Source organism: Myotis yumanensis, unplaced genomic scaffold (genome assembly GCF_028538775.1).
Source record: "Myotis yumanensis isolate MYYU_CA2020_CCGP unplaced genomic scaffold, mMyoYum1.0.hap1 SCAF_3, whole genome shotgun sequence".
Classification (NCBI taxonomy): Eukaryota; Metazoa; Chordata; class Mammalia; order Chiroptera; family Vespertilionidae; genus Myotis; species Myotis yumanensis.
In genome coordinates, this window is record NW_027223754.1 from 134,442,473 (window position 1) to 134,514,561 (window position 72,089).

Below are 72,089 nucleotides of genomic sequence, written 5' to 3' on the forward strand. Positions count from 1 at the left end.
ACAGATCTACTTAATACACAGAAACAATACACAGGTTGCCAAAATGGGGAGACAAAAGAAACATACCCCAAATAAAAGAACAGGAATAATCACTGGAAAAAAACAAACAAAAACTTAAATGAAATAGCAATCTACCAGCCATACAGAGTTCAAAACAATAGTTATGAGGATGCTCAAAGAACTGAGAAGAACGGATGATCTCAGTAAGAACCTCAACAACAACAACAAAATAGTAAGCGTAAAAAAGGACATATAAAACATTTTAAAAAGTCAGAAAGATAAACACAATATCTGAAATGAATACACTAGAAAAAATAAACTATAGATTAGATCAGACACATGATTGAATTAGTGATTTGGAAAACAATGTAACAAAAAACACCCAATCAGAACAAGAAAAAGACAAAATAATTTTTTTAAATGAGGATATTTTAAGGAACCTCTGGGACAACATCAAAAATGACAACATCCATATCATAGGGGTACCAGAAAGAGAAGGAAGAGAGCAAGATATTGAAAACCTGGTTAAAGAAATAATTAAAAACTTCCCTAGGCAGGTAAAGAATAGAGATACACATATCCAGGAAGCACAGAGAGTACAAAACAAGATGAACCCAAAGAGGCCCACACCAAGACACATCATAATTAAAGTGGCAAAGTTTAAAGACAAAATATTTCATGAAAATAAATTGTTAAATTTTTTTGTAGCAAAGGTTATACCAGGCAAAAGTGGCTTTAAAAAGAATACTACAACAGAGAAAATAAAGGATGCAGCAATTCTACATCTGGGTATTTATTTGGAGAACCCCAAAACCCAAAATGAAAAGAAATGTGGTACATATATACAACGTAATACTACTCAGCCATAAGAAAAGATGAAATACTTCCATTTGTGGCAACATGAATAGATCTTAAAAATATCTTGCTAAATGAAATAAGTTAGACAGAAAAAGTTAAGAACCATATGATTTCACTTATATGTGGGATAGAAAACTATAAGCAACAAATGAACAAACAAGAAAACAAACAAACAAACAAACAAAAAATTTTAGAGACAATAGTATGGTGGTTACCAGAGGGAAAGGGGAGTGGGCAGTTCTGAAGGGAAAAGGGAATCAAATGTAAGGTATCTGAAGAAAATTTTAATTTTGGTGACCAGCACAAAAGACAATATCATAGACATGTGCACTTAAAACATAAATAATCTTATTAACCAATGCCATATAATTTCACTGATATGGAATCTTAATAACAAAGTAAATAAACAGTCCAGAAACAGACTCACAGATACAGAGAACATTTTGACAGTTTTCAGATGGGAGGGGGATTGGGATTATCAGTGAAAAAATTGAAAGGATTAAGACTTCTTGGTAATTACATAACAGTTATGATGATATGAAGTATAGGATAGGAAATTTAGTCGTTAATATTGTAATAACTATGCATGGTGCTAAATGGATTCTGGATTTATTAGGGTTCTCACTTTGTAAGTTATATAATGGTCTAATCACTGGATTGTACACCAAAAGCTAATACAATGTTGTATGTCTATATCAATTGTAATTAATAAAAATATTTAAATGAAGACAAAAACATCTTAAAACCATCAAGATAAAGATAGTTACCAACCTACAAAGGAGCTCCCATAACACTGTCAGGCTTAGAACTTTGGAGAACAGGTAGTATTGTAGCCCCAAAAAGGGATTTTTAGTATGTAATGGCAAATATTTATTTAAATTATTGTTGTTTTTTAACCAGGAAGGCAGACCACATGCACACCAAGTCTATAGCAATAGGGAAAATGGATGAAAATCTAATAACTTGAGCTTCTCATAGATTTAAAAAGTTATTGAAATGTAATTAGCAGAGATATTATTCTTGTTCAAACATTTTCTCTGAGGCCTATCATTAACAATTTTAGCTAGATATTGCAATAAACCTGTTGTAAAGATTAGTTTAAGGGAGGTGTTTCAGATGGCTTATTGTTTCACAATAAAAATGGGGAGACAGATCATCCAAGCACAGAATTCAGTAAACAAAAGAATAGAATTAGTAGGGTTAAAAATGATGTCAAAATATATCTTTAGGTTTGGTTACTCAGCAGTGAAATTTCCTAGAAATGAATAGATTAGAAATCTACTACATAATTTTATTGCCAGATAAATAAGTCTGAAATACAAAATTATGTGATTACATCATTTCTATAAAAACCCTCAGACTCTAAAGCCTACCCTAGCAAGAAGTAAATTCCAAAGCTCATTATCCCTTAGAGAAGGCACATATTCCAGTGCTCATTTAAATGTGACCATGCAGAAAAATTGATGCATTAGTCAGTGTAGGCTGAATTTTGCTACCAGCTCAAAATCTCTATAAAGTAAAATAAAATAAAAATGTTTTATACTTGGATCTACAAAATTTGATGTGAAATTAGACACCTCTCCAGAGAAGATGGCCCCATGTGAACATGTTTTTATATGATCATAATGATATTTCCATATATTTCACTGGCCAAAGAATGTCATGTGACCATAAGTAACTTCAAGAGGACACGGAGGAACAATTTTTCCTCTACCTAACTATAAGTAGAGGGTAGCCCATTATTACTGAATATTAATAGTATCTACCCTAAATCAATAAGAAAATATCTCTCCAAGAGCAAAACCAAGAGCCATATAGAGAACAAGGCACAATAGAGTTACTTCCAGAGAGGAGAACCAGATGCAGACTAAATGGGCTCAAAGAACTTACCCTATTAAAAGAATAGGATTCTCCCTGATTCCCACCTAACAGAAATTGATAATTCAGTGTATTTCCTTTTCTCCTTTTCCAAATGGAAGTTGTTATTGTATTTAACAAGGTTCAATGTCTTCATTGTATATCCAATGTGAGAAGATAAATAGCATTTTTAAAAATTTATAAATCATTTTCAGAGTCATATACAGGCAGGATAAGAGAGACATCACATTATTTAGAGATCCTGCATTTTGAATTGGATGAAGTGCATGGGGTTTTGAATTGTCTTCATTGGAAAGAGTGTGCATGTGTTTGATGTTTGGGAAATTATATGAATAGATATTTGGTGAAACAGAATTGAAAATGTTTTCAGAGTGTCTTAGATCTATTCTATTCTTCCTCTTGTTTGATTGAAACCTTCAGCACACCACCATCTATGTCATTCTGGGTTCTCTGAGCAGCATATGACAAGGCAGAATTAGATGTGAAGAAGATTTAAACTCCAGGTTGGGAAAGTGTTAAGAACTGGCAAGGAGCACCTTTCCATATGACCTAGTGGGGCATCTGCAAAAGGAAGAATGGGAGGTAGATGATTGGGTAATAAGAGTCTGAGAGTTAAGTGTGGCTTTGAGGATGTATATTCCAAACCAAGAAGAACCCAGGTGCTTGCTTATCTGTTAGAGGAGCTCCAAGTTTCGCAGAAATGGTCTAGTTCTAGTATCTCAACAAGCTCAATCATTGGCTTGGTGCAGGCTCAGTAGGGTGTGACCTTGGGTAACTGCTACAGTGACTCCAACAGTGCAGAAACTGGTTGCTGTCAGTCTATTGCATTCCTCATGGCACCTTCTCTTACAGGGAGATCAGAGTTACCTATTTCCATTATCGACACGTTACTCAACTAGAAACTACTTTTATCATTCTCTCCTCACTCTAGGTGTGGTCATAAAATTTATTTTTATCAAGGGAATAAAAGCAGAAGTAAAGAAGCAATTTTTGCAACTTAAGTATAGTATCTTAAAAAGCAACTGCTGGCTTTCCATTTTCTTTTTCTCTCATTACAAAGGTTAAAATATGTATGGCATTGTGTGAAATAAGCTAAGTACCTAAGTGATGATAAATAAAGATGTTATAAGGAAGTTTAGTCTCTTTATCACCTTCAGGTGGGCTATTTTCCATGCTAGTTTAGTGGCCCATTTATAAATCTCTAGAAGTGATTGGAGAGATAACTAAGCTTTTATCTTGTTTGGTGCAGAGGTTTTATAGTCCCTTTGTAGAAGCAATGAAATATACCCAACGCAAACAGGTATTACCCTAATGCCTAACACAAATATCACCCCAGTATAAAACAGAGGTAATTGAGATTTAAAATCTTATTTCTCAAGTTTCCATTGCTAGTCATCAAAAGAACAAGTGCTCAAATTCAAATTGTGGACAAGGCCTAACCTGAATTATGATCAGTGATTGAAAATACTTCCTAGATTCAGACAACTGGAGTTTAAATTTTGGCTCTGCTATTTACTAGCTGTGTGATCTTAGAAAATTCATTTAATCTCTCTAAATTTCAACTTCATCTCTCTGCTTTGATGTGATCATTATAATTGCACATAGCTCATAAGATATGAAGATTAAATAAAAAAGTAAAGAGCATACTATTTCCAATAAATATAAAATTTAAATATTATTCATAATTATTCAGTGCTATTAGTATTCTCTTTCCATACCCTTTCCATTACTCTCTTGTTCCCTAACTCTTCTAACCCTGCAATTATCTGTGCCCCATTTTGTAGATTCACAAATACAGTGGCCAATATTATTTATTAACTCTACTATAATTCCAAAACACAGAACAGATTATTTGATTACTTATTATTATTTACACTTAGTATAAATTATAAGAATGTATTTCAATAGCTTAAAATTCATATGTGAAAGAAATGTTGAAGTATAGATAGATGTCAAAGAGTTTAAAGTGTTCAAGCAACAATTAAAAATATGAGTAATAATGAACTACCTATCAATAACTCCACAAATTTGTTTAAAAAATATGACCAGTGACTCAGGCAAGCATTCAAGAAGCATAAATGATTTAAATGCTATTTGTCAGTGTAGGAAATATATTGTCCATGAGGGAAAAAATATGGTATAACGTTAGAAAAAGTAAGGGTTATTTGTTTAAGTGAATGATTGTTCAAACATATTTTTAGGACTATAAAACTGGATGATGAGAGTACTGATACAGGGAAGGGAGAAGGAAACATATATTTTATAGCAATGAGTTTTGGGGGGAACATCTTTAAAATCCTGGGATTTTACTAGGGACATTGGGCTGAGAGTGCATTTGGATCTGAAGAATAGGACTGGCATTGACTGGAGGCATTTTCATTTAGAGGCAGCATGCTCAGGCACAAATGTGCACACACCATCTGTGAGTAAATATGCAATACATACCAGAAATGAGAGGTTAACTAGACTCTCTTGATCGACATCACGTTCCTCTAAATTGCTGTTCTAGATGTTTGTTTTTCCCATCTGCACATTTAAGCTCATTATGTTCTTTTCTGTTTTCTTGTTTATCTTTTCCTAAAGATAAACTTTAAGATCTAAACCAGTTCTGGTTTGGACAGAATGAAGCTTTCATTATAAAAAAAAATGTTTACTATTTTCCTGTTAGTTATAGGAAGTGTTATAAAGTAGACCAAATTGACACAACATCTTTGTCTCTTTCTGGTAAAAGCAAAAATATTACTCTCACATATAAGCTAATCCCACCATCTTTACTCCATGTTCTATTGCCTCCTCCCTATGAATTTTACTAAGTCTTGTCATCATTATTTAACCATGCACTAAGTTTTAAAAACAAAATAAATCAAATCTCCCTTAATGTGTGTGCCTTTTGGATATGATTGTCTGATTCACACCCAGGAGACCAATTATCTCTGTTATACTCAATAGCTATTATTTTCAACTTTCATTTTTTCTAAATTATTTAATTTTTTTAAAAATTTTCAACTGAGGATATTTTTTCCATTGATTTTTAGAGAGAGTGGAAGGGAGGGAGAGAGAGAGAAAGAGAGAGAGAGGGAGGGAGGGAGGGAGAGAGAGAGAGAGAGAGAGAGAGAGGAGAGAATGGCAAGAGAGATAGAAAGAGACACATCAATGTGATAGATACACATAGATTGGTTGCCTTCCCCACTATACCCCAACCTGGGGCCAAATTCAAACCTGCAACCCAGGTATGTGACCTTGACCAGGAATTGAACCTGTGACCCTTTGGTGTGAAGGCCGACACTCAACACTGATTACACTGGCCAAAGCTCAACCTTTCTTTTATTTACTGAACAAACTTTTATGACATGGCATCTATGCTCAGGTTTTTACTGAATCAAATCTGGTTAAAGTACTGACTGATCACATTGTAGAAAAATTTACTTTCGGTTGATATTATTCTTGGATTCTCTTTGATTTGACACTGTTAACCACATTTCGACTTCACATGGGAGGCTGCACCCAGAAGGGCATCCTGAAGTTCTACACCGGCCGCTCAGTGCCAGGGTGGTGGGGGAGAGGGACGTGCAGGAGCACGGTTGCCCTGTCTTTATAATTTTCTTGCTTTTACTCGCTAAACCCAGCATCTTTCGATTACAAACACTCACTGAGGCTGCGATTCAGGGGAAGGTGCTTTTGTGGAAGCTGAGGAACAAAATAGGGAGATGATCAGGAAGCCAGCTCTGGGGCAGTCTGTCCCTCCAGCCCTGAACAGACATTTTTCTCCTGAAGACCAGGCCCCTCCTAGCAGTGCAGCCACACCCAGCCTTGAGATTCAAAATACCACCAGGGAGCCCTCCAGGACTGGGTTGAGGGGCCATTTAGTCCCGGAAACTAATACCGAAACACCACCACCTGGAGGCCATGTCAGAAATAGATGCTTGTGTAAGTACAACTGAAAGCAGGTAGAAAAACAAAGTGGGAATATTGGTCCTGCCTGGCTGAAACCAAGGCTGTGGCATCTGACACGGAGGAGTGATGGATCACTGGGAGCTTCAACACTGTGCTATTGAGCAGGAAGCTGAGATGTGACAAACAGAACAGTGGAGAGGGGTCTTAGACCAACCTCCATGGGACATTAAATACTCAGCTGAAGTGAACAAACTTCACGTTTTTCTTTTTTTTTTTAATATTTTACTTAAAAGACTAATTTTTTTCTTTTCTCTATTTTATTTTTTATTACTTTTATTTATTATTATCATTTTTAACCTTTCTTTCTTTTTTATTAGATTAGTGTTCTACATGCTACTTTTATTTTTTATCATTATTTTACTCTATCTCATTTTTTCCTTTATGCCAACCCTTTCTTCCTCTCTTCTTTTTTCATCCTGTTTCTCTTCTCCTGTTCCTGTTTTAGATTTTCTCTCTCCTTTCTTTTTATTCCTTGTTAAAAATTGATCTTTATCTGCTCTATTGATGCATTACTAGTATAGTAGTCTTGTTGGCTTACTCATATATCTAATTTCCTCTCCTCTGTTCCAAGTCCATGCACCCTTCTCTTTTCTCTTTCTTTGCTAGCCAAATTTTTTTCTTGTTGTTCATTTGATTGCTTGTTAGTTTTTTTACTTTAAGCTTTTTTTCCCCCTTCTTGCTTTTTCTCTTTTTCTACTAATAACTTAATTAGTTTTACTCAACAAACTCAAGCCTATCTGCTCCTACTCTATTCACCTTTCCCAAAAACAGATTAATATATAGATAGATAGATTAAAGAAAGAAGAAACTTTAAAAAATTTTATATATAATTTTTCACATATATTTTAATATATATTTAATTATTATTATTTTAAATTATTATTTTAAATTATTTTTATTATTTTTTATTGAATACTAGTAGCCTGGTGCATGAAATCTGTGCACATTAAAAGGGAATTAATTGCCCTAACTGGTTTGGCTCAGTGGATAGAGCATCGGCCTGCTGACTCAAGGGTCCCAGGTTCAATTCCGGTCAAGGGCATTTACCTTGGTTGCGGGCACATCCCCAGTGGGGAGTGTGCAGGAGGCAGCTGATAAATGTTTCTCTCTCATCGATGTTTCTAACTCTCTATCCCTCTCCCTTCTTCTCTGTAAAAAATCAATAAAATATATTTTTTTTAAAAAGGGAATTAATTAGCAGAGATATTTTAATATTGCTATTTGCCCTTTCTCTATAATAGAAGTGTGAGAGATGAAAGGAAAGAAGTAAAATGTATATAAAAATTACATATAAATTTATTAATAAATAAACAGTAACAAAAGGATGTAACAACAACAGAGGCATGATACAAAAACGACAAAAACATGATATGAAAACAACAAAAAAATGATATGAAAACAACAGTGATGCAAACAATGACTGATAAAGTGATTAAACTTATTCTAATATCTCCCAGTACACCACATTAAGAGTGAAAACACTTTCAGAGTGCTCGACTAATTTCCCTTGTGATGAAGTACTTAGAACTTTAACTGTAACATCACATGCTCTTCAAACTCGAGAGAAAGCAACATATAAATGACCATGTGCAAAAATGGGTTCAGGCAGGAATATGCCAACTTTGTCTAGAGTTTGTCCTTGTGATTTATCAATAGTCATCACAAATGTTGGCATCATGGGAAACTGTCATCAAATCAATTTAAATGGGAGGCCAGTGTCAGATGGGGACAAACTAATTCTTGGAATCAGAACAGCCTCTTCTTCTGCAGATCCTGTTAATACTTCAGCTTTGATAATGTTATGTCGTAATCTTTTGATGATAAATCTGGTACCATTACAAAGACCCCATTTACTATTGAGATTTCTCAATAGCATGATGATTGCACACACTTTCAATTTTAATTTATGACACGGCATTCCAGAAGGAGTAATACTATTAAGAAATTCAATGGGAAAATTTTCCTTTTCAGCATCATTTGTGGAATCAATGGAATCATCACTCACATATATGTGAAAATCTCCATTGAGTATATCCAAATTTTCTTCATTTAATTTTTGAACATGCTCATTTTTTGGACAAAGAAATGCACGTTTAGATATATTTTTAATATTATTTATAGCAGTGGTTCTCAACCTTGGCTGCACATTAGAATCAACTGGGAATCTTTTTAAAATCCTGATTCCTGGGCCTCATCCTCCGGAAATTGTTTCTTTGTTATGGGGTGGGGCCACAACATTAGTAAGAAAGAAACAGAAATAAAACTTTATTGTGGGGAGCCACTACAGTGTTTTGGATAGGTTCAGGCCTTGGACTGATGAGAGGGCACAGTCCTCTCATTGCCACGTGCAAGTCCCAGCTTGGAGGGCAATACAGTCATTGTAAGGGACTTTAATACCCCACTGACACCACTGGATAAATCCACTAAACAAAAAAATCAGCAAAGAATCATCAATCTTAAATGACTCACTAAATCAGATGGATTTAATTAATTTCTTTGGAACATTTCACCCCAAAGCTATAGAATACACATTCTTGTCAAGTGTACATGGGACATTTTCAAAGATAGACCACATATTGGGACACAGGCAAAGTTTCTTCAAATTAAGAAGATAGAAATCATATCAAGTATCTTCTCAGACCACAATGGCATAAAATTAAATATCAACTATAATAAAAACAATGAAAAAAATCAAATGGGTTGCCAAAGAGATCAAAGAAGAAATAAAAAGCATCCTGGCAACAAATGACAATGAAAATACAACAATCCAAAATCTACAGGACACAGTGAAAGCAGTCTTGAAAGGGAAGTTTGTAGCTCTACAGGCCTACCTCAAGAATCAAGAAAAAAATGCTAATAAATTATCTAACCCTAGAACTCAAAGAATGAGAAAGAGAGCAACAAAAAAGCAGAGGAAGCAGAAGGAAGGAAATAAGATCAGAGTGAAAATAAATGACATAGAGACCAAACAAACAATACAAAAGATCAATGAAACCAAGAGCTGGTTCTTTGAAAGGATAAACAAGATTGATGAACCTCTAGCCAGGCTCACCAAGAAGCAAAGAGAGAGGACCCAAATAAACAAATTCAGAAATGAAAGAGGTGAAGTAAAAACTGACCCCACAGAAATACAAAGGATTATGGAAAAATAATATGAACAACGCTATTCCAACAAACTAGATAACCTAGAACAAAATAGACATATTCTTAGAAAAATACAAGCTTCCAAAACTCAATCAGGAAGAATAAAAAAACCTGAATAGGCTGATAACTACTGAACAAATTGAAGCAGTGATCAAAAACCTTCCAGCAAACAAAAGCCCTGGTCTGGATGGCTTTACAGGGGAGTTCTACCAAGCATCCAAAGAAGAGCTAAAACCTATCCTCCTCAGACTATTTCAAAAAATTCAAGAGGAAGGAACACTTCCAAGCTCTTTCTATGAAGCCAGCATTACTGTAATTCCAAAACCAGATAAAGATACCACAAAGAAAGAGAACTACAGTCCAATATCCTTGATAAACATAGATGCTAAAATCCTCAACAAATTTCCAGCAAATTGGATACAGCATTACATTAGAAAGATCATACACCATGACCAACTTGGATTTATTCCGGGAATGCAAGGATGGTACAATATTCACAAATCAATAAATATGATACATCACATAAACAAATTGAGAGACAAAAATCACATCATCATATCAATCCATGCAGAAAAAGCATTTGACAAATTCCAACACCCTTTCTTGATAAAAACTCTCAACAAAGTGGGAATAGAGGGGTCATACCTCAATATATTAAAAGCCTTATATGACAAACCTACACCCAACATCATACTCAATGAGCAAAAACTAAATTCATTTCCCATAAGAATAGGAACAAGACAAGAATGCTCACTTCCACCACTCTTGTTCAACGTAGAACTGGAAGTGCTTGCTATAGCAATGAGACAAAAAGAAGAAATAAAAGGCATTCAAACTGGAAAAGAAGAAGTAAAACTGTCATTATTCGCAGATGACAAGATGCTGTACATGGAAACCCCAAAGACTCCATCAAAGAACTACTAGACTTAATAAATGAATTCAGCAATGTAGCAGGATACAAAATTAACACCCAGAAATCTATGGCTTTTTTATACACCAATTATAAACTAACAGAAATAGAAACTAAAAAAGCAATCTCGTTTACCATTGCACCAAAAAAAATTAAGAAACCTAGGATAAACTTAACTAAGGAAGTAAAACACCTGTACTCGTAAAACTACAGGATTGATGTTGATTCTACCAATCCAAGAACTTACCTTGTTCATGGACTGGTAGAATCAACATCATTAAAATGTCCATACTACCCAAAGCAACTTATACATTCAATGCAATCACCATTAAAATACCAATGGCATATTTCACAGACCTAGAACAAACTCTCCAAAAATTCATCTGGAATGAAAATAGACCCTGAATAGCCACAGCAATCTTGAGAAAGAACAAAATTAGAGAGATCACAATACCAGATATCAAGCTATATTATAAAACCATGGTTCTCAGAACTGCCTGGTACTGGCACCAGAACAGGCATATAGTCCAATAGAACAGAACAGAGAACACAGAAATAGATCCAAGCCATTATGCCCAATTAATATTTACAAAGGCAGCAAGAGCAAACAATGGAGTCAATAAATGGTGCTGGGAAATTTGGTCAGATACATACAAAAAAAAATGAAACTAGATAACCAACTTACACCATACACAAAAACAAACTCAAACTGATTAAAGAACTTAAATGTAAGACTGGAAACCATAAAAATCTTAGGATAATACATAGGCAGCAAAATATCAGACATATATCATCACAATATCTTTACTGATACAGCTCCTAGAGCAATGGAAAGTAAGGAGAAAATAAGCAAATGGGACTACTTCAAAATAAAAGGCTTCTGCACAGCAAAATAAATCTGAGAGATGCAAATCAAAACAATAATGAGGTACCATCTCACACCTGTCAGAATAGCTATCATCAAGAAATCAACAAAGGATAAGTGCTGGCAAGGATGTGGAGAAAAAGGAACACTTGTGCACTGCTGGTGGGAATGCAGACTGGTGCAGCCACTGTGGAATACAGTATGGAGTTTCCTCAAAAAGTTAAAAATGGAACTCGATTTGACCCAGTGATACCACTTCTAAGAATATATCCCAAGAAACCAGAAACACCAATCAGAAAGAATATATGCACCCCTATGTTCATAGCAGCACAATTTACAATAACTAAGATTTGGAAACAGCCTAAATACCCATCAGCAAATAGGTAGATTAAAAAACTGTGTTCCATCTGCATAATAGAATACTACACTGCCATAAAAAATAAGTAATTTTTTACCATTTGTTACAGCATGGATGGAAATGGAGAGCATTATGCTAAGCAAAATAAGCCCAGAAATCTATGGCTTTTTTACACACCAATTATAAACTAACAGAAATAGAAACTAAAAAAGCAATCTCGTTTACCATTGCACCAAAAAAATTAAGAAACCTAGGATAAACTTAACTAAGGAAGTAAAACACCTGTACTCGTAAAACTACAGGATTGATGTTGATTCTACCAATCCAAGAACTTACCTTGTTCATGGACTGGTAGAATCAGTCAGAGAAAGATAAATATCACATGATCTCACTCATACGTGGAATATAATTATCAACATAAACTGATGCAAAAAAAAATAGATCCAGAGACAGATAGCACGAAACAGACCATCCAATCTCAGAGAGAAGACAGGGGAGGGGAGTATGTGATAGATCAACCAAAGGACTTGTATGCATGCATATTAGCATAATGAATGGACACAGACATTGGGGCGGTGGGGGCTTGCCCTGGAGGGGTGGAGTGGCCGAGGAGGGGGAGGCAATCGGGAAGGAAGAGACATGTAACACTTTAAACAATACAAAAATATTTTAAGATTTCTCTATTTTGGTAAATATAAATCAAGTGCATCCACTTTGCCTGCTGTTTGCCATTATATTGCATGAATATTTCATAGTTTATTTATAATTTCCAATGTTGAAATCTATTCCATTTGTTTTATTTTCTATCACAAATAATGTTAAAATTATTTACATTGTACTTTTCTCATTTCATATGTACAGGAACATTTCTCTAGGATATATTGGTGGGAAAAAAAGCATGTTATAAACACAGGAAAGGCCCCATAAGACTGTCAGCTTACTTCTCAACAGAAAGTTTCCAGGCCATTAGAGATTGGCACAAAATATTCAAAGTGATTAAAAAGCAAATTCCTGCAATCAAGATTACTCTTCCAAGCAAGGGTATCATTTAGAATCAAAAGAAAGATAAAACATTTCCTCAACAAAAAAAAAAAAAAAAAGAAAAGGAGTTCACTACCACCAAACCAGTCTCACAAAAGCTATTAATAAGACTTCTTTAAGAAAAGATAAAAAATATGAATAAGAGAATATAGGTAAAGAAGACATTTTTATTGACAGTGACAAACAGTAAAATCAGTGGTTGAGCCAATAATAAAGCTAGTACAAAGGTTAAAAGTCAAAAGTAGAAAGATTATGTGTAATTACAGAAATAAATTAAAGGACAGATACAAAGGTAGGCAAAAGTAGGTTTATAGTTGCATCGTAACATTCTTTTGAGTTAATAAAACTATTGTAATAATCATAATCTGCATGTCTTTTTCCATAGGAACTACTGTGAGCCTACTTGTGCTTACCCCTGTACAAACACAAACACATAAAAGAGGCAAAATATAATTACAAAAACATAAATGTGGAGGGGGTGAGTAGAAACTTTTGTGTTTTTAGAATGTGTTCAAACTTAGGTGACATCAACTTAAAATAGACTGCTATAAACATAAACTGGTTTATGGGAAGCACATGGTAACTCCCTCAAGATGCATACAAAAAATAAGAGAGAGGAATCCAAACATAACACTATAGAAAGACAACGTAGAAGTAAAAAGAAGAACTGAATAAGAAAGAAACAGGAAAGAACTACAAAACATAAGAAAACAATTATTACATATCTGCCAACAATTATGTTAAATGTAAATGGATTAAATGCTTCAAACAAAAGAAATAGGGAGGCTGAATAGATTTTTAAAAGTCCCATACCTATGCTTCCTGAATGAGACCCATTTGAGAGGAAAAAAACAAACAAACAACAAAAAACAAACACAGGCAAACTCAAAGTTAAGTGCTGGAAAAAATTTTTTCCTGCAAATGGAAGTAGAAAGAAAGAAGAGCTGGGTAGCAGTACAGACAAAGTAAACTAAAATAAGGACTATGACAGCAGAAAAGGAGGGGGATTTCACAACGTTAAAGACATCAATCCAATAACAGGACATAGCTCCCATAAACATCTCCACAATCAAAGTAGGAGCACCTAAATATATGAAGCAAATATTGACTAACATAAAGGGAGAGATCAACAGGAATACATCCATTGTAGGGACTTTAACACCCCATTGACATCACTGGGGAGCTAACCCAGAGAGAAAAATCAACAAAGAATCAGTGGCCTTAAATGACACATAAATCAGAAGGACTTAATATTCATAGGACATTGCATCTAAAAGTAGCAGAATATATATTTTTCTCAGGTATTCCAGAAACATTTTCAGGGATAGTTCACATGTTAGGACACAAAAAAGTCTCAATAAACGATATCCAATATCATGTTCCATGACAATGCTAACAAACTAAAAATCAATTATAGGAAGACAATTTATATCATAAGAAGCCTGAAACACCAATCAGTAAGAATATATGCACCTCTATGTTCATAATAGCATTATTTACAATATCTAAATCTGGAAACAGCCCAAGTGCCCATCAGTAAATGAATGGATAAAAATCTATGGTACATTTATCTCTTACCCTTTGCGATAGCATGGAGGATCCTGGAGAGTATTACGCCAAGTCAAATAAGTCAGTCAGAGAAAGACAAATATCACATGATCTCACTTATATGTGGAATCTAATGAACAAAATAAACCGACAACATGTCTCATAGTTCTAGAGACATGGAAGCATGCAACAGACTGAGGATCCTAAGAGGAAATAGGGGAAGAGGAAGGAAGAGTTCAACCGAAGGACTATGTGCATACAGGAATAACCCATGGACACAGACAATAGTGAGGTGAAGGCCTGGGGAGGGGAGGGAAGTTCAGAGGAGGGATAAATAGGGGAAAAAAGGGGACATCTGTAATATTTTCAACAATAAAGATAAATTTAAAAAAACATAAACATGTAAAGGACAAATAACATATTACAAATAACAAACATGTTAATAACAAGATAAATAAAGAAATCAAGCGATACCTCAAGAGAAATGAAAATGAAAATCCAAATCGATGGGACACAGTCAATGCAGTTTTATGAGAAAAAGTTAGCAATACAGGCCTATATTAGGAAGCCAAATAAGTATCATATAAATAATCTAAACGCAACACCAAAAATAACTAGAAAAAGAAGAAATGAAGCCCCAAATGAGTAGAAGGAAGGACATAATAAAGATCATAGCAATAATAAATGAAATACAGTATACAAAACAATACAGAAGATGCATAAAACTAGGAGCTGGTTCCTTGAAAAGGTAAACAAAATGACTAAATCTTTAGCCACACTCATCAATAGAAAAAGAAAAAGTGCCCAAATAAATAAAATCAGAAATGAAAACAGAGAAATGATAACCAACCCCATGGAAATGCAAAGAATTATAAGGGAATATGATGAACAATTAATAACAAATTGGACAACATGGAAGAAATGGATAAATTCCTAGAAACATAAAATCTTTAAAGGCTAATTTAGGAAGAAACAGAAAATCTGAACAGACAAATAGCTACTAACAAATGAAATCATTAATCAATGAATTTCTAACAAACAAAAGCCCTGGCTTCACAAGTGAATTTTACCAATCATTCAAAGAATTCATACCTAACCTCATCAAACTATTGCAAATATTGAAAAAGAGGGAAGGCTTCCAACTCATTTTACAATGCCAGAATTACCCTGATACCAAAGCCAGACAAAGATACTACACAAAAAGAAAACAATAGGCCAATATCCCTAATAAACATAGAGGCAAAAATACGAATATATTAGCAACCCAATTCAGCAATACATTAAAAGGATTATACACTATGCACTATGATCAAGTGGCATTTGTCCCTGAGACACAAGGCTGGTTCAATATCTGCAAATTAATTGATGCGGTACACCACATCAACAAAATAAAATTATATGGTCATATCAATAGATGCAGAAAAGCCATTTGACAAAACTCAGCACATATTGGTGACAAAAACTCTCAGCCATGTAGGAATAGAGGAAACATCTATATTAATAAAAGGATAATATGCTAATTAGACCAGGTTGACCAGACATCTTCCGGTTGTCCAGTCCTCCTTCTGGACAAAGCCACGGTGGCGGGGGCTAAGGCAGAGGAGGTTAGGGGTGATTAGGCTGGCAGGGGAGAAGTAAGGGGCAATCAGGCTGGCAGGGGAGGACAGTTAGGGGTGATCAGGCAGGCAGGCAGAGGGGGTTAGGAGTGATCATGTCAGCAGGCAGAGGGGTTGGGACGATCAATCAGGCAGGCAGAGTGGTTAGGGGCAATCAGGCAGGCAGGCAGGTGAGCGGTTAGGAGCCAGTGGTCCTGGATTGCGAGAGAGATTTCTGACAGTTGGACATCCCCCAAGGGGTCCCAGATTGGAGAGGGTGCAGGACGGGCTGAGGGATGCCCCCCGGTGCATGAATTTCATGCACTGAGCCTCTAGTATATATATATGCCTAAGTGACCAAACAACCAAATGACCGAACTACTGGTCGACTGGTGGCTATGACACACACTGACCACCGAGGGGCAGACACTCAATGCAGAAGCTGCACCCTGGTGGTCCATGTGTTCCCACAGCCAACCTCCCATGGCTGGCCAACCTCCTGTGGCCAGCCGCTTCTCCCCCCCATCAGCCTTGATTGGGTGGGTGGCTGGCTGGCTAACCTCTCATGGTCCCTCCTCCCAGCCAGCCAGCCCCCCAGATTGGCTCTGATGGGGGAGGCAGCCAACTTCCCATGGTCCCTTCCCCCATCTGGCTGCCCGCCCCCCCCCCCCCCCAATCAGCCCCGATCGCCAGCCAGGCAAAGGGACTCCACCCATGCACCAATTTGTGCCCCGGGCCTCTAGTAACATAATAAAGACTATAAATGGCAAACACACAGTTAACATCATATTCAACAATGAAAAGCTGGAAGTTTTTCCTTAAAAACAAAAACAATAGCCCTGGACAGTATGACTCAGTTGATTGAGCACTGTCCCATGCACCCAAAAGATCACTGGTTTGATTCCCAGTTAGAACATATGCCTGGGTTGGGAGCTTTATTCCCAGTAAGGGGCACACAGGAAGCAGCCAATGGATGTTTCTCTCTCACATGGATGCTTTTCTCTTTCCCTCTGTTTCCTCTTTCTCTAAAATTAATAAAACATAATTTTAAAAAGCACACACAGAAATAATGCATGAAGCTGTCAACCCTTACCACTTCTATTTAAAGTATTGGAAGTTTTACCACACCAATAGGGAAATAAAATGATATAAATCATATCCAAATTTGAAAGGAAGAAGTAGAACTGTCATTTTTGTAGATATCATGATACTATATATAGAGAACTCCAAAGAATCTATCAAAACTTATTAGAACTAATAAATGAATTCAGTAAAGTAGTGGGATACAAACTAAATATACAGAAATTGATTGAACTTTTAAGTACCAATAACAAGCTATCAGAAAGACAAATTAAGAAACAATCCCATTTAAAACTGCATCAATCAATCAATCAATCAATAAATAAAGTACCTAGGAGTAAATATACCCAAGGAGGTAAAATACCTATACTCAGAAAACTCTAAGACATTGAAGAAAGAAACTGAAGAAGATACAAATAAATGAGAGCATATAGTGTACTCATGGCTAGAAATAATTAACATCAATACAATGTCCATACTACCAAAAACAGTCTACAGATTCAATGCAATCTATATAAAAATACCAATGCCATTTTTCACAGAACTAGAACAAATAACACTACAATTTGTGTGGAACCACAAAAGTCACTGGAGAGCCAAAGCAATCAATAAAGAAGACTAAAATTGGAGATATCACATTATTTGATAGTAATCTATACCACAAGTATATGGTAATTAAATAGCCTGGTACTTGCATAAAAACAAACATATAGATCAATAGAACATAATAGACAACCAAGAAATAAGCCCATGTTCATATGGTAATTTAGTCAAAGACAAAGGATGTGAGAATATACAATGGAGTAAGACTTTCTCTTTAATAATGGTGTTGAGAAAACTGAATAAAGACATGAAGATGAATGGAATTGGATTACTTTATTATATCATATACAAGAGTAAACTCAAAATGGATCAAACACTAAAAGTAAGACCTGAAATCATCAAAGCCCTTGAATAAAATATAGCTATGAAAATCTTTCAAATTGGTCCTTCTAATATCATTTTAGGGTATGTCTCTTCATGAAAGGGAAACAAAAAAAAGTAAACAAGCGGGACAATATCAAACTAAATAATTTTTGCACACTGAAGGAAACCATCAACAAAATGAAAAGAAAACTGACTGATTGGAAGAAGGTATTTGCCAATGATACAGCAATAAGAGGTTCACATGCAAGATATATAAGAAACTCATACAACTTAACACACACACAACCCCCCCGCCCAAAATGGGCTCATGACCTAAGTAGACATTTTAGAAAGAGTATATATAGATGGCTAACAGAATATGAAAAGATGCTCAACATAACTAATCAGGTAAATGCAAACAATGAAATATCACCTCAAACTTGTCAGGCTGGCTATCACCATTAAAATAATAAGTAACGAGCTCCGACTGGTTTGGCTCAGTGGATAGAACATCAGCCTGGGGACTGAAAGGTCCCAGGTTCAATTCCAGTCAAGGGCATGTACCTTGGTAGTGGGCACATCCCCAGTAAGAGGTGTGTAGGAGGCAGCTGATCGATGTTTCTCTCTCATCGATGTTTCTAACTCTTTATCCCTCCCCCTTCCTCTCTGTAAAAAATCAATAAAATATATTTAAAAAAATAAAAAAGACAACCCTTCTTTAAAAAAAAAAACAAAAAACAATAAGAAATGAGTGGTGGCCAGGATGTGGATAAAAGGGAAGCCTCATGCACTGTTGGTAGAATTGTAAATTTATGCAGTCATTATGAAAAACAGTATAGAATTTCCTCATAAAATTAAAAATATAACTACCATGTGACCCAACAATTCTACTTCTTGGTATTTATCTGAAGAAATCTAAAACACCAGTTCAAAAAGAAATATACACCCCTATGTTTATTGCAGCATTATTTACAATAGCCAAGATATGGTTCATATATATCTTTGATATTTAGGATATTTCAAAACACCTTTTAAAAACATGGTATACTTAAAGCTTTATGCATTTGTATATTGTTTTCAATAAAATTAATTAAGCATAATTATAAAAAAGCATAGGTGATATGAATTTAAAAAAAATTTTGATGTTACATATTAAACAAAATATGAGCATATAGAATGAAAATATGAGTTAGGATTCCTTAAATAATCTTTTGAGTACTTTCAAAATTATCAGAAAGATGACCTTAATATTTTTTATCATTTAATTTTACACGAAAGCCTTTTTATTTGCTAAAAAGACATATTACTGGTGTTGCTTGTTTCAGATTTTATGAATTTAATTTTAGTTATGATAGGTAAGTTATGGAAATTCCAGTCCTATGAAAATTGGAATGAAAGGAGGGAAAACAATCAGGAAAAAATAATATTACAAAGGCAGAGTGAGAGGAACTTTCATAATTTTAGTAAGCAAGTAAAAATACTTGTGAAATAAATGAATGATGAAGAAACTACAAAAAATTAAAGGTTAAACAGAACAGGCATGATTTCTTTAGGTTAATTTTCCCTGATGTAAAGGATGATAAACCAAAGAAATCTGGGGACTTTGGAGAACTCAAGCCTCCATAATAAAGAGAGTGAATGTGTTCTGCATTAACCAGATTATTTACTACCATCCGTTTTTATTGACTTTTATCCCATTGGACTGTAAGGTTTGTGAGGGTAAAGAATGGAAACAAGAGTTTCCTATGTTAACTAACAAATGTAATAGTGGGTCTAGAGACTTTTGTCACTACTCAGGAAGGTAGAAATAAGGCACTCTTTTTTTCCTAGCCAGGAAGAATGCATAGTGACCTTCCGGATTTTTATATTCCTGGGATGTCCTGTGGAGTTTGTCTCCTTGAATCTACCATGTGCAATATTTGAATTATCTACTAAAATTTCTGGCTTATCTTTACTGAATGAGTTATAGTCCACAACAGTGAGATTACATTGAATTTTACTTATTTAGAAGGATCACACTTTAAGAGAGGCATATGCAAACTGAATGTATATATACTGTGTGTGTATATATATTTGTTGTTGTTGTTGTTGTTAAATGCTGAGTTTGCTAGCCTAAAGTTGAAATGACCCAAGATGGCAAGCAGTAGAAAATGGTTGCTTTCAAATATTTAGAAAGTAGACTAATAAGAGTGGGATCAGATACAATGGTCCCCACAGATATGATTAGATCTAAACTAAAGGGCTAATGATTTCCCTCAAAGACAAGGAGGTACTTTCCAATTGCCTGCCCCAGAAAGTAATAAATTTTTGTCTTTGATGGTCTCAAAGCATAGCCTGACAAAATGGGCATTTGCAGAGGAATTAACATTAGAAGTTAAAATTTTTACAATCTCAACTAACCCTGCCTGATATACTAAATCTTATATTGTGGTTAGTCTCTGGAAATTAGGTCCAGACGTTAAAAAAGAAAGTAATATTCTTTTAAAATGTTCTGCTCATTCATTGCTGTCAAATTAGAAATAAGCTTGTTTCTTACTTTGTATTACTTGTAAATAAAATTTCTTGAGGTTAAAGTTACTAATCTTTTCAGCATTGCTATAAACCTGTCATCTCGGAAGAGTTCTTTCATTTTGGCAGAATTTGTAATTCATCTACTACATTGAAAAATGAATTCTCTATCACATTGTGAAATCTGTAGTTTAACAATTCATCAAATGTGAGCCAGCCAATGGATCTTTTGAACCTTCACTTTTGCCTTGACTTAAATGCTTTTTTGGCCTTTGTTCTGTATCATAAAAAAGATCTTCACATGTGGAAGAAATCATCAGAAACTTAAACAGGATTTTATTTTAGACATATAAACTTGAACAAATTCTTGACAATGACAAGTCTATCAAAGGAGTATGGCATCCATCTGGGCAGGTTTCCTAGGGAGCCCCCATCAGACAAGTCAATGGACGCCAGTATAAGATAGCAGTAACTGGCCAGTCACTTTCTATAGTGCAGTCAGCCAAAGATCCATATGTTGCCACTGCTCTTGCTACTCTTGCTAAAAATAAAATAAAATAAAATAAAATAAAATAAAATAAAATAAAATAAAATAAAATAAAATAAAATAAAATAAAAAATGTGTGTGTCAACCAAATAACCAGGACCTGCAGCTGGTACTAATCCCTAAACTGCCACTGTACTTATCATTTTACTAGAGGCCCAATGCACAAAGATTTGTGCAAGAATGGGCCTTCCTTCCCCTGGCTGCTGGCACCGCCTTCTATCCGGCCCAGAGCCACCTTTCTGCCTTCCCACGCTGGCCAGAGGCCTGGAGCAGCTGGGGCTGTGTAGAACACCTGCATCCCGCCCCACCCCCTGCCGCTCAGTGCCTGCCTATGCAAATTAACCCACCATCTTTGTTTGGTTAATTTGCATACTCACTCCTGATTGGCTGGTGGGTGTCACAAAGGTACAGTCAATTTGCATCTTTCTTTTTAATTAGTGTAGATTTCTAAGGAAAAAAAAACTAGAATAAAAAAGTCCACAGATTATATGTCATGTGGAAAACATTGGGAATTCAAAAGTACATTAACCTAGCAATTACATTTCTTAGCTTAAAACAATACACTGAGCTAGTGTTCAGCATATTTGACTAGTATGCATAATACTCTTTTATTGTTGTGAAAGTGGTATTTTTTCTCATGTGTCCTTCAGAGCATTAGCCAACCTAAATTTATATTTAATGATATACAAAGACATGCCTAATACATCCGGTCACATCAAAACAATAAATCCTCTTGCTGTACATGATGTTCACACACACAAAGTTCAATCTTCATCAGTAACATTAAAGAAAGTGATTTATTATAAGAGTTTGTTAAAAAGTGTTCTATGTACTCTAAGCTGCTTAAAAAAGTCTGGTGATAATCTTTCAAATGATTAATATTAAACATACATTAAATTTTGCCTGGAGATCTACTCCAGAATTAATTTGATAAACCCTATGCAAGAAGATAAGATATAAACTACTTTTAGTGTATGGTTTAATATGGATGGTTAATTTTTCCTCTTATTGGGGAAATTGGTTGCAAGTTAAGTGAATTTTCAAATTTTGTGTAAATGTGTATTTTCATACATATACAATGTAATCCTGCCATTTTTACATTACATAAATGAATTTCATTTTAATCTTCCTTGAAATAGATGGTTTTGTCACTATAGTTATTCTTCAATAATTTGAATCTTATTGAATTATATATATATATTTCAATAGTTTTATAAATATATAAAAATTATTAGCTGTATTATGCCTCACAGAAAATTGTTAAAATGCCTGATACTATTTTTCTTTCTATCTTAAGTTATTTTAGAACTACACTCTACACATTATTAGCATTCACATAAATATCTATTATGCAGGGGGAAAAAGAGTGCCATACTTATTTTTTCTTCTTGAAAAGCTAACATTTAACTTTATAAAATAAAATTTTATTTAAATTTATTTACTTAAATAATTTTACTTATTAAATACATTATTTGTATTTTTAATTTTTTTAATTCCAAAGAGAAACTCTCTGTTCATTACTTGATGACTTTTAACAAATAGACAACCAGTTTTTTCTCTACAAAAATAGGTATATTTGGGAATAACACAAAAATTGCAATTCTGGACATGGGGTCCAATGGCAAACCATAAGCAAATCCAGAGAAACAAGGAAGAGGAATGCTCTTTTGTGGACGTGGGAGGGGCTGTTGCAAATAAAGAGTCTATTGTAAAAAACTGAAAGGTCAGAGTATAGGGACTTTTTATTGGCTGATATATGGATATTTCCCATTAGCTGTGCTGTTACTGAGCAAAGAGGAATCCTTTCTTCTCTTGTTGAGGTAGTAATGCAGTGCAATGAAGATATATCTCTTCATGCTGGGGACAGTGTTATATGTTGAGTGACATGCATGACAGTTCTGTCTTCTAGCTTTCTGACTCCATTTTAAATAAGATTTATGTTTATTAATTTTCACACCCAAATAGTATTAATTTCTTCAATATTAAAGTCTAAAACCCTTTGAGGAATATACTCAATATGTAAAAGGCCTAAAGGTCTATTTTGTATTACCAGTCCAATCTCTGTGTACTCTTTCCATTTTAATTCAATCTCTACCCTGCATTTCCTAAGAGTGTGTCCCAGGTTAAGTATATTTAGGTTTTAAAAATCAAATATAACTGCTAATAAATTAATGCATTTTTATGAAATTTTTAAGGGGAGAAGATATAACATGCAGTTTTTCTTAAGTTTATTTGAGCATAGACACCTTTCATCTCTGAACATATCTCAGGAACAAGAATTTTAGGAACACATTCTGCAAAATGCCTCAATGGCATTTATGGCTTTTTTAAAAAACAGGTTCTGTCATGCCTTTATATGTGTTACATGGATAACAGTTTATGCATTTCTCCTACTTGTAAAACTTAGTGTATTTTCAAGGCTGGATTTCATTGTTACTTCTTTTTTAAATATCCCCCTGACTTCCACAGACTATGCTAATTCATTACTCTCACTCCATGTTATATAGACCTTGTGTTTTTCTCTATTTTAGTCATTCATATCACATCGCCATTGTTATATTTCATCAAATCTAAGGCATATTTGTGTATCATGTACAACATGTTTATCCTCTAATAAACAAAAACTCACCACTGATATAATTAGTATACAGGTTTTAAGTAACACACACAAAAAAACAAAACAATCTATCTATATATATAAAAGCCTAAGCAACTGAACGACCAGTCGGCTGGTCGCTATGGTGTGCACTGACCAGCAGAGGGCAGACGCTCAATGCAGGGATTCTGAAATCCACCCCTGAATTCACATTATAAGGTTAGTAGATTTAGCCTTAATTTGTTTTTGCTTCCTTTTTTCCCCTTTACTGTCTATAATTTTTATTAATAATTAATAAATAAATAATACTACAAAAATAAATTGTTTTATGTACTCACAACCTTAAACCTACTTTTGTCAACCCCTACTTAGAATTATCTTATAGTAATTAAAAGAACTATTTTCATTTCAAGTAATGAGATATTTAATACTTAACAATTTTGCAAACTCTTTTTTCATTTGTACTAAGCACTAAAATTATTTAATTTAATTGTGTAATTTTTTATATTGGCTGTATGATAGAGTAATATATATTGCATAAATTTTTCTGAAGAGTTTTTGGAAGTAGCCTCAATTACATTGTATTTACAGTCTCTCTCTATAAATAATAATAATAATTATTATTATTATTATTACATAGATATAACTACTAAGACTTAATAATGTCATCATAATTTCTGTCATTCTTAGAAGCTAAATCTTAGAAGAAATTGAATCAAATGTTTTAACATGAAGTTGTCACATCCTGTAACTATATCCCTATGTGCTATAGGTACCATAAAATAATTTAATTTAAATATTTGATTAAAATATTTGTATTATATGAAAATATCATGATGTTAAAAGAAAATATGAATCTTGATTATATTCTGGTTTTCTATTATTACATATTTTAAGTATGACAAAAACCTAAAGGTAAAGTCCTTATATTTGTTTAATCACACAAATTATTTTTGATGGAATTGAGCTGTTTTAATGAACAAATCCAAAGCTACCATTTGAAGGCATTGTCATTTAGAGATTGGTTTATTTATTGCCCATTTCAGTCTCTTTACAATTAATTTTTTGAGCTAAAAAGCTAAAAAACAGCCCTAGTTGGTTTTGCTCAGTGGTTAGAGTGTCAGCCCATGGCCTGAATGGCCCTGGGTTTGATTCCGATCAAGGGCACATACCTGAGTTGCAGGCTTAATCTCCAGCCCTGGTGAGAGCCTGAGTGGGCGGCAACTAGTGGATGTGTCTCTCTTAGATCTATGTTTCTCTCTCTGTTTCTTCCCCTCCCACTCAATCTAAAGATCAATGGAAAAAATATTCTTGGGTGAGGATTAACAACACCACCAAAAAAAGTAAAGGTAAAAAAACACAAAAAACACAAAAACAACAACAACAAAAATAAAACACACAACAAACTACCAAAACAAACAAGCACCCAAATAAAAACTCAGCAAGATAAACATATACAAAAATGAAAATTTACACATTTCCAACTCCTTTGCAGCTTGGCTGTTTCTAAGTGATTTACATTCTACAAACTGATACATATCTGTGATTTTAATTCAGAAATGAATTAAATGGGGGAGACAAGCATGGTGCAGAGCATCCATTTATTGATATAAATTATAGTAAGCTTCCTTAGGTGGCAGCTTACTGATGCCTCAGTGACAGTTTGGTCAATCATGGCAGTAAAAACATAACCCTGGAGGACTGGGAATTGTTGCAGAAACTTGGCCTAGAATCTTCTACCTGATGTCTCCAATTGATCTGTAAGCTACCTATGACCTGGTTACAGTCATTCCTATAAGACAAGAGCATTTTCTCTTGTCTCTATATGTAACCACTTACAAATATATATATATATTTCTTTTTTTAAATTTTTAAATATTTATTGTTGAAAGTATTACATATGTCCCCGTTTTTCCTCCACTTACCCCTTCTCAACCAATGTACAAAATAGACCCAGAGACAAAGAAGCATGGAAGAGACTGTCAAATCTCAAAGGGAAAGTAGGGATGGTTTGGTGGGTGGGAGAAGATCAATCAATGAACTTGTATGCATATATGCATAACACAGACATGGACACAGACAATAGGGTGGTGAAATCCTGGGGTGAGGATTGAAGGGCAAGTCAGGGCTAGAAGGGGTCAATGGGTGAAAAAAGGAGACATATGTAATACTTTCAACAATCAAGATTTTTAAAAAAGAAATAACCAAAATATGTTATCAATACATGCAGAAAAAGCACTTGTCAAAATTTATCAGCAATTTAATTTAAATTAAATAAACTCTCTGAAAACATGAAGGGAAATGCTTCCATTTTTAAAAGACATATACACAATAGTCTCCTCTTATCCACCATTTTGCTTTCTGATGTTTCAGTTACATGTGGTCAACCAAGAATTAAATATATTAAATGGAAAATTCCAGTTATAAACAATTAATGTCTTACATTGTACACCATTCTGAGTAGCATAATAAAATCTTACACCATCCTGCTCTGTTCTGACCTAGACATGAATCACCCATTTTTCCATATTGTATACTCTACCCACTCATTAGTTACTTATAGCCTTTTTGGTTATCATATTGTGGAATTACAGGGCTTCTGGTCAAGTAACCCTGATTTTACTTAATAATGGCACACAAGTACAAGAGTAATATACTGGCAATTTTGATATGATAAAGAGAACCCATGAAGACTTCCCTTTAAATAAAAAGGTGAGTACAGTACAATAAGATATTTTGAGAGAGACTACATTTAATAATTATTGTTAATCTTTTACTGTGTCTAATTTATAATTTAAACTTCATCATAGGTATGTATATATAGGGTTTGGTACTATCTAGCCATCCACTGGGGGTCTTGGAATGCATCCCCTGATAATTGGATGGGGGAGGGGTGGCTACTGTAAAACAGGTTCATCTTCAATGTCCGCCATTTGAAAGCAAAACAATAGAGTGGGTTACCCAAAGAAACTACACCAAATTAGAAGAGAAGATGTAGGGACAAATCTTCTGTTCTAAATTTAAAATCACCCCAAATGAAATAAACTAAAAAGAAAGTGTATAAAGGCCAAGTTCATTTGAAGAGAACCAGGTCAATATTATTATAATTTTTTTATGATGAGAGGTTGATCTAATTTTTTTGCATTCATTTTTTTTGTTGTTGTTAAATAATTTATTGTCAAAAATGTTACATATGTCTCCTTTTTCCCCCATTGACTTCCCCTGGCCACTCCCTCCCCCCAGCACATGCCCTCACTCTCCTACTGTCTGTATTCATTGGTTATGCTTACATGCATTGCATACAAGTCCTTTGGTTGATCTCTCACTCTCCCCACCCTCCCCTACCTTCCTTCTGAAGTTTGACAGTCTGTTCAATGCTTCTAAGTCTCTATATCTATTTTTCTTCATCAGTTTCATATGTTGTTCACTATATTCGACAAATGAGTGAGATCATGTGATATTTATCTTTCTCCAACTGGCTTATTTCCCTTAGCGCAATGCTCTCTATGTCCATTCATGCCGTTGCCAATGGTAAGAGTTCTTTGTTTATTACAGTAGTGTAGTATGACATTGTGTAAATGTACCACAGTTTTTAATCCACTCATCTGCTGATGGGCACTTAGGCTGTTTCCAAATCTTAGCTATTGTAAATTTTGGTGATATGAACATATGGGTGCATATATTCTTTCTGATTAGTGTTTCTGATATCTTCAGATATATTCCTAGAAGTGGGATTACTAGGTCAAATGGAAGTTCCATTTTTAATTTTTTGAGGAAATGCCATATTGTTTTCCACCGTGGCTGCACCAGCAGTGCAAGAGGGTTCCTTTTTCTCCACATCCTCTTCAGCATTCCTGGTTTGTTGATTTGTTGATGATAGCCATTCTGATAGATGTGAGATGGTACTTCATTGTCATTTTGATTTGCATCTCTCCGATGATTAGTGACTTTGAGCATGTTTTCATATGTCTCTTGGCCTTCTTTATGTCCTCTTTCGAAAAGTGTCTATTTCGGTCCTTTGCCCATTTTTTTGATTGGGTTGTTTATCTTCCTTTTCTTAAGTGTCATTTGCTTCAGCCTCATTTTAATGCCCCATGGGAGCTGGTTTAGGACCCCACTCTTCTGTTCTGTCTGCCAATTCTGGACTTTCTGTAGGTAGTTAGGTGCTGACCACTGTCAGGCACCGTCTTTGGCATTTAGCACCCTGTTGAAGCTCCAGTAGATCCACTGCTCCTCTGCTCCACTGCTCCTCCAGTAGATCCACTGCTCCACAGGTGTTGGCTGCAAGCAGGTGGGACCAAACTGCCCACTTTGCCTGTCTGCCAGCTGTCAATCTTAATCAGTCAAGTGTCTGTTTCTGACAGGACTTTGGGTGGGGGCAGTGCTGTTTCCCTATCCAGGAAACAGATTGATGTTTTTTTCCCTGACTGAGAGCTACTGCTCTGCAAGTGGCCCAGTTTTTACTCTGGCCTTGGTTGGTCAGTTATCCTTGTGTGGAGACCAGTGGGGTTAACTGGTAACCTGCAGTTTTTATCAGTCTGGTTCCCAGAGTGGTGGGGCAGACCAGACCCTCTTCCAACCTAGTCACTGAGGGCTTTTTGGGGCTATTCAGAGCTTTTCTTTCCTTTGTTTAACTCAAAATGCAGGCAGGGTATGGCAGGCTGTATTTCCTGTCTTGAGGCTTCTAGGAGGGGCTGGCTCTCCAGGAGAGAAATGGCCACTTAGGTTTGGAAGGTTATGAATGTCCCACTGCTAGAGCCCTGGGGATGTCTCCCTGCCCTCCTTCCCTCTCCAGCCTCTCCACAAATCTATTGCTCTATTTGATCTGCCATGGGTGAGTTCTTGCAACTGAATAGTCCTATATTCTGGGTTTAGCAGATAAAAGCAAAGAAAACAAAAGCAAAACAACCATGAAATTGCAGTTTTCTCTCCTGCTGGTACCGAGCTGCTCAGGCCAATTTTCAGGAGGCCTATTGGGGTGCAGCATTTTGTGGCTGTTGTCTTAGGTCTAGATTGCCAAGCGACACAACTTTGGTGCAATGCAGCTTCCACCTCACCCTCTCGGCCCGGTGGCCAGGTAGCCCCCTCCCGCCCAGATCCCTACCATTCTCTAGTCGTCCTCTGCCCTTCCTTGTTGATAATTGTTTCCACAGCTGTGTCTAATTTGTTAATTCTGTTGTAGATGTTCTCCAATTTAGTTACTTTTCAGTCTGGCCCCAGGACAAGGTGCACAACACATTTGCCTATTTGGCTGACATTTTCTTCCTCGGGTTAATGTTATTTTTGAAGCTAAGGTTATCTTCCTTTTATTGGGAGCAGGGAAAGGGCTTATTAAACCTAGAGAGGTATAGACTAAAATGAAATATGGCAATTTGGTCATCGGCTACCTTTGTAAACACTAATTTGAGTAGAGTTATTGAGGTGGAGCTAAAAAATTGGAAGAATTGAGGAATTAGAGACAATAAACATTGACTACTGGCATTAAGTATTTTGGTGGTATATCAAGGGGTCAATTGTGGTGGCTCAGAGGAGTCTATGACTGATATGAAACCCTTAATTTAAGAAATACCAGCAAATGTTTATTTCCTAAAAAAATGTGTTAATAGAGATAAAGAGCTTATAAATACCCAAAAATACAAAGGCTATTAATAAAAAAGATCTCATCACAGAATAGCTGGAAAGAGAACACAAACTAGTTATAATAGTGTTTTTAGTGAAGATTTGCAGTTTTTGTCCTTAAAAATAAGTTGTTAAAAATCAATGACAATAAATGTGTTCTTTCAGCTTCTACAGAGCTGTCTGTTTAAAAACTACTTAAAATGGAGTGAAAACTTTATAGATAAATCATTGAACATACAAAAGTTTTTGTGTATTTGACAAACATCAAATGAACAATAGTGGAATGTAACACAAAAAAATAGCTTAGAATAGATGCATTGTTTCATTGAAGACAATGCTCTCTTGTTTTTCTAGTTGGTTCTACTTATCCCTCTATTGTCTGTTTGTAAGCAGTGGCATTCTTCTAGTACCACAAAAATTGGTTTCTGAATTATTGTAGAAATTACAGCAGTGACTTTTTCTTAAGTCTATAAATACTACTTTTCCATTTAATTCTAAAATGTGCATCTAAAAGCCACTATTTTTTATGAGTTGTAATAGTCTAACAGAAGCTGTCCTTTACTGGAAGGGCCTCAATTGAATTAACTTTTGATATTTTGGGAGTTACTTAAAAATGAAGAATATATTTTGTGCCCTAAGTATATTAAATTGACTAAATAGTTTTTTTGTTTGTTTGTTTGTTTAAAGTAGCATTCTAAATTACTATTGCCTTTCCTAAAATTTTGAAAATTAATGAGTATTTTTTGGAGAAAATACAGATAAGATTTGACTTGAAAAGCAGAAATTATTTAAGAAGAAAGATAATTTTTACATACATATTTTAGAGATGATGGACTTCATTTTACTAAAAACATGAATATCATTTTCTATTGTTTATAATTTTATTTTATCATTTTTACATTCATCTACTCAAAAGTGAACAAATAGAAAGAGGTTGTCAATACCAGGGGTTCTTAGTCATTTTAAGTAATTAAACATCTTACTTCTGCTTAGTAATTTTTGAAATAAGAGTACCTCAAATTAATTTTCAAAGATTTTTATTATTTATCCTTCAACAGGAACAGATATAATATCATAAGTTTAAGGAGAAACTGTCTCTCTGACTGTATCACAGACACAGAATTGAGGGCATAGCAAGTGTTTGTTTTTGACTCTATCCCCCCAAATAAATTCTAGGATTAAAGATTTAAATGGGAATGAGAAAAGAGCTATGTGGTAGGAATGTGTAGAGAAAGGAGCCATGGAAAAGAAGAAAAGGGGAAAGAAGAGAAAGAAATGGCATTTAAATAATTTTTTTTTTTACTCTGGCTATTTTAAGCAAAAAATAACAGCAAGTTATAAAGATATATAGTTGTCTCCAAAAATCTAAGGGCATGGGTACAGATGGGTCTCAGGAACAAACTGAATCCAGGGACAGCAATCCCTGCCATAGCCAGCTTCATGAGCCCAGTACAGTAACTCCAGAATCTTTCACTTAGAAAGGCTCATGCTTAAAGGTTAATGTTCTGTGGTTGCCATCTTAAAGTTACTAAACAGTTTTTAAATTGTATTTTATAAGTGAAGTTTGTTAGGACATTGGAACATGTTGTTGCTTCTAGGCACCTGAGTGGTTCTGACTTCACTGCCTCCCCTCCTCTCAGGCTGCCTGCTTCCTGGTCCTTCGGTACCTTGGTCTGCTCAGCATGTACTTCTTCTCAACTGCCCTTGTCCCCTGAGGCCTTGTCACCTGAACTGCTACCCATGCCCAGGAACTGTGGAGATCTTGACACAAGTCAGAATTATAAATGCAGCATGGGCAGCAGGCACTCCCACCCACTGGCAATACCACTGCATATTCATCAGGCAACTTGGCAGGTTGAGACTGTCATGTACTCTTAATTCGAGTGCATTCTAAATGCATCTTGGCGCAGAGGTCACAATCCTTTGGTGGGACTGGGGGCTGGGTTGGGATGACGTGCATAGATGCTACTGGCATCTAAATAATAGAAGCTAGAGATGCTACTCAACATCCTAGTGTGCAGGACAGCCCTCCACAGCAAAGAGTTGTCTGGCTCAAAATGTCAGTGTTGCCAAGGTTGAAAAACCCTGTTCTAAGATAAATGGTGTTTTTATACCTGAGCAAAGAGGGGAAGGAAGATGCTGAATATATATATATATATATATATATATATATATATATATATATATACCTATCTGTGCTTACTCCTAAAAGTGAGAGTGGGTTTAACTCTCCCATGGCGTAAGAAAAACTCAGTACAGTTTAGCCTAAAGTGATAAACACAAATTCAATAGATATCTACAACAGTCTAATTCCACCTCCATATATATATATATATATATATATATATATGTGTGTGTGTGTGTGTTTGTATATATATATATATATATATATGTTTGTGTGTGTGTGTATGTGTATATATGTAATTATGATAGAATAGAATGTAAATTATAAAATGTAGAATAATTAATATTTATATTCTGTTCTGTGAAAATGATTTACATAATTATTTTGGACTCCACTTCTACTTTTACATGAAGTCAATATTTTCTGTATCATCTCCATTTATCACAACATAGTAATAATGTTCACCCTCGAGTTGATTCTTCCATAAGACATCATGAAGAAAAATATCCCTGAGTTTTTCAAGTTTGAAAATAGTATTTTTATCAGAACACTTGTACATTAGTTATCTATTGCTGTACAACAAACCAGATTAAAACTTAATAACTTAAATATAAACTACATATGATAGCTCACAAGTGTGTAGATAAAGCAGGTGTTTCTGCTGACCAGGACCAAGTTTCAGCTTTTTCTCAGTTTCAAACCCATTCTTCTCTGCACTCCGATGTGAAGGCTGGGACTCTGCACATTCTACTTGCCAGCTGGTTCTCTCTTAGGCTCAGCAGAGTGGGTGCTGGAGGGAGTCTGGAAATCTAGAGAAGACTGCTCCCACCTGTTTGCTTCTTGTTCTTGAGAGCATCCTCACAGTAACACTTCATCTTGCAGCAGCAATTTATTCTAACCTGTGAAACCAGCTTCCTCTTGCCTCATGAAAACCATGAAGATTCAGCACCAGTTGAGCAGCAGACACTTCCCTGAGCTCTAGGTTGCAGGGCTGCCTAGCATCTGTTCTAAGCTTGTAACTAATAAAGCTGATCTCTTCACTCAGGGTGGTGGCAGGGCTTTTCAGTTACAATCTCATATTACTGTTGTGGTTATATTTTCTTCTCAATAATTATACAAAAAAAGGTAGTAAATATCCTCTATTAATTTCATTGGTGTGGTACTGTATTCACAGTTCCTCTCTGTGGTATTGATCTGATTTCTTTTCCATAATTGGTCCCTTTACAGATGTCACGATTGAAATGCCCTGAAGAGAAATTGAAGAAAAGCAGAAGTACAGTCTCATTTCCCTTCAGGGTGAGAAGGCTAAACAGGTCAATCTCATAACCATGACACAAAGTTCCTATAGTTAAGTTTCTGGTTGAGCCAATCACTTAGAAACAGATAGATGATTAAGTATTTCAGATGCTATCTCTCTATCATTTTTATATTTTTATGTAGCCAACCATCAACTGTTGATACCAGATGCCAAACATCAAATGAGTTGGCCTGCAGGAAGAAATGGACGAGCCACTCATCAGTTTTGTTGTTGCAAGTACTATTTTTTTTCACATTAGAAATAAACTCCTTATCTTTCTGATGATATTTTATTTATGACATGATTAAGTAATTGTAGGGGAGCACAGGAAACTTGGTTGGAAAGTTTGTAAGGTGGAAATTCAGACTTAGGGGAGTTGGCTGAAGGTGGCTAGCACCTGTTTCTCAGAATTCCAACTTAGGGAAGTTGGCCAAAGGCAGCTGCCCCTAATTGTTCCTTGACCTTTCCAAACAAGTCTGCACATGTGCAGACCCTCAGGTGTTTACCAGAATCTTTATGCTTAATCTTTAGGTGTCCTTGCTTAAAGGACACTGCAGACACCTGTGTCCTCCCAAGATTACTTACCCTACTGATTGTATCTAAATGCTAAACTTTATCTCAAACTGCTGTTACAATAAAAGCCTGAAGAGGCAGGCAAATGAGGCTGTCTGGTTCCTTTCACCAGGCAGTCCTTTAGCCCTCTCTTTCACAGCACCCTGTGTTAGAGTAATCATTCATCCATCGCTCAGGGTCTGCTGGTCAGCCCTGGCAAGTAACACCTTTACTCTGACTCTTATCAGAGTCACATCCTAATGCTGTTTTCAAAAGTTCACTTTTCTCTGTTGCTTTAACCTGAGTTATAGAGTTTCAATATTTTATCATGTAGGGAATTGATAAATATTCACAATGACATTTCAGGACTATTGTCAGATTTAAGCAAAGTGAAGACCCACATTGAAGGGTAACACTCTCTAAACAGGTCCTGGGTGTAGTCTGACATCATCACTGCTCTTTCTTAACCTACTTCTTCAGAACTTCTCTTTTTAGCATATTTTTTCTTCTCTGAGAAGTAGCATTTTTATTGTCTCTTAATTTGGTAGGGAAAATCTAGCTACCTCAGCTCTCCTTTGTGGGTGTATAAACATCGAACTATGGTGCTGATAGCTTTTGTCTTTTTAACGCATTCTTAGTTTATTTTGTTTGGGGGAACTTAATGGAACCCACATATATGTGGTATGTTAGTCACATCTCCAGGAGTGGAACTACTTTTTCTATTGTAAATTAACTACATTTTTGAGAGAAAAGACTTTATGCTGAATTATATCAAAGAAGTGAGTCCATTTTTTACTAAAAGAGATATGAGCAGTATGCTGATGAATGCTTAACAGGCTCCCCAGAGGAAAACATAGAAAAAGCCGTAATTTATAGTATTTGCAGATTTTTATACTCTCACATGGCCAATTTCAACTTCACTTTAATCTTAACTTCAACTGAACCCAGATGGAATTGGGACAAAATAGCTTTCAAAGAAAAATACAAGTTGGCTTTAGTGTGCCACTATGACAAAATATGGAAATATATTTTCATATTTTATGTCTCATAGTGCCTCCATACCCATTGTTCATAACTAAGATCCAGGATAGAAAACTATCCTTGTATATAACTATAGATGAGAAACTTCAAACTTGTAAATTATACTTTTGGTTAAGCCACATATTTTGATTACTTGCTTTGTTAAAAATACTTTGTTCCAAGGAATGTTTTTAAAAAGACATATTACTGTAATCATGCTTAAATCTACTTAAACAACATCGAATTACTTTGGGTTTTTCTAAAAGCATTATATGGTTACTTTATAATCACCAATTGATCAAAACCTGGTTGCAATTATAAAAATATTTTTATTTGAATCTACTAAATTTGTTGACATCAAAAGTCTATGACACCATTTTTAAAACTTAGTTTTTACTATGTAATTACTTCCAAATACATTAAGTGATCAAACTGCATATATGTGATATTGACTAAAAGATTCTGGCAGAGACTTTAGGTAGAGCGTGTTCAACATTTTCTGCTGATTATTGACCAAATAAAACCACCAAATTATATATTTTAGGCTCATTTTCACATTTATTTTTCTAATCAAAATTCTGTTTTTCCTCACCCCTCCAACTTAACTCATAATGCATTCTCATGTTATCATAAATTTTTTCTAAGCATTATTTGATGTCTCTATATCGACATCATGTCTTTCTTCATGTTCATAGATCTTGTAATAGTTCCATTTTTCCTTTTAGAAGTAGGCAAATTCTTACCTTTCAAGGCAAGATTTGTAATTTCTGCATAATAAGACAAATATTTTCAAAGATTATACTAGAGAAAAATACATGTAAAAAGTTGATGTCCTAATGAAAACAGAAGACATTTTCTATTTTAAATATAGTGATTATAGGAAACTACTTTACAACTGTTCTGACTACTGGAATTTTGTTGCGACTACCACTCAATTACAGAGTACAATAATGGTCTGCTTAAATGCTTTAGGATAAAATATTATTTTTCACAATACAGTTCATTTTAATGTTTATATAACAAATTCTCTGTAATCAAAAAAAGGCTAATTTGTAATACAGGTAGAAATATATAATCATTTTAAAATAAGACATTAAATTTTGTTAGAAAATAGTTATATTTTTAAATGTGAATAATATTGAATATGAATGATTTTATTAACAATGTGCAACAATTTTAAACTACTTCCTATACATGAAACACTGTTGTGTTTGTAGTCATACTCATTTAATCCCTGAATTAAGTCCTAAATTAAACTTGGATTTTAAATGAAGAAACTGGGCACAAAGAGTTTAAGTCAGCAATGGAAATGTTGAAGTTCAGATTGAAGATCAAGCAGTCTCCCTCTGAGCTTAAATTATTTTTTTATTGAATTTATTAGGGTGACATCCTATATAATAAAAGCTTAATATGGAAATTGACTGAACAGCAGAACGACCGGCAGAACGACCAGTTGCTATGATGTGCACTGACCACCAGGTGGTAGATACTCAATGCAGGAACTGCCCCCAGCCCATAGGCCCCAACCAGGGCTGGTGAGCTGGTGGTGCCAGGCCAGCCAAGGTGGGTGCCAGCAGGGACCCCTCCAATCGCCCCACCAGTCACCCCACAGATCAGCCCTGATTGCTGGCCATGCCTAGGGACCCTACCTGTGCAATAGTTGGCTAATAAAATTATATAGGCTTGAGGTTGTGATTTTATAATACATCATCTCTGTATTTTATTGGGTGTTCAACACCCTAAGTCAAATCTTCCATCACCATTTCTCCCCCTAAATTTCTTCTACCTCCCCTCACCCACTTTCCCTCTGGTAATCACCATATTGTTGTCTGTGCCTGTGTCTATGAGTTTTGCTGTTTGTTTTTGCTTAATCTTTTCATCTTTTGAACCCAGACCTGCAACCACCCTCCCCTATGACAGCTGTCAGTCTGTTCTCTACCTATGAATCTGTTTCTATTTGTTTATATTTTGTTAGTTTGTTTTGTGTGGGAAACCGTTTATTGTCTTCACTAGCTGATAAGCATAGACAGAGAACCCCCCGAAGGCTGGGTGCCTTTAAAGCCCTAGCAAAGGTCAGAGCTAGGTGCCACTTCTGTTTGTCCAGACAGTGGTAGCTGAAGCAACTTCCCTATTTATTATTATGTAAATCCTTGCTGATGGGCTAGTCTGCCTGCCTAAAGGCTATGCTATGGGTGTATCCCAGATCAATAAAAGCTTGGTGAGGCCTGAGCACCAGTGGAAGTACTTCCTCCTGAGTTGGACTTACTCACCTGGTCCCCCATATTTCCAAATTATCTCATGTATTTTCTCTTTCATTTGTGTGCAACTCCGCTTCCAGGTCCTGAACCCTGATCCATGCAGGCTGTGGAGGGAAACATTTACCAACACCTGGCGCCCAATGGGAAAACTGGAAGTGAAGGTTTCACTAGAGCAAAAAAAAAAGGAAGTTTCACTGAAAAGGTGTGGAAAATTCACCGAAAAAAGGTGAGAGAAATTCACAGCACGCAATGCCCAGGATCAGCTTCAGAAGTCCGGAACTGTAAGTAGGCTGGGAACATTTTCTTAACCAGGCTAACGGGGCAGGATTTGGCTTTAAAAAAGTAGATTCAGCTTTAAAAAAGTAAGAAACTTTATTATAGACTTTTGATTTGCATGCTTAAGGAGTTAAAATTTTAGAAGGTAATCTCTTACAGTTTTTGCATGTTGTTATAGAACATAACCCTTGTTTTCTTGAAAAAGGTAGATTAGATCTTAAAAGTTTGCCAAAGAGTTAGTCAGAACTTGAATAAAAGGTCAGCAACAGGAAAAAACTTGCCTTCAAAAATTGTTTCCCTTTGTAAAAAATGGTATTTCATTTGCTAGAGCCTTTAGGAGAGGCCAAGGAGGATATATCTCCTCCCCTTGCACCCTCCACTCCTAAAGAGGAGCAGAAAGAAAAGAAAAAATGGGAGGAATGGCCTTTGTGGCTCCCTCCACCTCCATGTCCTAATCCTGAAATGTTTAATTCTCCGTTAATGGAATCACCTGTGCAAAAAGGCCAAATTATAAAGAAATTGGAATATTAAAAGGTACTCTTTTAAATTAGGCTGAAAAAAGAGTGCCATGGTCACCTCAATGTGGTTTCTTGTTCAAATTAAAATCTTAATTTGTATTTGGGATCTAAAATCTGTAATAAGAAATGAAACCCCGCTGCCGAATACGCCTCTGGTGTGGAGAGATTCAAAGGTGGCAGGAGAGAGCAGAGCTATAAGCTCTCCCACAATGAGATTACTTAATGTTTTATTTAAAAATTACCGGAGAACATCTTATGACAACCAAATTTTGGCTAAGATAACCTTGGGTGCTAGCCATGACTTTAGAAAGCGAAATAGGAAAAAATTTAAAATGTCTTTTTCTATTAAGCATGATTTTGGGAAAAATACGCCATCTGAGTCATTTGCTGAGACTTCCTCCAAAGCAGGATGTGGGGAAGGGAAGAAGGGAGCACATGGCGATCCAATATGGATGCCCCCTCCCCAAGTATTCTAATTTAAAGTCCTTCTTGTAATTGAAAAGTTTTACAAAATTTAGAAATGCATCTGGGATTTCTGTGCACATGTAAAGAGAAAAGCTGGCTTAAAACTAATGCACGCAACTGTCCTGTTTTTGGACATTCAGATAGAGTTTTGAGCTGGAGTCTCTTTACAAATGTACAAAATAAAATCCAAGACTGATTATTTCCTAAGAAAAATGGGGAATTTGACCCAGGTAAGAAAGAACTACAGGCTTGGTTCTAGCAGCAGGATTGGCATTTCCACAATAAAGAACAGTTTTTAAATGCTAATGAAGGGTGTTAAAAAGTTAACTTCAAGGCTGAAAAGGAAATTCAGTAAAATTGTCTCTGTTACAAAAATTTGCTAAATAATATGCCTTAAAATAAAAATTTGGATTTGAATCTCAAGAATTATTGAACTATATTAATTATAAAAATCTAAGCAGCCCAGGTAAAGGATGGCTATGCATTTTAATTAAGGCTGGCATTCTAATGGAGGAAGGGCTAGCCTCCCTTCCCCCAACAGAACAAGCAGGTAGGCCAAAAATTTCCCGCCAGTGGCAACTTCTAAAAACAGGTTTGCTTCCCAGTTTCCCATCCTTGGGAGAAAGAATGTAACTAATTTGCATTTTAATGGTTACCTGTTTCCAGTCAATGGCAGCCCAAGGCTTTGGGAGTTTGCTAAATTGAATTAGATATTCTGAAATAACAAAATACTAAAATATTAATCTAAATTTGCCTCATGAAAAATCTAGAGGACAGAATTAAATCTGTTGGTTGATTATGTCTTGCATTTTTGGTTTATTCTTAAAAATATTACTGATTGAGAAATGCTAAATATTTGACTTGCCAGCTAAAAGTTTAAGGTTCAGATTGAATTGGCAGAAATTGTGTAGTTGTGGTAGCTAGATGCCTAAAGTGTAGAAATTTATTTTTTAAAAATAATTTTTGTTTTCTCTGAAATAATCAGGAATTCAAAATGTTACTCATTGGTCTGATTAAAAAAAAAAGAGGATTAATTTTGTGATCTCAACTGAAATATTGCTGACATGTACACATAAGGAACTGTCTGACATTGAAACTTAGACTCAGAACTGTTGGACATTGAAATTGGTACTTAAATATTTTTTGTTTTTATATGTTTATTTCTGGTCTGCAGATACAAGATTTTTAAGGAAAAAATAAGGGGGAGATGTGGGAAACCGTTTATTGTCTTCACCAGCTGATAAGTGTAGACAGAGAACCCCCTGAAGGCTGGGTACCTTTGAAGCCCTAGCAAAGGTCGAAGCTAGGCGCCACCTCTGTTTGTCCAGACAGTTGTAGCTGAAGCAACTTCCCCATTTATTATTATGTAAATCCTTGCTGATGGGCTAGTCTGCTTGTTGCCAGGGGTAGCCTGCCTAAGGGCTATGCTATGGGTGTATCCCAGATCAATAAAAGCTTGGTGAGGCCTGAGTACCAGTAGAAGTCCTTCCTCCTGAGTTGGACTTACTCGCCTGGTCCCCCAGTATTTCCAAATTATCTCATGTATTTTCTCTTTCATTTGTGTGTAGCTCCTCTTCCAGGTCCTGAACCCTGATCCACATGGGACGTGGAGGGAAACATTTACCAACAGTTTTGTCCATTAGATACCACATATAAGTGAGATCATGTGATACTTGTCTTTCTCTGACTGACTTCACTCAGCATAATGCTCGCCAGGTCCATCCATGCTGGACACTTGGGCTGTTTCCAAATCTTGGCCATTGTAAATAATGCTGCAATGAACTTAGGGGTGCATATGTTTTTTCTAGTATAGTTTTGGGCTCCTTTGGATAAATGCCCAGAAGTGGAATTACTGAAACATAAAGCAGCTAGTTCCATTTTTCATTATTTGAGGTAACTCCATACTGCTTTCAATAGTGGCTGCACCAATCTTCATTCCCACCAACAGTGCACAAGAGTTCCCTTTTTCTTCATAATTTTGCCAAGACTTGTTGTTTATTGATTTATCGAATATACCCATTCTGACAGGTGTAAGGTAATAACTCATTGTACTTTTAACTTGAATCTCTCTGATGATTAGTGCAGTTGAACATCTTTTCATGTGTCTATTGGCTGTCTGTATGTCCTCTTTTAAGAAGTGTCTATTCAGGTCTTTTGCCTATTTTTAAATTTGATTGTTTGTTTCTTTGGAGTTGAGTTATAAAAGTTATTTATAAATTTTGGATATTAACCCCTTATCAGATATATCATTGCCAAATATGTTCTCCCATTCAGTGGCTTGTCTTTTTATTTTGTTGATGGTTTCCTTTGCTGTGCAAAAAACTTTTCAGTTTGATATAGTCCTATTTGTTTATTTTTTCTTTTGTTTCCCTTGCTTGAGAAGACATATCAGAAAAAATATTGCTACAAGAAATGTCTGATATTTTACTGCCTATGTTTTCTTCTAGGTTTTTTATGGTTTCACATCTAATATTTAAGTATTTAATCCATTTTGAGTTTATTTGTGTGCATAGTGTAAGGCAGTGGTCGAATTTTATTTTTTTTGCATGTCTCTGTACAATTTTCTCAACACCATTTATGGAATAGACTACTTTACCCCATTGTAAGTTTTTAATTCCTTTGTCAATTATTAATTGAACACAAAGTCATGGTTTTATTTCTGTCCTCTCTGTTCTGCTCCATCAATCTATATGTCTGTTTTTTGACCGTACCATGCTGTTTTGATTACTATGGCCTTGTAATAAAGGTTGATATCAGATATTGGAATACCTCTAACTTTTTTCTTCTTTCTCAGGATTACTGTGGCTATTCATGGTCTTTTGTTTCCATAAATTAAATGCATTTGAAAAATCATTTGAATCCAAAATATCCAAACCATAAACTTGAGATTTTTAAATTTTTTCTCTTTTAATTCTGTGTATTTGTGTTTATTCAGTATTTTCTATAATGGTCTTCTTCAAAGATTCAAATGTTCATATAGGTTAATTCCTTGAATTTTATTTAGTGATAATTTGAAACACAATAAAAGAGAAAATGAAACAAAATATTAAAGTGTTTATAGGCATTTGTTAGTAGTACTAAATTATATCAAGGTTTCATAATTTTATGTCCATTATTTATAAATATATTTATGTAGATTTCTAACTTGAAATAATATAAATTTACTGTTCAAAGAAAACATAAATCTAATCATTGTTAATCATTATAACCTATTAAGATTCAGATTAAATTTTTATTAAATTTAATCTTTAATATTTTAAATTTAATTTTCAATATTTTTTTCAAATATATTTTGAACAGAGTAAAACAATTTTATGTTAAAGTATTTAAATTCTTTATTGGTTTCTATAAATAAAAGTTCATTTTGAATATGTATGCACTTATATTAATTTGAATTGTTTGCCAATATTAACACTAAAAATATATATAAAAGCACTATGTTCATATAACTATAAAGCCAGAAACATATTGGTAAGAACTAAATGCATGTGTATTTTAAGTGCATTTCAGTGATTTTAATGTAAATTAAAACTTCCTCCTAATGTTTCATGTATGTCATTATTAGAAATGTCAACTAAATTGCAACATTTTCCTACCACTAAGAAGCCAGACAGAGAAAGATAAATATCATGTGATCTCACTTATATGTAGGTCTAATGAACAAAATAAACTGATGAACAAAATATGTCCAGAGGCATGGATGCATGGAACAGACTGACATCTTTGAGGGGAGGGGGTTGGGGGGGACAGGAAGAGATTAACCAAAGAACACATACACATATATGCATATCCCATGGACACAGACAATAGTATGGTGAAGGCCTGGGGTGGGGCTGGGGCTGGGTGGAGGGAGAAAAAGAGAAGAAACTGGTGACATCTGTAATACTGTCAACAATAAATTACAAACAAAAAACCCTGTTTTGTAAGATACTTTGCATAGTAACATACTATAGAGCTTGTAAAAAATTATAATTACTTTTACTTTGGTTTAAAGTTATTTGATACTTTCAGAATTATATATTAACTAGAGGCTTGGTGTATGAAATTCATGCATGGTGGGAGGTCCCCTCAGCCCAGCCTGCACCCTTTCCAATCCGGGACTCCTTGGGGGATGTCCGAATGCCGGTTTAGGCCCGATCCTGGGCCTAAACCGGCATTCGGACATCCCTCTCATAATCCGGGACCACTGGCTCCTAACTGAGCACCTGCCTGCCTGCCTGATTGCCTCTAACTGCCCTCCCCTGCTGGCCTGGTTGCCCTTAACTGCCCCCGCTGATGGCCTGGTCTCCCTTCGTTGCACCCCCTTGCCAGCCTGATCGCCCCCAACTTCCCCCTTCTGCCAGCCTAGTTACTCCTAACTGCTCCCTGCTGGCCTGGTTGCCCCCAACTGCCCCCCTGCTGGACAGGTCACCCCCAATTGCCCCCCTCTGCTGGCCTGGTTACCCCTAACTGCCCCCCCCACTGGCCTGGTCACCCCCAACTGCCCCCCCTACTGGCCTGGTTGCCCCATGCAGCCTGCTGTTCAATCATTTTGTCGCCCCCTCATTAAACCCCCTGCTGGCCTTGTCACCCCATGCAACCTGCTGTTCAGTCATTTGGTCGTCCCTCATTAACCCCCCTGCTGGCATTGTCATCCCATGCAGTCTGCTGTTTGGCCATCACTATTACTATGATGGCATCTCGGACAATTTTCATATTCCTCTATTATCAGTATAGACTAGAGGACCAGTGCATGAAATTCGTGCATGGGTAGAGTCCCTAGGCATGGCTGGTGATCAGGGCCAATCGGGGCCTTCTGATTGCCCACTGGGGCCTTCCTTCCCCAGATGCCAGCCGCCAGCAGGGGCCTTCCTTCATTCCGCACCGCCCCCTGGTGGTCATTGTACGTCATAGTGAGCAATCAAACTTCTGGTCTCCTGGTCAAACTCCCAAGGAGACAATTGCATATTGGCCTCTTATATGTATCGATGAATAGAATATCTTCTATTCAATTATAACTTTTTAAAAAATAGCACAAATTAATGAAAAACTATAACTTGGCATGAATATTTTGATGTCTTATCAGTGTTTGGGAGATATTTTGATGTTCTAAGATAAGTCATTTTGTATGATTGTGCTAATAACTGAAAAGGAATTTTAAAATAAATAATATATGAGTTCTGGTTTCAATTGGGGTGTATGAACTAATAAAGGTATCTCTCCCAATTTAAAGCAAGAAAAAAGAAGGACAAATTACAAAATCAATATGTATTTGAACCCATCAGATAGCTGAGGTGTCAGGATGACTCAGTAGCCAGAAATAAAGAATATGGAGCCCGTTCCCAAAAAGCCAGAAAGTGAGCGCTGGTTAACTGTTAAAGAACAAGAGAGAAAGAAAAACCAGAGACAGACGAGTGGCTATAGAAGAATCTGATCAAATGCTTTAAATAATTACTAAATGCCAGGTGTGAGCTAGCATGGAAAAGAGCCCTTGGGAGTTGTACGCACTAGGTTTCCATACACTCACAGATATATGCAGACCTTCCCGAGCTCCAATGAAAAAGATGAAGGGATGAGATGCTTTCTCTAAGAGGCAAAGACCTATGGGAGGGGTTTTTCCTATGGGAAGAAAAGGAAGTTCGTACCAGAACCTTGTGCCCCATAGAACAAGAATGAAAGACCTATTATAGCAAGGAGGAAGGGTCAAAGATGCAACCCTCTATAGCTCAGGAGGAACAAGGTGCTCTGTGAATATAATTTGGCTGCCATGAGAGTGCCTGCCCAGGATTATAGAACAAGCCCCATTCCCAAAAAGTCAAGGATTTGGGACCTAAAACTGATTGACTCTGGACTAGCATGACAGATAAGCACTTCTGACCAACAAGGTCTTACCATTTCCTTCAGCTTAATCACAATTTAAAAAAGTTTCTTTCTGCCTCTAGGCTCCTAATCTCCCTCTTTTCACAGCATTCACTTTCTTTTCTTTTCTTTTTTCCCCCAATTTATCGTTATTGTTGAAAATATTATAGATGTCCTCCTTTTTTTCCCTTCTCCCCACTCCCCTCCCCTCCCCAGCATTTACTTTAGCAATCTTGTAATTATAAATTACTTCTCTGATACTATGAGATGTAAATATATTTTAAATAGTCTCTTGCTGGTTTTAAGACCTGAGAATGTATTTCTCAAGGACCTGAGAGCAATCCCTTTTAAATTCAATTACCAAGGAAAATAGTATTCCTATCTCCCTGGTCTGTGGAGAGGATAGGGTCCTGACCTGGGTTAGGGTATCTTGCTCCAAGTTGCAACATGTCTTTCTGTGATGAAGGTGGAAGAAAGTTTACTTTTCCTTAAGGTTAAATAGCAAGCAGAGATGACCTATGATCCCTGTATCCTCTTAAACCTCTTGCATTCTTTTTTCCTGTGTAGTTGAGTTTAGACAGTTTTCTGGTCTCTCTCCCCCTGTTGGAATACCTTGAATAAAGACTTCCTTAGCTGTATAACTTTGTCCAGTACAACTTTTGTTTGATAGTTCTTATCCACATGGAAAATGGATCTAGAAGAAGGGGCAAAGAGAGCATATCTTTTAAAATATCAAAACATCTACAGAACAATAACATAAATCTTTCTATGATTTCTGTTATTACTCTTTCTGAGTTGGAAATCTTTCATTTCAGACACTTCTGCTTTTCTCAGACAATTGGATTTTTAAATGTATGCTTACAAATTTCCCACTTGTAAAATGGGTATGATAAATGAGTATGGGATCTGTTTCAAGCTATAATTAGAACATAAACTGTGAAGCTAATTGACACATATTAATTATTCAACAGTGCCTTTGTTTTTAGCACATACCACTGGGAGTACTATGGGAATGTCACTCAGAAATTTACATAATTTTTTCTTTTCATCTCTCTGACTTTAAGATAAATTCTGACTTAAAACCAAACTCTGACTATATATGTAGACTAATTATAGTGTTTTCCTTTACTTGATCTTTCACATCACTTTTAAAGAGCAGATTGGCAGATCAAATAAGCATTATGATTTCTATATTCTTGACTTCATGAATATTTGAATATTTACCTATTTTAAGTTTTCCTGCATGGAAATATGAAAGGCTATCTGTGGTAATATTTTCTGCCAAAACCTACATTTCAAGGAATTACTCCCCAGCCCTACAAATTTTCTTTAATGCTCTTAACACAAAATCCTGAAACTAAATGTAGACTGCTGTTTAAAAAAAAGAAACAAAACCCACCAAAAAAAATTGTTACTGGAGCCACCAACTAAATCCAGATGTGCAAAAAGCCAAGCTGTAATGAAATTATGCCAGAGTTTTATAGGTTATAATGATTTATGTGTAGGGACACAGAATCACAAATATTCAAAAATTCCCCCAAATGGTTATTTTTCATAGCATTTTCTTTTTTTAAGTTTTTAAAGTTATGTCATAGCATTTTCTTGAGTTTATTTTTATTACACCAATGTATGAACATCTAATAACATGAAATGAGACAATAAACAATATATGTGCACATATTTCCCGATTATTTTTTTCTACATAGTTAGTGTGTTATACTCACCATTACTAAAATGTATAGGAATCCACTAGGGACAATTTACTATGTCATTATTATAACTGTTTATTAGTGGTTTCCCTGAGCATATTGTAGAGTGCAGTAGACTAATAGCTTTTAAGAGAACAATAATAATTCCCAAGTGAGATTAAACATTTTTTGGAAAATCTTTTATTTCAAATTTTTCTGCTTTTTCTCCAACTGAATTTTTAAATCCATGTTTAAATATGTGACATTAACATCTGTTTTACCAGAAGTAAATTATTAAATAAAGCAGATTTATTTTCTTCTAATACATAACCTGCTTTTATGCATGGTAATAAAACTGAACAAATTATTACCTGCTAACAACTGAGGCTATTAAAATGATGTGAGTATGGATACCAGAACTTTATGCTTTCATTCTCCTCCCCCAACACCCCTCCAATGTATTCTTTATACTGATATTTGAGTGATATTTCAGAAATATAGGTCTATTATTTTATTTTATTATTATAAATGCTGAATGCCTATCACAAATAGGATAAAATCTTGACATTTTATGGTTGAGTGCAGATGTCTTCAGGGCCTGGTGACTCCTACTTATCTTTCCTTCCTAACAATGCAAGAGGCTCACATGAGTCAGTATGGCTGACACATAATAAGAGATGAATATTTCTAAAGTCCCTTTCATTGTAGAACTGAAGCAATTTAAAACCTGGGAGTGGGTGGAGGAAGGGTAATGGGAAGACTGAGGAGAACTTGAGGCTAATCCAAAAGATTCAGATGGGGTTCATTCTTTTAACCTAGCAGGCTTCATAATTGCCAACATGTATTGCTTCTTTAACCTCTCTTCCCAACCACATCCATCTATACTCACATCTTATTCTCCAGAGTTACACATACATTTTGAGCAGTAACATAAATATATGAAGTTCTTTCATGAAATTTCTTCCACTCAAAATACACTTCATTCTCTGGATTCTTTTGCAAATCTCCTATTCAGCCTTCAACATTTCCTGCTGATTTCAATTTGTTTCTCAAGCTTTCCTTTGCATCTATCTTTCTGGTACACTAGAATCACTCTGCCACTGTACACTGAACTGTATTCTATCTTTGTTTATTTTCATCATCCCATTGACTTATGATCTAGGTCTATCTTTCTTAATAGTCTGTAAAAAACTTGAGGGTAGGATATATAATTTATATATATATAAATAATATATATATATATTACATATATATAATTTATAAATTATAAATTATAAATTTTATATATATATATAATTATATATATATAATTTTCTACTAGAGGCCTGGTGCACAAAATTCGTGCGGGGGGGGGGGGGGCGGGTCCCTCAGACCGGCCTGCACCCTCTCCAATCCGAGACCCCTCAAGGGATGTCCGACTGCTGGTTTAGGCCCCATCCAGGACTGCTGGCTCCTAACTGCTCACCTGCCTGCCTGCCTGATCACCCCAACCACTCTGCCTGCCTGCCTGATCACCCCTAACTGCCTCTGCCTGCCTGCCTGATAACCCCTAACCCCTCTGCCTGCCAGCTGGATTGCCCCTAAACACCCTCCCCTGCCTGCCTGATCACCCCTAACCTCCCTCCCCTGCTGGCCTGATCGCCCTTAACTGCCTCTGCCTCAGCCCCCGCCACTGTGGCTTTGTCCAGAATGGGGACCAGATGACTGGAAGATGTCTGGTTGACCCAGTCTAATTAGCATATTACCCTTTTATTAGTATAGATATAGTGTCCCCAAAAATGTATATATACAATTTGAATAATTATAAAGGCAGTGTTTATTAAAATATATTTAATTTTCAAAATTTCATCTTCTGATTTAAGTATCAGAAAACTAAGGCCAAAATGTTAATTGTATCTAACCTATAAAATTAAATTCACCCTCATTTAGATTCAATTTCCTCAACTCAGGGAATACATACTTAGGCTTCTTGCAAAGTTGTGGGAATCAAATGGGCCAATACACCAAAAAGTGCTTTGGAGTCATGGGCAATTCTATTATTTCTGTCATTTGAGCTCTAAAAATTTCTTAGAAATATCTAGTTGCAGAGTTTCAGACCAATAGTTAGCCTTCAAATTGAGTTCGGTCATCTTTGTTTTATATGTTAGGAAACAGTGACTTGAAAACATTATTTAAAGCAATATATTAAATTATTTTATTTACCTCACACCCCCAATAAACTATAACTGTGTACTTTAATGAAGTTCTCCATATAAAAAATGCAAACTCATATAAGCCAAAATCATATCTATTAAATTGCCTTCCATATTTCAGGTGCTTTTTTATTCTTTTTCATTATGTTAAGCAATCAAACAAAACTAGACCAATATGTACAACCAATTTATTTCTAAATTTAAAATATGTGTAAATGTGAAACAGCTGACATATTACTTCCAAAATTGAAGATGCAGAAAGTTGATCAAAATAACTAGAAATTAGCTTTAAATGTTTGCTCCTTATTTTAGAGAGTTTACTTCTAGTGTTATAAAATAATTGAAATAGCTAAATGCTTCGCTTTATTTCACAACTTTCTAAAAACTACTAGAATCTAATTGCTATCTCCATTTCTCACCTCCCATTCCCATTTTAATAATTTGGTATTTCTTCTCATTACTTTAGCAAGTTGCTGTATGGATGATTTGCAATGAATAACCTTGTGATTGATAAGTCAATTTCATCTTCTCTGTCATCATGACTCTTAATTTCTCTACAGCATTTTTCCATACAGTCCTTGTTCTCTGTGACATTTTCCTCTCTAGGCATCCATGATATTAAGTATTTACACTCTTTACACTCAAAAATAAGAAATAAAAGTAGCTCATTAGTTTCATTATCAAGCCCATTCTTCCTTTACCCCCCCAAAATCAAATCCCAACTCAGATTAGACAGCCTCAAAACACTAAAGACATCATCTACTGTTCATTTCACCTCATATGATCCATTTTCAATCAGACAGCTTGAGTAAGATTTTAAGATGTGAAAATCTATCACTTTCCTACTTAATGTCCTCCAGGCCCAATTGAAAAGATAGCAAAATTATTTATGGTGCCTTGCAAAGCTCTATTCTATCTTGTTTCTCTTTCTCTTACCAGTCTCTCTTGCTACTCAACCTCCAAGGATAGAAACCTTCCTCCTGTCCTTTGAAAACACCAATCTTCTGCATTTTCTCCTCAGTAGGCCCTTGCTCTAGCTCTACGCTCTGCCTGGAATGTTCTGGCTTTTCACTGTTGCATAATTGGCTATTTCTTTTCCATCAAATTACATCTTCAATGTCAAATATGACCTTTGTGATCATATTACTTCAATTCTCAACAATTTTCATTGACTCTCCATTTCTTCAAAATGAGGCTTGCCCTGGACAGTGTGTCTCAGTTTGCTTGAGTGTGGTCCTGTACACCAAACGGTCACAGGTTCCATTCCCGGTCACGGCACAAACACAGGTTGTGAGTTTGATCCCCAGTTGGAGCGTGTGAGGGAGGCAACTGATCGATGTTCACTGGCATATCAATGTCTCACTCTCTCTCCCTCTCCCTTCCTTTCTCTCAACTCAATAAAAGCATATCCTTGGGAAAAGATTAAAAAAAAAAAATAAGGCTCACCCAGGCCTTTTATGACTGGGCCCATGGTTGCCTGCCTTATAACTTCCTAGCTCTTATCTTTCCTGAAGCTCCTCTTTGCTGAAAATAAGCTCTTGCATTCACTCCTTATCTCTCTTGAACATATCTTTTCCATTTTGTTAACTATGATTTTTATATTTTATTAAACTCAGACCATTTTAAAAATCTTACCAGTTACAGTCATACATTTTCTGGTGAATCTCAGTTCAAAGCCCATTTAAAAAATACATCATTGTTCCTTTGAATGGAATTTACATCTTTCCTCTGTGAAGAATATAAGAAGCACTTTCCCATAAGTACACAGTGAACGTCTTCAGTTGCCACTTACTTATCCTTCCAGAAAATTGCCAGCTTTGTTAGGCCAGGAGTAAGCTCCTAGTACAGAATTATAATCTTTCACGTCAGCTAACACAATGTCTTGCATAGAACAATATTCAATAAATACATATTAAATGAATTTTTTCATGTTTTAAATTTCATAGTCGTAGTATAATCTAGCATTTTGATTTATTATTTTCAAGAATTACTTCATAAAGTATAAATTAAAAATTGCTAAATTGAGATAAATTACTTAAAATTTTATCTGTCTTTAAACTTTATCTGCATGTGCCCTGACCCAGGCCAGGGATTAAGCCTGAAACCCAGGTATGTGCCCTTCACCAGAATAAAATCTGCAACCCTTCTAACCATTGAGCAAACTGGCCAGGTCTTATGCTTATTTTCTATGTTAACTGATGTTTTTAAGTTACTTTGAAATTTGTATTTAAATTATTTGGTTTGCTTGTTTATTTGCACCATTCTCATTAGGACACTAAGCTGATTGTTTGAATTACCCATCTAAGTTCTTTGTACTTTAATTACAATTACAGATTTATTTTGAAAGTATTTCTATCATTACTAGCTCTGATAGATCGTGCTATTTCTGAGAAAAACCACACTAATTTATCAGCAATTCAACATTTGTTATCCTAAAGACTGTATCTGTATTTCATACCTTGGGTTCCATAAAAATTAGTGAAAAAAAGTATTCTCCTTATCTCCAAAATTACAATATTACATTACAAACACATATCCATTTTTTAGGCCTGATAATGAATACTTTGGAATTATTTATTATAAATACTTAAATATAATACTTATTTTAATAAATTTTTAAATGCAGAAATGAAAACTATGCAACCTCAAATAAGTACATAGATTACACTTGGCAGTAATTCTAACAAAGTTTTACATAATAATTCTTTTTTAAAAAAATATATCTTTATTGATTTCAGAGAGGAAGGGAGAGGGAAAGAGAGATAGAAACATCAATGATGAAAGAGAATCATTGATTGTCTGCCTCCTACATGTCCCCTACCTGGGATCAAGCCCGAAACTCAGGCATGTGCCCTTGACTGGAATTGAACCTGTGAGCCTTCAGTCCACAGGCTGATGCTCTATCTACTGAGCAAAAACAGCTAGGGCCATAATGATTCTGATCCCAGTAAACAAAATACTTTGTTGTTGTTTTCTTTTTTTTTTAAAATATATTTTATTGATTTTTTACAGAGAGGAAGGGAGAGGGATAGAGAGTTAAAAACATCGATGAGAGAGAAACATCGATCAGCTGCCTCCTGCACATCTCCTACTGGGGATGTGCCCGCAACCCAGGTACATGCCCTTGACTGGAATCGAACTTGGGACCTTTCAGTCCGCAGGCCGACGCTCTATCCACTGAGCCAAACCGGTTTCGGTGTGTTTTCTTAAAAAAATAAGCCAACTTTTCTTTTCAATTCTAGAATTTAAAAGAAGCATTGGCTGGTTGTCCTTATAGGATGGGTCATTCCTTAAGTGAGACTTGAAAGTTTTATGTATTGAGAACTACAAAGCATTCAGTGTCTAATTTCCTTATCTTCTCACTCGGAAATGTGTTTCCTGGTGTCACATCTCTAAGTAGTCACAACAAAATGTGACAAAGCAGGCACCATTTAATGGTTCCTTTACAACACAGATTATTTCATTTTATTTTTTCTAATTTTATATGGCAAATGTATTCTGTAGAATAAATTGTCAAGAAATTCATCAGACATTTTGAAATATACATTCTAGTTTAAATTACTCTGAAGTCTTTAAGGTAGTGTTTTCTTTAAAAATTATAAAATACAAATGTTAGAAAAAGTGATAGTTCCTTCAGATTCTCCATGAAGTTTTTTTCCCCTCCCATGAAAATATCACATTTAATTTCTAATTTACTTGAAAATGTCTCATTTGGACAACGCAGGTTGGGAAACAAAGATTTTTCCATTTGTTGTCCCTGAAAAGGACACTATGTGGTGGAAAAATGCATCTTTGTTTTTAGAGCCCTAGGAACTGTTCATAAGATGTATTCAAAAAACAAAAACAAAAAAAAAAAATTTTTATTTTTTTAATAGAAATGCCAATACAAGTACTTCTACTAAAATAAGTACTGAGCCAAGTCCTGGACTAAAATTTGTTATTCCTTGCTTTATTTAATACTTAAAAAAACCCTAGAATAGAGATGTGGAGAAACTCAGTACTTGACCCAAATTCAGAAAATAGGTTAGAAAAAATATGCTATTTTATTTAAAATCTAAGACAGAGGTAATAGAAACTATTAACTCCTATATAATTCTGCTTCCCTCCTCTTTCAAACAAATAAGCTCATATGCATATGTTTTTCAAACATTGCATCAATTGTTATGGAAACACACAATTGATTTAGTGCAGGAAAAAAAAATCAAAACAATGGGAAACCTACTATTATTTAGAAGGGTTTTATAAATTGTCAAAGTAGTGATCTTCTTTCTCATGCTATCTAATACGGGTTATCAGGAGAAACGTTAATGATTTAAGGCCAAATTAACTCATAATTCATTCTCAACTCATTTTAGAAAGCCATTAGTAAGAATTAACTGCTATAACCCTATGTTCATTGCAATGTTATTTTACAATAGCCAAGATATGGAAGTACCCAAGTGCCCATCAATAAGTAGTGGATAAAAAAAATTTTGGTACATATATATAATGAAATATTACTCAACCATACAAAAAGATGAAATCTTATCATTTGAGCCAGCTTGGATGCACCCGAGGGGTATTATGCTAAGTGAAATAAGTCAGGGAGAGGAAGACAAATACCATATGATTTGACTTATATGTGGAATCTAAAGAACAATATAAATAAATAAAATTGAAACAGATTCACAGATGAAGAGAAGAGACAGACAGTTGTCAGAAGGAAGGGGGTTTGGGAGACTGGGTGAAAAAGTTGAAGGAGTTAAAAAGTACAAATTGGTAGTTACAAAATAGTCACAAGAATATTAAAGTATAGCATAGGGAATATAGTCAATAATATTGTAATAACTCTGTTTAGTGCCAGGTGGGTCTGAAATATCTGGGGGAATACTTTGTAAAGTATTTGATTAATCTTACTACTATACTGCACACCTGAAACTAATACAAAGTAATATTAAATGCAAAATGTAATTGAAAATTAAAAACAAAAAGAAATGAGGTGCTATAGCTGTTTTCCTATCCATGTCATTATTTATTTGATGTATATATTCAATGTGCAGCATGCCAAAATGTGTTTTAAGGAAATTTAATATGGACAGAATAAATTTATAATTTAGTTAGGAGGCAGGTTTTTAAAAATATATTTTTATTGATTTCAGAGAGGAAGGAAGAAGGAGAGAGTGATATAGAAACATCAATGATGAGAGAGAATCATTGATTGGAGAAAGAGATAGAAACATCAATGATGAGAGAGATTCATTGATTGGCTGCCTCTGGCCTGCTCCCTACTGGGAATGAGCCTGAAAGTTGGGCATGCGCCCTTGACCGGAACCTATGCACTGAGGAGGGGATTTTTTTTTTTTAATCATTATTTTTTTCAAAGTCTGTTTTTTTCTCAGCTTTGCTTTTTAGCTTAATGTTTGTGATATTTATAATGGGAAATGAAATATGCAAGTTCTAGATATTTTTTAGGATATTAGCTGTTTTTTATGAAATTTTAACCAATTTATTTATAGATTATTTTTCTTTATACTACATGTTTCTGAGGCAGTATAATCAGTGATGGCGAACCTTTTGAGCTCAGCGTGTCAGCATTTTGAAAAACCCTAACTTAACTCTGGTGCCGTGTCACACATAGAAATTTTTTGATATTTGCAACCATAGTAAAACAAAGATTTATATTTTTGATATTTATTTTATATGTTTAATTCCATTTAACAAAGAAAAATCAACCAAAAAAATGAGTTCGCGTGTCACCTCTGACACGCGTGTCATAGGTTCGCCATCACTGATATAAGTAGTAAATGTAGTGTCTGACAAGGTGGTACATACTAAAACACATACATGGGGAGAAAGGGTAAGAATATGATGCAAACTTTTAAAATCTTCTAGATACAAAAAAATATGAAAAATATATCAAAGATAAAAAAAGGCTTAATGAAGACTCTGAACAGTGCAAGGACAGTGCAAGGAGATCATACTACCTGCTCCCCACATTTGCCTCCATACAGACTGAACTGGGCCATGGATGTATGCAGACATTGAGAAAAACTGTGATGAGAGAGAGCAAGAGAAACAGGAAAAAAACAAACAAACATAAGGAATGGTAAATTGCTGCTCACTGACATGGAACCTGTGGGCCTATGAATGAAATGCAAGAGAGAAAGAAAATATTTGAGTTCTTGTATCATTCAACATAAAATGACAGACTTATTTGCTGTTATCTGTTCCTCTTGCCTCATATTTTGCCTTATAGATATATGCACAGCTGTTGTTTCTGACCCAAGAGATTATATATTCAGCCAATTAGTCTATGGTTTTAAGGGATTTTTTTTTTTTAGTTGTCATTCATCAAGCTTTTAAAGTAATAAGTTTAGTTAAAAACACATGTTTTTTATTCCTCATGGGATAATTTCTCAGGTAAATAAATATTGTATTGCAAAGATCTATAATGTAACTTTTATTAATAAAATCTTTCAGACATTTAAAAATCATTACCTTTCTATTTCTTAAATAATGTATTTTAAATTCTTATATAAGGTTTTGCCTAGAATTCAGAAAAATGACAAGAGAATTTTATTTTAGCCAACTGTTTTAAATTGTATTATACTATCACTTAGACATTATTTAATATAAATGATGGCTTGGACTATTGGGGTTTTGGTTTAGTCATTAAATATTTCCTATAGTTTTAATAAAATATTAGAAAATCACAATCAGATGAAGGACCAATGTAAAGAGAGTTTGGACCTGGCTGGTGTGGCTCAGTGATCAACCTAGGAACCAAGAGATCATGGTTTGATTCCTAGTCAGGGCACATGCCTAGGTTGCAGGCTCTGTCCCCAGTGGGGGGCATTCACGAGGCAGGCAATGAATGATGTTTAGGAAGGTTTGCTATCTCAAGGAGGCACATTTTCTTACCTGATTTTCATTTCTTAGCCTTCCCACATAACCTCTCCCCAACTGTATTCCCATTACATGTCAATTTTTGGTCACATCAGATATATATACCTATACTAAAATTCAGAGCAAGTATTATTGAAAGTTTGAGTTCAAGCTAACTCACAGTAATATGTTTGAATTTGTATCCAAATTTTATTATTCATTAGCTCTTTGAATTTGTACATGTTACTTAAAAATTTGTTTCATTTTATTTAACTTTAAAGGGGCATTTATAAAAGTCTAACTTAAAGTAAGATTGATCATTACAGGTGATAATTTAATGAGCTAGCATATACAATATTTTAGTTCCTGCTTCATACATAGTAAATTGTCCAGAAATAATACTTACTATTTTACTACTAGTATCGTTTAAAAATTAGTCCATAATTAATTTAAGTTTTTAAAATGCATTTGAGAAAATGAGTATGTTAAGTAGAAATTGGTGGTAACAAATTCAAAAATTGAAGCTTGAGGACATCTTTAAGGTAGCAAGCAAGTGTATCATTTGATTATACATGATATTTGGTAAAATAAATGATTATATTGTTAGAAAAACACTGATTCTTTACAGCATGGATATTAAAAAGTGAATATTATTTTTAAGTCCCATTAGTAAAAAAGAAAACAGTGGGCCATACATGAAAATTCAGTCAATAAATATTAGTTTTGTAAATCTCCAAATATCTAAGACTGAAATAGAAAGACTTTATTCCAACTTTGACAGTAATTAGTTATTTCATTATGTGATTGTAAAGTGACTATATATATATATATATATATATATATATACATATATATATATATATATATATATAGATATATATAGTATTTTCAGTAATGTGCTTGATTGTCCATAACTCAATACAGCCACCACTCCTTTTTAAAGCTAATAACAATGCTTCCCAGAATCTTGTTTCACAACTGGCCATAGGTTAAAGTATGCCAATGAAAGTGAAGTTGTGCAAGATTTGGGAAACAAGAGGCCATTCTGCTCAAAAGTACATGGCAACCATATATGAGGGCAGAGCTCAGAACTTTAAAAATTCCCTTCCATGATGGTGGTGGATAAAGGCAGCAGCACTTGGCCTACTTCTCTGTGAGTTCCAGCTTACATACTATTCCCTGTTCTTCTATCTGAGTTCTCAGTGAGTATTGGGGCCTTTCAGACCTTCACTGATGCAAGCTCATCTCACATTCTTATAAGCCAAATTCCTATATTAAATACCTCCTTTTTAAAATTCTAGTAGGGGTTCAAATCTGAAAAGCCAAACAGATGAATTTTCCCAACAAATTTATCTGTGAATATCTCATTGACATTCAATGATGATTAAGTATGATTGGAATTTTAGACTGCCTATATCATGTAAATACTTTCACATATCTTTTGAATAACAACAATGACTCCAATAAGATTTATTACATGTACTCTACAGAAATATTAAGTACTTGAAATAGTCCTCAATTTATATTAAGTAGAGATTATGGATACCATTAATTCATATATTTAGAAAATATTTTAAAAATGTGTTTTGGTAAATTATTGAAGTTATCACTATTAGTAAGCATTAGTCATTTAGGATATCATCTTCAGTATAAACATCATCAATAAAGACATGGCCATATATTTTAGGCAACTACCAAATACACTTGTCTTTATCACCACAATTATGTCTAATGTCATCTGTCTTTCACTTAACAACTAAATATCTTCCTGAAAATTTTGCCAGTAAGAGAAAAGATCTTAAGTGAAAATGACATTTCTATTACTTTAATGTGAAAAATTGTATGTTCTATTCCAATCTAAGATAATCAAGCCAATTTTCAAAAACCTAGTATGCAATTTGCTCAATTTAGACATTAGGAATTGGAAACTGTAAGTAATAAAAAGTTGTAAATCACATTATATAGATAATCAAAAGGTACTGAAATTAATGTTTGTTTATTAATATAACTAGAGGTCCAGTGCACAAAAATTTGTGCACTGGTGGGGGGTGGTGTCCCTCATCCCCACTTGTGCCCTCTCAAGGTCTGGGACCCCTCAGGAGATAACGACCTGCTGGCTTAGGCCCGCTCCCGGGTGGCAGAGGGCAGGCCTAATCCCTAGGTGCAACCCCTGGTCAGGCTCAGAGCAGGGCCGATTGGGGAGTTGGGGCACCGCCCCCTGTCATGCACAAAGCAGGGCCGATCAGGGGGTTGGGGTGCTGCCCCCCGTCACACACAGAACAGGGCCCATGAAGGGGGTTGGGGCTCTGTACCCTGTCACACACAGAGCAGGGCCAATCAGGGGGTTGGGGAGCTCCCCCCTGTCACATACAGAGCAGGGCCGATCAGGGAGTTGGGGAGCTCCCCCCTGTCACACACAGAGTAGGGCCCATAGGGGAGTTGGGGCACTGCCCCCTGTCACACACAGAGCAGGGCAGATCAGGGGGTTGGGGCGCCGCCCCCTGTCACCCACAGAGCAGGGCCAATCAGGGGGTTGGGGCACTCCCCCCTGTCAAACTCAGGGCAGGGCTGATGGGGAGGTTGTGGCCCCACCTCCTGTCACACATAGAGGCACAGGGCGATCAGGGGGTTTGAGTGCTGCCTCCTGTCACTCTGCTCCAGGGGCCAGGAGGCCTTGTGGCTCTGCTAATCCCAGTGCTGGGAGGCCTTGTGGCTCTGCTTGACACAGGGGCAGTGAGGCCTTACGGCTCCGCTGACCCCGGGGTGTAAGGCCTCACGGCTCCGGTGAACCCAGTGCTGGGAGGCATATTACCCTTTTACTATATGGGATAGAGGCCTGGTGCATGGGTGGGGGGCAGCTGGTTTGCCCTGAAGGGTGTCCCTGATCAGGGTGGGGGTCACGCTTGGGTGCCTGGCCAGCCTGGATGAGGGGATGATGGCTGTTTGCAGCTGGTAACACCCCCTTCAGGGTTGGGGTCCCTACTGGGCTACCTGTCCATTCTGGGTGAGGGGCTGAGGGCCGTTTTCAGGCTGGCGGGTGACTGAAGCTCCCAACCTCTCTTTTTTTTCTTTTTTTTTTATTCTTGGATTTATTTATCTCTATGGCTGTCACTGGAACTGAGAGCCGGCTCTAGCTCTGAGGCTCGGCTCCAGCTCTGAGGCCTTGGCTGCTGAAAGCAGTTATCTGGTTTGTTTGGCTTCTATAATTGAAACACTGTTGGAACTCCAGCTCAGCCGGCTGGCTGAAAGCATGGGGTTTGTTTAGCTTCTATAATTGCAACATTGTTTCTTAGAGTGCAAGCTCAGAGCCCAGCAGTGGCAGGCAGGGAACCTTGGTTTCCTCCATCACTGGAGCAAGCCAGCCTCCTGTTTGCTTCAGCTGCCTGGTTGCCGGCCGCCATCTTGGTTGGCAGTTAATTTGCATATCACCCTGATTAGCCAATGGGAAGCGTGTCGGAGGTACAGTTAATTACCATGTTTGTCTATTATTAGATAGGATGCATTATGCTAAATGAAATAAGCCAGTCAAAGAAAGATAAATACTACATGATCTCACTCATTTGTGGAATATAGAGAACAACATAGACTGATGAACAGGGTCAGATCCAAAGACAGAGAAACAGCAATCAGACTATTAATCCCCATAGGGAAAGTAGGGGAAGGTGGGGGTAAGGGGAAGAGATCAACCAAAGGGCTTATTATGCATGCATATAAGCCAAACCAATGGACATGGACAACAGGGGAATGAGAGCATGAATTCGGGGGGGAGGATGGGTGTTAATGGGGGGGATGATGACACATTTGTAATTCCTTAACTAATAAAGAATTTAAAGATTAAAAATAAATAAATAAATATAATGCAATGAAAGCTTATTTGCTTTCCAGTATAGAAGAGAGGAGAGAGATGGTGGTGATTAGTGGAGGAAGGCTGCAAGGAAGACATTTTTTGAAAGGTCGTAGAGAGTCAATTTTTAGACAGGCTATTGGGTTTGTTGTGATCTGAATTCAAACTGACTTAAAATTATGAAACAACTAGAGGCCCAGCGTGTGAAATCATGAGAGACTCAGACCTGCCCCACCAATGGGACCCCAGACCTGCCATGCCAGCAGGACCCCAGACCCACCATGCGTGAGTAGCTCGCTGTTGCAAGCCTCACCTCACCTTGTGAGCTGCGAGCCCCTGTGTGTCCCATGAGTCATGAGCTCCGTTCGAGCCCCTCTGTGCTGCATGAACCATAAGAGCTGCGAGTCCTGCCATGCTGCATGAGCCATGAGCCCCACCCTGCCGCCGCAAGCCGCTTGCAGGCTGTGGGGAGGGAACGAGAGGTGCTCCATGCACCTCCTGGTGACTGGTCGTTTGGTTGTTCCAGCATTCCAGCGTTCCAGCCACTGGCCTTTTATAATATAGATACTATAGATACTATAGTTTTAGGACAAAACAAAGATTAACTGTGAAAAAGCTTTGAATGATATGGAACTATCACAAGTACATGAAAGACCGAGGCATCAGTGAAGATCCTGCCCCTTCACCCTTCTCAGTGGGTATATTCCTGCAAAGCAAAGTGGCTTGAATTTGTCCAAACATTGAAATTAAATTTTGTTCTGTAGAACATTTTCTGACTTGAACCTGGTATCATGTAAATTGGTAAATAAGACATTACTTGAAATCATAATGCCAAAATATCTCTTTTTAAAAACATTTTCTATAGTCTATGGAAGATGCAACACCTCTCTCTCCATTTTGGATGATATACTCTTATAATTGCACTATACTTCTCAGCTTTCTTATGAAATATTGTTTTACTTGGAATGCACCCTTTTGATAGGGGATTTTTGGACTGAAAATGCCCAGTGTTCCCCTGGGCAGGATGGTTCCAAGCTCTTGTCTGTTGAAGTCATTGAAGTCGAAGAATGAAACCATGGACGAAAGATGGTACAGCAAAAGGTGGAAATTGATTGAGAAACAAGCACAGATTTCCACATGGGGAGGGGGAAAGTCCCACTGAGTCCCTTTTCCTATCATTTATAAAGGCTGCAGATCTTTGTGCCTTGATAGCTCCTCTGATTGGTCACTATAGCAACTCACCTGGGACATGGAGGCTCTCCTCCCCTTCTCCCTCATTGTTTCCCTATTCCCTCTGGGCTTTCTTCTCTCTTTGAATGAGGGGCTCCCTTCCCTTTATTCTGTACTCGTAAATGTATACTTTCTGCAGCCCCCAGTCTCCTTATTCTATGGAAATGTGCCTTCTGCTGTTCCCAGCTCCCTTATTCTATGGCAGTGGTTCTCAACCTTGGCTGCACATTAGAATCACCTGGGAATCTTTTTAAAATCCTGATTTCTGGGCCTCATCCTCAGGAAATTCTGTTTCTTTGTTATGGGGTGAGGCCACAACATTAGTAACAAAGAAACAGAATTTCCAGAGGATGAGGCCCAAAAATCAGGATTTTAAAAAGATTCCCAGGTGATTCTAATGTGCAGCCAAGGTTGAGAACCATTGTTCTATGGAAATGTGCCTTCTGCTGTTCCCAGCTTCCTTATTCTATGGAAATGTACCCTTTGCAGCTCTGTAGCCCTGTGCTTTTTCCATGGACCCCTTAATTTTTTAAAAAAATTCCTAAACATGCCTATTTTACCCCCCTCCCAACCCCTATTTTACCCCCAAAACTCCTTTCACTTTGGTCAGCTGGATCAAAATGTAAATAACTTAGAAAAATGCTGTTACCATTGGCTGTGTTTCTCAATTGCTCTATTAGAGGCTATCTTTCCCTAAATGATTGAGTGTTGACATTTGTTCTTTGGTGCTACAACAGACATTAGTTATTTTCATGTATATGGTGAATATCCAGTGATTCCTAATAGTTTATAACCATAATCTAAATCACCTGAGAGATACGATTCCAAGCTAGAGTTAATTGGAACCCTAAGCTTACTTAACTTTTTGAATGAAGAAATCTATCTCCCATTTATTGATTCACAGTTCTCTTACAATCACTATAAATTTGGCTATCTATAAAAAATTGAGTTTACTCAAAATTTTCACATTAATTACAGAATCCATTGTTTTTATAATCACTGAATAAAACAAAAGCAATGTGCAGGCTCCTCCTTTCTTCTCATTAGTGTATGACTGGAGCTGTATCAATGGCAAATCAATACACATCCAGAGAAAAATGTGTGTAGGCGCATGAACTTTTGTATAGTTTTACCTAATTTTGCATCGGGGGTCATGAGGGCCCCAACTATTTACCCCATTTGAGATGGATTCACCCTCACATACTTACGTAAGTTTATTAAATCTAAAAGAGAAGTTATGCATTCAGGCCAAATGGAAGAAGAATTTTTTAGAACCTTTTCTTCTCTCCATCAAGTGGAAAATTTTCCAGTTCCCTGAAATAATGCTGATGCTTTTGGTATACTTCCCTCAAATCCCTGATAAAATATGAGACAATCAGGATGATAGTAGCATATAAGCATGACAAATCTCATATCTATGAATTATTCTTTTTTTACAAGTATATAAACAAAATAATCAGTTGAGCTTTGAATAGCTTTATACAATGGGATATTATTCAGCCATGAGGAAAGAAAGGGAATTCTGACATTTTGAGAACATGAATGGACTTTGAGGACATTATACTAGGTGAAATAAGGTAAACAAACACAAATACTGCTTGGTATTAATTATATGTGGAATGGAAGTATTTTAATAAGTCGTACTCCAAGAAATATAGAATAAAAAAGTGGTTGCCAGGGGCTGGAGCTGGGGTGGGGGTGGAGGAATAGAGAGAGGATGGCAAAAGTTGCAAACTTTCAGCTATAGGATGAATAACAATGTATTAGGATCTAATGTAAAACATGGTGATTTTAAACACTGCATTGTATAACTGAAATTTGCTGGAAGACGAGTTTAATATTTTCACACAAGCAAAAAAGATAAATGTGTGAGGTGATGTGTGAATTAACTACATGAGGAGAATCCTTTCATAACGTGTATGTGTATATCAAATCACAATGTACACTTGTGCACTTTAAGTAGCATACTATTACATATGTCAATATATAAAACCCTAATATGCAAATAGACTGAACACCTGAACAACCGGTCACTATGGCGTGTGCTGACCACCCGGGAGTGCGCACGGAACATGGCAGGCATCGGTAGCAGGTGACAGAGTGTAGAACATGGCGGGTGTTGGCTGCAGCGGGATGGTGGAGCAGGTGAGTGGGGGCATAAGACCAAGGTGGGGTGCAGGTCGCTGTCATCAAAGCGAACCTCTGGTGGTTACTGAAAATTCTTTGCTCCCACGCACTTCGGTCCCACACGGCACTCGCACCTACTGCTGGCACCAGAACTGCCACTGGCATCTGCTGACGACGCCTGGCGCCGGCCCCGATTGCTCGGCACCATCAGCAGGTGTGAGTGGTGGCTGCTGACCCCGATTGCCCCTCATGGTTTCTCCACCTCCCCCTGCTCCTTAGGGGTAATCGGGGCCAGCAGCTGCCGCTTGCACCCACTGCTGGTGTCAGCCCCAATTGCTCTGCACTGTCACCAGGTGCAAGCAGGGCCAGCATTATCAACGCATGGGAGCAGTGGCAGCAGGATCAGGGCTGCTGGCAGACAGGGGACCGGGGGCCTCAGCAGGAGGGACCAGGTGGGGGCGTGGAGGATGGGCGGAGACTGGTCCCTGTGCTCACCGCAACCTCGTGGCCCACAGTTCCTTTCAAGGTGCATGAATTTGTGCACTGGGCCCCTAGTACCTCAATAAAAACTGAAAAAGCAGATGAAAATATTTGGTAAATTTAAGCTTTTATTATTCTCTTTATTCTTCTTCCATATGCTCCTAAATGAGTATTCTCTCCTCTCTTACCCTCTTCTTTCCCTTCTCCTGCCCATCTCCATCTTCCAAAATCTACACATTTTCCTCTCCTCTAATTTCTAGTCCGTTTGTCTGGTGTATAAAATTCAAGTTTATCTATGATATAAAAATCACTAAGACACTCTTTGACTATTTAAAAGAAAATTAGTTAAATTAAGTTATTTATTTTGCATACTTTATTCAGGTATTATATTAATGTTATGTTATTCTACGAATAAAACAAAAGTCTCTACATAAAGTTCAGGGGTTGGTTTAATTTTATTTTATTGATTGATTTTAAATAGAGAGAGGAAGCGGGAAGAGAGAGAGAGAGAGATCAATTTGTTGTTCCACTTACTAGAAACCTTGGTGTATTAGGATAATGCTCTAACCAACTGAGCTACACAGCCAGGGTTTTAGGTGTTTTTGTTTGTTGTTTTTTGTTTCATTTTTAGTCCATTATGTTTGTACAATTATTCATATAACCTGAGAAGGAAAATTAGAACATGCTTACAATCTGTGAAAATTGTCAATAATAGCAATTAGAGATTCCACATACATATAATATTATTTTAATCTTTATAAGTCTTATTTATTTTTGTAAGTATCTTTTAAAATTTCAGTTCTTAGTTTTTGTTTAAGTAGAAAAAAAGAAGAAAGATAATATGACAAGAAATTAAAATGCCAACATACTTCTAGGATTACATATAGAATATCATCTATATATATAAAAGCCTAAGCAACCATTCGACCATTTGACCATCTGACCGGGAGCTATGATGCACAATGACGACCAGGGGACAGACACTCAATGCAGTAGCTGCTGAGCTGCAGTGACTTGGCAGCTGCAGTTCTCGGTTGATGCACCCTGGAATCAGACTCCCTCCTCTCTGGTTCTGGGTGTGCAACCCGAGAACCACCCTCTTTCAATCCAGGACCCCTCGGGGGATGTTGGAGAGCCAGTTTTGGCCTGAACCCCGCAGGCCAGACCAAGAGACCCCACCAGTGCACAAATCTGTGCACTGGGCCTCTAGTAATTAAATAATTCCATGATAGCTTTTAGCATGAAAGGTCACAAGTGAGCCAGAGGACTGAAAACAAGATCTTTTATGCTTAATTGCTCTAATTACCAATATTTCATAGAAAAGGACCTCTGCAGTGACCCAAATATGCAAATATAAACTGATTTTATGTGAAAAAATAGTATAGGATATAAGGTCTTGATTTCAATGCTACTTTATTAAATTCATAGTAAAGTTAAGAATTTATTAGTATATGCACATATATTTGAGTTTTAAAAAATTTTACTTTTTTGGAAGCCATTTTCTTTACATAGGTTTTCACATAATCTGCATTAACTGAGAAACAAACATAGAAAGTGTCAGTAACATCCTGAAAATATTGGATATTTTGAAGCATACAATTTTCTGATCTTTATATCTCTCCACCCTTAAATTTTTAGTTTTGTTTTTGTTTTTAATTGGGTAATATAAATAATTTATCCTGTTTATGTGGATTGGGACAAGGGAGGCTTCATGACACAGAATGTCTCAGGCCAGAGAAGAAAAAAGATCATAGTGTGTGGCAATGAGAGGGAGCTCCTCTGATGTCACCATCGAGGAGGACACAGCCACCAGCCTTGCTTTAGTGTTTCTACTGAGGCTGGAACAAATCACTATCAATTTAGGAGCTTAAATCAACATAGATTTATTATCTTACAGTTCCATAGGTTATACCAGAAGGATGACATGTATCACACTGGACTAAGATAGAAATGCTGGAAAGGTTATTTCTTTCTAAAGACTCTAGGGTAGATCCTGTGACCTTGCCTTTTAACTTCAAAAGGCTTTGTTCATGGAACTCTTCCTCCAATTTCAAAGCCAGCAAAGTCAGGTTGAGTGTTTCTCTTGGTGCATCACTCTGGTTTTCTTATGATTCCTTTTTTTTTTTTTTTTACTTTTAAGGAGGTTGTGATCACACTGGACCCACCCGCAACGGTTCTCAACCTGTGTGTCGTGACCCCTGAAAACACATCCTGCATATCAGATATTTACATTACGATTCATAACAGTAGCAAAATTACAGTTATGAAGTAGCAACGAAAATAATTTTATGGTTGGGGGTCACCACAACATGAGGAACTGTATTAAAGGGTCGCGGCATTAGGAAGGTTGAAAACCACTGATAGGGTATTCTCCCTATCTGAAAATCAGTTGGTTATCAACATTCATTCCATCTGCAAACTTACTCTCCCTTTGCCTGGTAACCTTCCATACTCATTGCTCCCGAGGATTAAGACATAGCCATCATTGGGTCCATTATTCTGGCATCACAGTGACCTAGCCACAATGCCCAAGCTAAACTCTAATATTGACAGCACAGATGGTGGATGAAGGAATGTGGATATTGATTCAGTTATGGACAAATGTTGACTATTATTGTGTGATCCAATGCTGTCCTACATATAAAATCAAAAGTTCACCCTGCTTTTGAGTGTTTAGAGCAGTGATGGTGTATCTTGAGCTCGGCGTATCAGCATTTTGAAAAACCCTAACTTAACTCTAGTGCAATGTCACATATAGAAATTTTTTGATATTTGAAACCATAGTAAAACAAAGACTTATATTTTTGATATTTATTTTATATATTTAAATGCCATTTAACAAAGACAAATAAAAAAAGAAAATGAGTTCGCATGTCACCTCTGACACACGTGTCATAGGTTCGCCATCACTAGTTTAGAGTCTAGTCAAAGAAGCAATAATATAAATAACTGATTATAAAATAATTCACTACTTCATATATGCATGTTATTTTTATTGTGATTCAGACACAATAGAAATGTGATGAAGATGTTAGAATAGGAATCATAAACAAAATCTTAATTAAAGCAACCTTCATAAGCTCTGTACTTAGAGAATGGCTTTGCAGTGAATTATATAATCACTAGAGGCCCATTGCAGGAAGATTCCTGCAAGAATAGGGCTTCCTGCGGCTGGAGTGAAGCAGAGAAAGGAGCAAAACCCGCTGAGGCGGGCTTCCCTCCTGCCCCACCACCCGGATGGTTTCCCTCCTGCCTCCCACCTCTGCCACCTTGGCTCCGTTCCTGTCCCCATTGCCTCTACTTTGCTCCCTTCTGCAGCGCTTCGTTTCCACGTTGTCTTCAGTCTTTGCTCCCAGCCAGTATATGCAAATTAACTGACATCTTGGTTGGGTTAATTTACATATAGTCACTCTGATTGGCTGGTGGGTGTAGAGAAGGTATGGTCAATTAGCATCATTGTCTTTTATTAGTGTAGATAATGCCATGACAGTTTATCAACTAGTTAATACCATTGTTACTGAAGCAGCCCTTGATTTTCTTCAGATATTTAAAAGGGTATACATCAACTTAGTTATCAAACTGAGATGGAATTGGGAGAATTATGACCTGAACATTCTCTTCACAAGTGGAAAAGAAATAAAGCATGGGAAAGTTAGCTTTACTAGTATGAGTACATCTACTCTTTCTCCTTTCTATCTATCTAATCTAATAAAAGAGAAACATGCAAATTGACCACACCTCTGCTATGCCTTAAGCCATGCCCACCAGCCAATCAGAGTGACTATATGCAAATTAACCAAACCAAGATGGCGGCTGGCAGCCACTGAGCTGGAGCATGCAGGAGGCTTGGTTGCCCACGATGGAGGAAGCCAAGCTTTCTTCCTGCCCTGGCCTGCTGTGGTCTCTGCTCAAGGCAACAAAGTTTCAGTTATAGAAGATAAATAAATCCCATCAGCCCCTCACCCAGGATGGCCACACCTTCATGGGTGAGGGTCCCGCTGGGGGGCTTGGCCAGCCTGCAAACAGCCATCAGCCACTCACCCAGGCTGACCAGGCACCCAGGCGGACCCACACCCTGATCCGGGACACCCTTCAGGGGAAACCAGCTGGCCCCCACCCATGCACCAGGCCTCTATCCTATATAATAAAGGGTAATATGCAAAGTGACCCTAACAGCAGAATGACTGAGAATGACTGGTCACTATGACACACACTGACCACCAGGGGGCAGATGCTTAATGCAGGAGCTGCCCCCTGGTGGTCAGTGCACTCCCATGGGGGAGCTCTGCTCAGCCACAAGCCAGGCTGATGGCTGCCAGTACAGCATTGGTGGTGGGAGCCTCTTCTGCCTCCTCAGCAGCACTAAGGATGTCTGACTGCATCTTAGGCCTGCTCCCTGTTGACAAGTGGACATCCCCTGGGGGCTTCTGAGCTGCCAGAGGGATGTCTGACTGCCAGCTTAGGCCCAATGCCCTGGAGAGAGGGCCTAACCCAGCAGGTGGTCATCCCCTGAGGGGTTCCAGATTGTGAGAGGGCACAGGCCAAGCTGACGGACCCCCCGAGTGCACAAATTTTTTGTGCATCGGCCTTCTAGTATATATATATAAAAGCCTAAGTGGCCGGCCAACCATCTGGTAGCTATGATGCACACTGACCACCAGGGGTGCAGACCCTCAATGCAGGGATGAAACCACAGGCATGGAAACATGGAACAAACTGATGAATCTCAGAGGGAAGTGGGGATGAGGGAGGGCAGAAAGAGATTAACTAAAGATCTTATATGCATACTAGAGGCCCGGTGAACAAATCCCTTGGCCTGGCCTGTGCCCTCTCGCAACCCGGGACTCCTTGAGTGATGTCGGAGAGCTGGTTTCTGCCTGATACCTGCAGGCCAAGCTGAGGGACCCCACCGGTGCATGGATTCATAGTATAAAATAATACTGGATATCTATATGATTGAAGGAAAAGGCATTTAACTCATTCTAACTTACTTAGGGTATAAGTAAGCTAATGAATAAGCATAACCTTGATCTTTCCCTGACCAGAAGATTACTTGGCAAGTGGAGTCTTTACAGGGGGAGGGAGACAAAACAGCCATGAGCAATATTGAAGTTAGACTTGGGTAGACTCTGGATCTAGAATCCTGAAAGCCTTCAAAACATGAAAGTAATGGCAAGCACATGAATTTCCACAGAATCTAGAAATTCATATAAGAGAAGGAACATGAATAATCCAATGTTTACCTTTATAAGAAAATAAAAGAAACTCTTAAATAACCTATATTTAATTACTTCTTATATAAATTAGGATGTCTTCTAATGAAAGCAATCATAAAATCACAATACAAACTGACTTCATAAGATTATACAAGTATATTTACACCTCATATAGCTGGAGAGTACAGAGGCAAGGGCATATCTCTGTTCATTAATTCACCAATGTCATAATGTTTCTAATTATCCCCATTTGTACTCCCTTTCAGCTCAGCTGTCTTCAGTGTCAAGGCTAGAATACACTGATAGGAGCAGATGGAAGAGTGTGCTGTTACAAACAAGAAACAAATGTGCTTGGTTTAGTTCTGATTGACCTTGCCCTATTTAATGACTCCAGGGAAATGCAGAGCACTGATAAGCCTTTGGTGTAGTGCATCCTTGAATGGAACCCTGTGTCAGGGTAGAAGGGATTTTCCAAATTGGCCCAGGTCATTAAAGGCCCATCCTGAAAGTTGGAGGTGGCCTCGGCCCCCTTAAGTCACATGAACCTTGCTGAGAAACAATAGGCACCAAATCAGGGGACCCAAAGGAAAGAAAGAGCTAAAGCTGCACAGAAATCAACTAGCAAATACTTTCTGTGTTTTATACTCTAAATAAAAGTTTACCTGTATCTGTAAAGTAAAGATGTATAATCTATACCATTATTTTTAAAAAGATAATCATGAGAAAATTAAACAGTTTAGGCCAATGCGAAATATACTAGGGAATATTTATAATAGCAGATAAAATGCATACATAAAAATGAATGACTTTGAGGTATTGAATCAAATAAACTATAGTATGCAAACATTGCACTACAGGTGTTGAAGACTTCTGGAAAATACTACTCACGTATTAGGAAATATCAATCTAAATCTCCTTTTAAAACAGAATAACAATAAAGGAACAATAATTAATATCATATAGATTTGTTCAAAATGTCAAAGTAAGTAATCTATGCATAAAATTGAAAGAACTATTGAGGTCATATCTCAGAATAAACCATATTTTTTCACCGCTTTAAACTTATACTTACTAAGAGTAATTGAATCATGTTTTTAATTTTATTTAATGCAATTTACATAATTATATATATATATCTCAATGCACATTTCAAATGTAAATATATGGTCTTGTATCAAATATTTTATGTAAATATAGAAAGTATATTATTTGAACTATAGTAGTGTAAAAAATAGAAATGAACATCGATTTAGTTTTCCCTAAGAATGTTAATTTAAAGAAGCTTAACAAAGATGGAAATGATGGCACTAACATTAATAAAAAAGGCAAGATTAATAACGATTTTAAAATAATTCCAAAAACTAAATTTACTGAAATTCAATTATCTGATAATTGATATCATTGCCAAAGCTCAACTACTATCCTCCTGACATGACCTGTCCCAGCACACACAAAAACCTACACAAAAACACACACAGATGCATGCACAGGCAAATACACTTTCTCTTTCTCCAAACTCTAATCTATCTTACACATTTTTTCTGTTCAACTCTTGTCTGTCCTCTATATAATAATACCACGTATCTTTAGGTATTTGGAGCATGCTTGTGATGAAAGAATGGAAAGTAGATAGAACTAACATGAGATAAAAACATCATTGTTAGATACAACAAGATTTTTAATATATATATACTAGAGGCTTGGTGCACAAAAATTTGTGCACTCAGTGGGGCTGGGGCATCCCCCAGCCCGGCCTGTGCCCTCTCGCAGTCTGGGACCCCTCGGGAGATAACGACCTGCTGGCTTAGACCTACTCCCGGGTGGCAGAAGGCACGCCCAATCCCTAGGTGCAGCCCCTGGTCGGGCTCAGAGCAGGGCCGACTGGGGAGTTGGGGTGCTGCCCCCTAACACACTCAAGGCAGGGTCGATCAGGGGGTTGGGAAGCTCCCCCCTGACATGCACAGAGTAGGGCCGATAGGGGAGTTGGGGCACAGCCCCCTGTCACACACAGAGCAGGGCGGATCAGGGGGTTGGGGCGCTGCACCCTGTCACACTCAGGGCAGGGTCAATGGGGAGGTTATGGCTCTACCCTGTCACACACAGAGCAAGGCTCATGGAGGGGGGTTGGGTCACCACCCTCTATCACCCACAGAGCAGGGCCGATCAGGGGGTTGGGGAGCTCCCCCCTATCAGGCACAGAGCAGGGCTGATCAGGGGGTTGGGGCTCCTTCCCCTGTCACGAACAGAGCAGGGCGGATAGGGAGGTTGTGGCCCCGCCCCCTGTCACACACAGAGCCACAGAGGATCAGGGGGTTGGGGAGCTCCCCCCTGTCACGCTGATCCTGGTGCCGGGAGCCTCGCTGCTCCGCTGATCCCGGTGCCGGGAGGCATATTACCCTTTTATTATATAAAATAGAGGCCTGGTGCATGGGTGGGGGCCGGCTGGTTTGTCCTGAAGGGTGTCCTGGATCAGGGTGGGGGTCCCCACTGGGGTTCCTGGCCAGTCTGGCTGAGGGGCTGAGGGCCGTTTTCAGGCTGGCGGGTGACTGAAGCTCCCAACTGCTCCTTTTTTTCTTTCTTTTTTTTTTTTCTATTCTGGGCCAGCTTTAGCTCTGAGGCCTCACTGCTGAAAGCAGGTTTCTGGCCTTTGCCTTCTGTATTTGATACAATGTTGCGGTCCAGCTGGCTGAAGCCCGGCTGACTGAAAGCCGGTTTCTGGGGTTTTGTTTAGCTTCTATATTTGCAACATAGTTGCTTAGAGTTGCAGCTGAGAGGCCGGCAAGTCAGGCGGGGAACATTGGAGTTCGCCATCACTGGAGCAAGCAAGCCTCCCTGTTCGCTTCAGTTCATGGCTGCCGGCCGCCATCTTGGCTGACAGTTAATTTGCATAAGGATATGCTGATTAGCCAATGGGAAGGGTAGCGGTCATATGCTAATTACCATGTTTCTCTTTTATTAGTGTAGATATATATTATGAATACTCAGCATTTTCAAAACTTAATTATGACAAAAGGTAATAAAACTAGAAGAATGCTTAAAAATTATATTACTGTCTTCATTCCTTGAGTTATTTAAAAGTTGAAGTTAGAAAAATATTTTAGTATATTTCATATTTTGAATAGCTTTAAATAATGTAAACAATATATCTATCTCAAATCTCTCTCTCTCTCTCTCTCTCTCTCTCTCTCTCTCTCTCTCTCTTTCTCTTCCTCTGTCCCTTACTCTGACAGTCAATTCAGGTTTTGTAATCTATTCACTCCAAAAATATTTACAGAATGCTTGCTTTGTTCCAGGACTATTCCTGAGATATTTAAAAAATGACAATGGGCCAGATTTCTGCTGAGTCTATTTTCAAAAGTAGTTAAGTAGACAACTAAAATAAAATACGATGAAGCAAACACATAGGGATATGTAAGTAAATAATAGGGTACCCTGACTTAGTCTATAAGCGAGAAGATATTTTTCACACAAGATTGAATAATTAAGATTAAAGAAGAGATATTATTTGACTTGAAGAAGTAAATAAACAACAACAAAAATAAATGGTTGAAGTATTACTGGTTTAACTACCCAGGAACCAAAATCCAGGAACTTCTAGATATATGTAGGCTCTGAAATAAGATGGCAGAGGATATAAATTTTGTGCAAATCCCTTACTCTGTGTCTTTGCCTTTGTAATGATGAAAATGACATTATCAACCCCATAGAATTATTATAAGAACTAAATAATATAATGCATGCACAGCACAGAGAAGTATGATTGGCAGGGTAAGTGTCCAATAAACTATAAATTATTACTAGTGTATTTAACCACATATCCCTTTCAAGCTAGATGGACTAAAATGAATTAGAAAAATAGATCCACACTCTAGTCCAAATTTTATAAGTGAACAAAGATAGGAGACTTATTCCACATATAGAAGATTGTACATGCTAAAAGTTTTCACAGATAAAAAATTACATTTCCAGGAAAATAACTGAAGTGAATACCTTGCATAGCAAGAGAGAAATAGGGGGTTCTGATGTGGAATCCCACACACACCTCCATCCGAATCATTCCCCCAGGGCAGTGGTCTGCAAACTGCGGCCCCTTGAGTGTGGCTCTTCCACAAAATACCACGTGCCGGCGCGCACGTACAGTGCAATTGAAACTTCGTGGCCACACTCAAGGGGCCAAGGAGCCGCATGTGGCTCGCGAGCCACAGTTTGCCGACCACTGCCCCAGGGCATTAGTGTGGAAACTTTTCCCTAAATTTCAACCCCACCCAGAATCTAGTATGTACCGGTAGACTCAAGTAACTTGGGATGAAATCCAAACCATACCTTGGGACTACCTATTCCTTTATTCCACTCCCCCCGCCCACCTCTTTCCTCTAAAACTGACTCTCAACCTTAGCAACTAGGTTGTATATTTCTTGAGGAAAAGGACTTTATGAGTTATTTTTATGCTGTACCTAGTGAACATGAAATAGTGTCTGACATATAATGACTGCTCAATAAATATTTTTTTAGTGAACTAAGTGTTACAGAATAGAACAAGTATATCGTAGAAGCTTAATAAAGCCATTAGTGCGTCTAAGAAAATTAAGGTTATTGTGTTTGGACATTATAAGGTCTAAATTATATCACTGAATTGCACTGCTGACAATGTCTTCATGTTTAATTTAATTAACTTCACATATAAAGGAAAAT